Raw genomic sequence first — 72,089 nt, 5'->3', positions numbered from 1 at the left:
GTTAGTAAGAGGGGACTTGAATTTTTGTTTCAAGCAAGCATTTAGTTTCTAACAGCAGGAATATATATGAACAAAGAAAAAACAGGACAGTACAAGTTTAGACAAGAGAGATGGCTCTTTTACCTGAATTTAATCCTTCCCCTGCAAAGACAGCAAAAAAAACCCCAATTTCTTTTGTTTAATCCTGTCCAAAAATTCCATAGAAGTCCTGGCATCAGTGGACTTTGGATTAGGTTGGCTAGGAATGTGTTCATGCTCATGTGAACAAATAGAAATAATTTTAATTTTAAAAGGTTCAGAGAATAGTACAAGGAAGAAAAAAAAATCTATCATATTGAAAAACCTGGCCCCATCAAAATAACAAGGACATTTGGAGCATATTCCACCCTAAATTCTTACAATGCTAAAAAGCTTCACAGGAATCAAAGCATTTGAAAATTGTTATAACAAGAGTTAACCCAGTAAAAAGCATTGGTCAAATATTTGCAATCACCTATTTGACCAGAACACTGTTCAAAATACTGTTTATTTTACAGAATTTATTAGGAATAAATGAATGATAGACATACCTTTTGTCACCAAAACCAAGCCCTCTTAGGCTAAGCAACTCACTCCTGTATTTATGCTTGTGTATTTTACAGTGAAATAAGTAAGCTTCTTGTCCTTACCACTCAAAACCTAAATTGCCCTAATGGCTAAAAAAATCTTTAAAAATCCATCATAATGCAATTATACATATATCTTCTGCTAACATGCCTATTGAACTTTTTAAATCTCTTCTCCCTACTTAATATCTTTACATTTTCATATATTCATGCAGAAATAGCTAATTTTTCCATTTTTCCAAAATTTTGAAATAATCATATTGTTTCTCCGCAAAAAAAAAGTCAATTTATCCTCAAAATATTCTTTACTTTTTATCTTGATGTATTCTCAAATAAAATGTAAGCTTGAATCTTGATTAGACACAGAGTTCAGATACTCAAATTTCCACATATAAGAAATTTAAATTAACATAGGAGAAAATTACTAATTAGCAAAGTTAAAAATTCATTCATTTTGCACAGTATTTTTAAGTATATTTCATAGCAGGAATACCAAATGGATCTTGTAGTTCTAGTAGTAAAAATTCTCAAGAAATATACACTATAAAGTCTCAGTATTGACAATGAGCAAGGTATCAGCAGATCATTATTTTAGCACTAATATTTCATTATTATTTAATTAATATTTCAAAAATTCCAGATGCTCATCTCCTTTGAGCTGGCATTGAAAACTATTTCCTCTTTGCTGTTACATATGCAGGATGCTTCTCTTGCACTAAACAAAATACAAAGTGAACTCAATTTACACAAACTAGACAGCTAAGAAGGCAGCACAAAGCTACATAAAAGTTTCCAAAAATGCAATCACTACTGAAGAGAAAAGCAAATAATCAAAAACAGTTTTGGAAATTGGCTCTTCTTTTTAAACTAATAGTTTTTGACAGTTCTCTCTTACAAATCCAAAATCTTGCCAACAGTCTTCTCTTCTTGTTTCTGTAGGACTAAAATTTTTTCAGATTCTTAACTTGATAGCTAAAGAGCTATGACAAGTACAAAGCTTTGTCCAAATGCCAACCTTAGTAATACTAATGCTAAAAGAGACTGTTGGATATTTGTGAGTAAATTATAGCACTGAAGTTAACAAAAAATAAGTCTGTGAGACCATTTGCAGGCCTAAAGACAGAACATCTGATACTCCTATGTTGTGTTTTCACAGGATCTAGCCTAGTGGGATTTAAATTATCTCTATTAGCAGCTATTACACTATGAGAATTAAATAACAATGTCCATTATAACAAATGGAAAACACTGCAAATTTTAGGGGGACACTATCACTGCTAACGTATGAAATTGTATCAGTGGTCTGACACCCTGAGAACTCTAACACTAGATAAAACAACTTTCTAGAAAAAGTCCTAAGGAGATACTGATGAATATCCTTTACTTTAACAGATGCAAGGAGGCCTAAAAGTAAGGCTCCAATACATGGAAATGAGAAAAACATATATATATAAAAGATTTAAGTTCTGTGATCAACAGAATCAAGAATGCCTGGTCTCACAGGAGTCTGTGTTTTATGACTGGGATTTTCTACTTTCAACTACAGTTCTTCTAACAGTTAGGGCATTTATAATTTCTCCCTCCTGCACAGATTCACTTTTGGTAATAAACATGCTTCCAACATCAATTCTTTTCTGCAGAGCCATTAATAAATGTTTTTTCCTCTACTCAGATGCTTTGCAAGAAATATCCACAAAATTATCATCTTTGCTGCCTGTAGGTTTTTTGTCAAATTGCATGGTTGAAATCAGGCAAATAGTTAAAAATTTAACCCTGGAGAACAAATGTTTGCAGGGATAAGTCTTATTTCCTTCTAAAGCCATGCTAAGCTATAGTAGGCAAAGGTTTTTCAGTTTTCTTTCATTAATAAATATCAGATCATTTACAAAGACTTATTTATACTGGTATTTAGGGAGATCAGCTGAAAACAATGGAACACAATCAAACTCCAGATCTAATAATGTGGCTAAGGATTGTCTCCTTCAGTGCAGATGTCTCACAAACTTATTTTTGAAGCTGTCTTCTGCAGATCACAGTGCAAGCCCAAGCTGACTGAACACAGATTAAAAAAGAAGAGCAGGTCAGCTGGCAGGTCAGCCAAAGGGATGGAGTTACTTAGACAGGCCTTCAGGCTGCCTCCACTTAGTAGTGTCTTGATGACCTCTGGAATAAGCCATGCTGGAAAGGTGCAAAGGTGCTCTAAAATTCCCGTAGCCATTCCCCTCGTGGGCCAGATTTGCTGTTCAGCCCTACAAAGGTGCTCTCCCAGTGTAACACTTGCTCGTATTGAGTAGTCTGAAATAATGCTTGGTTTATTTATCTGCTTTGGATGAGAACCAATCCCAAGGCCCTCAGCACATTGCTAATTAATTCCTTTCCCATGAGAAGAAAATTATTTCTTTCCTTATTTTTAACAGCCTTCGAACAACGTGAGGGTCTTTCTGGCTGCAAGGTAATTACAGAGCTGCTGCTTCTCACCTAAATCCTCTCACTATTTGCACAGAACATTTTTAGTATGCACTACATCCTTGTCATCCTTTAAATGTTTCTGTAATTAAAGCCAATGCTGCCAAAAAGATGTTCCAAGTTGAATAAAATAATATTTATTTGCATGAGTAAACTGGCTAATTACTTGGGCGATCTCACACAAATATTTTTCCTGTAAGTTGTGTTTAGGAGTAGAAAAAGTAACCATCAACTCAAGCATGCAGTGAGGAAAAAAAAAACCAGTGTTAAACCAGAGCCATTAATTTAAACTTGGTATACACCTCTATACTTGATTTTCCAGGGAAAAAACATATATATATATTTGTTGCAAACACCCAGCCCTGCACATGCATTGGCTGTTATTGCAAGATTACAACTCTGCTGCTCAGTAGAACTGAAAACACACTGATGTGCAGATGCCCTCCTTGAAACAAAAGAAAAATCATATAAACAGATTCAGACTGTGCCATCAAGCCACTCACCATCCCCAACAAGAACTCCTGGTGCTATTGTGCTCTGTAGCTTCCACTGTATGACTCCATCAGAGATTTGGGAAACTCTCATTTCTACAAGCAAACAACTCTGCAGACTGGCGTTATCAGGACAGTCACACAGCTTCTTCCCCCTCTATCACATTTACTTGTCATAAATTATTTGGCTAGATTTTGATTTAGAGTAATTCAACCAGGATGGTGAGCAAAGAGAAAAGTCAGAGACTTCCATTAAAGAAGACTGTTAAGGTATTATCTGTTACAGTAATATTGCCCTTCCCCTTCCATGGAAAGATACCTGCTTCTTTTACATGCCCTAGGTCAAGACCAAAACATGAAAGATATGTGAAAATATTAGCCCTGCTTATGCAAGCCAGAAGTTTTACCAACTCCTTTATATTTGATTATGTTTTCATGCATAACTTCAAATGAGTCATTTCATCCTACCACCTGGCTTCCAGACACTTCATCCCCCAACTTGGTTTGCTTAAGGAGTTCTTCTTGTCCATCTGAATGTTCTGGGTACTAATTGGCAGAGGATTTCCCTTCCACTGTTTTTCATTCTGTGTTTTCCAGGTGGTCCTTTATCTAAGTCCATTCAAAGACAGTTCTGCTTGCCACATACTGAATGCCCTTGAGCTGTGTTACATCACTCACAACTGCAAATAGTTTGCAGTGATCTCTCTTGGCCCAGCTTTAATAAGAATGTTGTAGAAAGGGCTGGTGATTCTGTTTTGGATTTTAGTGTTTGGGTTACTCATGTTTCCATAAAACTGCGTACGGGTCACAAAGCAACCACTGAGTTGCATTTACAACCTTTATATGGGAAGTTCATCTTCCCTGAGACAGGATTCCTGCTATGCCTGAACTCAGTTGCAAAGCACTGTGTCAAGGCCTCGAGCCCTTCAGTGGTAAATATTTATTTTGAAAATGGTTTTCTTCTTTAGTAAATAGCAATTATGGATTAGGGTGTGCAGTAACATTCACCTTTACAAAATTGTCCTCCAAAAATACAGCAAAGTTCTTTTTTTTCCCAAGGGTCTAGACCTAACTGCTGCTGGGAGTAGTATGTAACATCTGGGAGCAACCCATAAAAAAGAGATGTCACAATAGTAAAGAAGGCAAAAAGTTTTGTTTGGGGTAAAAGAAAAAGGGAAAAAACCAAAACAAACTATGTTTGAATGTTCATGACTGATTCTCAGACACATTTTATGTCCAGCATTAAAAAGCTCAGGTCATCCACACACTGATCCAAAAGAATAAGGGTTAACCATATCTAGGCTGCAGAAAAGACACGAAAGTAAAACTTAGAAAAATACCTCATGCTTTTAAAAAATGAAATTGTCTCTAGGAAACAATTTCTGGTAACAGCAATGTTATGCTTAACCCCTTTGAGCCTTTTAGCTGCTAGATGGTGCAGCAAAAATCTTACACAGAATGTGCCACTGTGCTTTTCAAATGAAGAAAACTGTGCTAGTAATGACTGGAAAATGTACTTCAGTTATTTGGTCCTGGAATTAAAAGAGCATAATTTTTCAGATAGTCTAAACTTCCACAATAAGCTTAACCCAGCTTAAATTTCTGAAATGACTGTACAGTGAAATGATGAGAAAAGAAGAAATAGCGACAAGAGATTACAGTCTGGACAGTACCTTTCCAGAAGAGAGTAAAAGGTTTAAACCTGTGATCAAGTCAATATTATTTGTTCCAAAGAAGGTAGCACATCAAGAAGATCTGAAGGTGTAACTGTGAGATCTCTGTGCAGACTCTTTCAGGCAGTATTTCATATATTATGTCTTATAAAAATCACATACAGTTTGCTAATGCTACATATCAAAAGAAAAACAAGGACAGAAACCTGGTTCCCCTTAGATTATTATCTGTATTAAATAATGGCCAAATGCTCTCCTGGCTTAATTCCATTAAGTGCAATGGAGTCATGCCAGGAAGGTATTTGGCCCTAAGCATATAATGAGCATTTTACTTGAAAGATTAGGGGCCAGTTCATCCTCTGGTATAAGCTGGTATAATTTCATTGCCTTACATGGAACTATGCCAGCTCACAATAGCTGAGGATCTAGACTAACAAGTAAGTGGAGTTACTTTTGCCCTAACAAGTATGTCTGGCTCATATTGTCATGTATGCTCAACTTGTCAAATACCCTTGCAAAGATCAAGCCTGACTTGCAAAACTTGCCCACCCTAGAAAATGCCTAAATGGGAATTTCTTCAATTTTTATATATCAGTTTAACAACATGGGATATTCTCTTTCTCCCCTCCTAAGCCTTCAAGTAAGGATTCTGATAAATGCATACCTCTTCAGTCATATCTAATTTGGCTCTGACTATTATGAAGTTACATTAAGGCAAAAATTATTTCATGTTAGATTGTCAATTATGTAAAAGTCATAAGCCATTTTTATGAATTACATCTATAAATTTCAGTCTTCTTTCTTTAAGATAATATCATCCTGCCTCAAAACAGTGCTGGAAAGCAAAACTAATAATGCACAAAACTCCCATTCTCTGATGAAGGGTTATTATTCTTCATGCAATGACATTCAAAACCAATCTCCTCCTCCTTTTTCCTATTACTAAGTACAGATACACTTAGGTATGTTTATGAATTTTTGCTCATGGTTATGAATTCTAAATCATTAGGGCAAAAGCTAACTTCAGTGAAAGACTTTAAATTAACAATTGCAAAATACAATAAGCATCTTGTACTTTCTTCCATCTCAGCTGTGGGATTTAATACGAGTACAACATTTCTAATCCTACTGAACGTGCTGGAAAGCAAAGAGCTGGACTATCAGCTGATGCAAATCAGCTTAACTCCATTCAAGTTGTTTTACAACACCAAAAATTTCCCTCCTTAAGAAGGACTAAAATGACTATGATCAAACAGTGTCAGAGGTTTTGGACAAGATCATTTTAGTAAAATCCTTGAGGATTTTAATGGGAGTGAAGATATGACCAGTTTCTATGCAAGATTTCTGCTTTAGGGTGGGTTCTAGACAAACAAGTGGGGTAGTTTCAAGATAAAAACAGAAATAGAACAGCTTTCCTTTCAAATTCTTTAGGAAGACTTTAGAAAATTCTCTAATAACTGAAAGGAAACACACTGACTTAACACACAACCATACTTAAAGGATTTGGCATCTGGATAATCTGTAAAGTTCTAGGCACAATATATTGCATTGGTTGATTGAGAATATCTCAAATAATCATTTTAATCACTTCAAAATATGCCGAAGAAAACTCTGGATAAGAATTGTCATATAGTCTTCACTTAATTGAAGATTTTTCTGAAATATATGAAAGAAGTATGCAAACAGTGCATTTATGTAATAAGAATGGTTAGCAATATAGCATTAGGGCACTCTAGGGCATGTTTTATTGGTTCATTAAATCTTGCCTCAGGTGTGTTCTACCACTCGAGGCAAGTATTAATGGACCAATAAAAAAGACCCTGGGGTCTTTTAATGCCATAATACTATATCTGTCTACATTTAAATTAATTTTTTAAATAGCTTTTTAAAATAATTTTCCTTGGTATTTAATATATCCTTCCACTATTTAAAATTTTGTAGTAGAAATATGAAATGGCTAGAAAACCAAGACAGAAAAGTCTACTCCCTAATAAAAATGCAAGTACTTTCTGAACAGTAAAAATCTTAACCTCTTTTACTTCAAATGCCTCCCTCATTTCATCCACTCACCTTTTCTGATTCATTCTCATATCATAAAACCAATATGAAAGATGGCTATGTAGACCTGTTTTTTACTTTATTAGAATCCATCAGAATCAAGCTGTTCTTCAAAGCAGCTTGATTTCAGCAACCTTGAAACTAAGGCTGAATTCCCTAGACAGCTGCTAAGTGATACAAGAATCCTGTCTGTTTTTCTAGAGATGGACAAGCTGATAGTCTGTAATAAAAACTGCAAGACCATTTTCTGCCAGTAGCAGACACAGAACAGCAAAGCACACAGCTTGGAGATAGATTGTTTTGGGGAGGAAGAAGAAGAGGAGTTATAGCCAGCTCAATTTATTAAATATCCTGTTTCACAACTTCTGCAACAAAGATCATTTTCCCTCACCTTTCAGAACAGCAAAACTACTGAAATCTCAATAAACTTCCTGAACTGGGGCTTTTGTCAACAGCCTGAAATCAGACACAGCAATGTTGCAGAAAACAACCTGAGCAAAAATGGTTGACCTAAGGATAATAAACTAAAAAGATAAGGCATGAAGATTCCCATAATTTTGAAATATACATGCCTGTCTGATTGGAGCAAAATGACATGATATACAAGTGTCTTGTAACACTTTCCAGGCCTTCCCCTGGAAAGTGTTTTGTATAAAGCAGCGATACTTCAACCTCTTTTGGGTTTTGTTTAATTCTTCCCAAAGTAATCATTATAATTTCCAGTGCTCCAACTGAAGTTGCAGAGTTGACAGTATAGACTGGTTACACAAGACTAACCATGAAGGCCTCGTTGAGAATAAGAAACACCTGAATAGATTCAGCTGCTGCTGGTGTAAAATTTCCTGGGAAGCCAGTCACCTACTGTCTGACAAATTCTGCTCACACTGCAAGCTTGTACTTCTTTCATTAGAGAGATGACCAAGGACTGGAAGCTGTTGAAGGGATGTGTATATTCCCCACTCAGGCATTGCCTTGTATCCTGAGACACCCTTAGATCCACAATGATTGCTCATAGGGCAAACTGTGCCCCAAATCAGCTTAATAGCATTTAAGAAACATCTGATGTAAGTCCAACTATAAAATTGCTATTAACTAGTTCAATTATCTCCTTTGAGTTATGCAACATCACCTGCATATTCATTGTTCTACTAGACAAGAATTTCACCATCATTTTGGGACCAGAACATGACATTGTCTCAGACATTGTATGCCACCTTCATAGAAGTAGTTCAGTATGGGAAGGCATACAAGGCATGGGAAGACATTCTCTTTAAGTGCAAAGTCATTGTGTCCTCCAGGAAGTCCTTATTTATCCCCCCAAATTAGGCACCAATGCTGCCATGTAGGTTATTTAAATGGATTAGCAGAGAGAAGAGCTGATGATGTACTAAAGGACTTATTACATATTTTTAATGATTATTTCTCTTCTTGTGAGCAAGATGTGTTCTCACAATGTACAGAAGCATAAACAACAGAATCCAAACTATAGCAGGATTTCCCTGTGCCAGCCAGTGACAGTTATCTTCAGCCTGCTTCCAAAGCAGATATTATGGTTTTCATGCAAGAAATGTCAGTCTAAACTATCAGTAATAGCAAGATCTGCCTGCCCAATCCCCTCAGTCTACAAAGAAATTGATTGTGTAACTATTCCACTGTGTGAAAATTCTAGGATTGGATGAAACTCTAAGTTTATTTCTACATCAAGAGGTATAAATATTTTCCAAGTAATGACCAAGACACTTTGTCACCAATACACAATCCATATGTAAATACCTAGACATTACAGGTACGTAGCTATTAGAAAGGTCTGTAAGATATCAGCATTGCTTATTGCACCTTAAGTAAATTTGAAAGGAAATTCAGGAGTAGAGCTGCCATTTTTTTCCTCTAATTCTGCTAGCTAAACCCACCAGAGATCACACCTAGAGCTGTATTTCTAGTGCAACCACTTGAATTCACATTAGATTTATCTCACCCTATAAAAGCACAATTCATTAAACAGACTGATAAAACTGGTCTGTTTAAACTAAGGCAATTTTATCACAGTCATTTCAATTATTTAACACTGCTTTCTTAAATCAGTACTTAAAGCTTTCCTTTGACAAGTATTCTTTAAATAAATGAGCTGCAATTTAAGCAATGAGAAAATAATGACCCAGAACAATATATACAATTAGGGAGATATTTTCCAAATATAAATGCTCAGTACATTTTAAAAGTGATGCACAACGTCTCAGGCAACACACACTTCACACTCTGAAGTGACTTTCACAGTTGATGATGGGATTATCCAAAGAACTTCTAGCCCAAAGACTCGCTCCTAATCCCAAATTCTGACAAAGTTTTACCACAACAATATTTTTGATATTTAAGATTGTCCAGCTCAATCTGTCCAGTTCTCATCAAAGAACAAAAATTTTGGAAATATTACAGTGTTGCCATGAAGCCAATGATGTATTTAACAGAGCTCTTCATTGAGCTATAGTGGCATACAGGAATTTGAACTAGGGTGACCAAGTCAGAGGTTATAAACCAAGTGTGACAGACAGTAAGCAAAACTCGTATGAGCTCTACAAGCACCTTTATATACTTCTGGTAAACCTATTTTGCTTTTTCTTCTACACATAAAATATTTATTAAGCAAAAGACCTGTCCAAGCATATACTGCATCATTCCATTTTCTATATCATGCAACTACTGAAATCACTGAAAGACCATAAGTTTGAATTTTTAACGACCTACTAATCAAGGGAACCACTACACTACCTTTGGAACAATCTGGATATACCTTCCCAATATTACTTTTATTCCAGCTGGCAACTCCACCATGATGACTTTTAAAACAAATCTAGATCTCAGAACATAAGCTGCATACCTAATTTGCCTAACTTTGCATCAATGACAACAAAATGCATAATGGATTTTGGTTTTAAGACTATCTGCAATAAAGCTAGATAAGACCCTGAAGTAAAATTCATTCGCTCCTTATTGAAGCAATTTCCTATACTGAATTCACAGTCACACAAACCAACAACGAAATGCTGAATCAAATTTTAGCTACAAGAGGAATGTATTGCATAAAGTCCATCATAAATAAGTTTACAGACTTTTAAAATGAAATAGACTTTCATATAGGTGCTCCTTTGACTTAGTCATGGATTGCTAAGCATTCACCATGCTGTAAAAATTCAAATTTAAGCTTTCCTTGTTCAAATATAGACCAATTAGCCTTCAGGTTATTTCAAAGGAAGCAACAACCCTCATCCAGCCCTGAAGAAAGGAAGTGGTTCAGAGGGAAAGAGTTGTAAAACCAAATATTTAAATTTTCCTACTTTGTCATGCTTATCATCAGTACTCCCATGTCTGGGAAACACTGCTAGCTCTGACAAATGACAGTGATACAGGGGCCCCTCACTACAAGAAAGATATTGAGGAGTGTGTCCAAAAAAAAGGCAGTGGAGCTGGTGAAAGGATGAGAACAGAAGTGTGATGAGGAGCAGCTGAGGGAGCTGGGGTTGTTTAGCCTGGAAAAAGGGTCCTGAGGACACCCTACAGCTACCTGAAAAGAGGTTGTAATGACATGGAGGTCAGGCCCCCAGGTAACAAGTTGTTACAATAGCCTCAAGTTGTGCCGGGAATACTAAGAATTTTTTTTCACTGAAAGCGTTGTCAGGCATTGCAACACCTGCTAAATGAAGTGGTGGATTCACCATCCCTAGAAGCATTCAAAACATGTTTGAATGTGGCCCTTGAGAACATGGTTTGGCAGTGCTCAAGGGGTAGTGGGTGGGCTCCATGATCTTAGAGGTCTTTTCAAAGATGACTCTATGATTATACACTCACAGGTACCACACTAATTACTTCCTCCTGACCACGCCCATTCACTTACTACCATACTTGGCTTGAAGTGGATCGTCATGATAAAACTTCATGTAGTCTTACATTATAACTAAATCTGGAGGGTAGTGAGCACTATTCAGCCCTCAGGACATAATGCAGGTAAAACTCAAACTTCATAACAAACATCTCATTTTAAACCTGAATCAAAATTGTGTCTCAATGCAAGAACAAAAGCCTTCTTTCGTGGAAGTAAATTATCAAAACAACCTCTATGGTCATGTAAAGATTATAAGAACAACCATCATCAAGTCACACTAACATTTTACTCCCCTTAGAACTTGGTTGAAGTCAGTGGAGCTGCTCCTGCTTTTAAATCCTTCTCTATCTGATGGTGAGACTGACAGAAGCTGATTCTCACGGATGCTTAGATCATCACTGCTATTGCCATTGTCAGATATGAAACAGGCTGCTTCCATCACTGCTTGTCTTTTTAAACTTATGAGAAAAAAGAACTGCTTGGTATAAAAGAACTTCAAAATTTGTAGACTTCTCAGCTCAGACCATACTGAGCACAAGTCTGCAACTCCTTTACAAAATAAAAAATTTGTAATATTGGCAAGAGATGCATAAATAATGATGAGATTAAAAAGAAAGGATATTAGTATATTTTAGTTTGCACAGATCATTCCTATACCATCAGTTGCTGACATGCAGCCTTTGAAAAATAAACATATTTATGCAATTGCTGCATAGACCTCCTGTGTAGTATAAATAGATACTCTGCTAAATATAAAAACAGCAGGCATGCACAAAAGTATACGTGCACTAAGGATTAGTTATAAGGGAGCTAACAGAAAGACAATGCCTCCTGGGTTTACAGGGCAAATGTAATTTCTATAATGAACCTTTTTTTTTTAAGTTTCTGATAGTTTTAGACCCAGGCAATAAGGTAGAAGTTTTTGTAAGGGAAAGTAGTACACTGACAATATCATGAAAGAGAGAATTGATTCCAAACAAATGAATATTAAATAGCTAGACATCAAAGGAAAGTACACAATTGTTTCTTTAGGAAGGAGAGGGGGAAAGCCACACCATTTTCAATAGTCATCAGTAGCCAAAAAACAACACAAACCTATCATTAGTGTTTACTGATGATAACTAGATATGCTTCTGTTAGTATTCCAGAGCCAGCCCTGCCATAGTAATGTTTATTATTACTCTTTGTAGCTGTAGGCAGCCAGAGGCTCACTGTGTCTATCCCTTTCTCATCATTTTAAAAAGATTAATCTTTAGACAATGATCTGCTGATATCATTAATCTTAGTCTTGAACTTCTTTGTTGTTCTTGCCCAGTAATGAACAGTAACACAAAAAATGCATTTCTTTCAAAAACAACAGAGACTGATTTGTTAGGACTCTGCACTTGGAGTGATTTTTCACTGCAGCACAGTATCAATGTAAGATGGCAACCTAGGTGAGACATCCTTATTCTCTGCATCACTGTCCCATTTTTGTACCAAGCCAAATCTGTTTATGATTATATAATTATAGCTGTTGCCATAGTAGAAAATAATGCCAGGTTTTCATGTGCACTCCCATGACACAGATGGCTCTTCAGTCCAGCACTGTGCCACAGATGTATTCCTCCTGGTATTACAGAAAGACAGTCTTTCTGTGGCAAGGTGTAATAAGTTTTTTCTAGAATCACTACTCAAATGTTTAGCTGCTCCATATTTCCCCCTCAGTAAAAATTCCAGAACTCACCTCTCCATGAAACTTGTCACTTATACACTTTCATTTTCCCAGCTTTCAAATAATGCTTGTTAGAAATAAGGATAAAAATAATCCTTGCTCCAGAAACACAGACAAGTAATTTTCATCTGCATCTTCCAGGAAAAAAAAATAAAAATCTTATTCTTATCAGAAATTTAAACACATTAAAAATTGAAAAGTTTAATTTTCAATTTTTTTTCCTTTTTCTTTCATATAGAATATTTTTCATTAACACTAAATTCACTGGAAAATCCAGTTCTCCAGACAGCAATAATGTTTCATGCCAGTTAACCCATGTCTAGCACGGGACTATTCACTCAGATAAAAGCCAGCTATATGGCTTCCAAATCCAAGCCTTTTCTATGAGCTAGTGCAGTGTTCTCTTCCTCAGAACTGCTGGTTAAACAGTGTTAATATATTTAAGCTTGTGCATGACAAAGCTATTAACTGTGCTCTTCTTCAATTCAGTATATCTGGGTTCCTTAGAGTTCCAAGCATTGGAGAAATGAATTTAATAATATGTATGTCAGATAGGCACAGATCCTCTTAAGTACATTCAATAAAACAAAATTCAAAAAATAAAAATAAAAATTTATAAAAATAACAAAACTTTGATGCAGAAAAAAAAGCTTTAAAAACTTATGCTTGTGGGAAGCGCTACCATTTTCACTCATCAATTTCAGTACACCTTTCACAGTCCCTCTTCCCAACCAATGTAAATTTCCCTACATAACTTCCTAGTTAGATCCACTCATTCACATTCAGGTAAATTCTCATAGTGTACCACCCACACAGGTATTACACTCTTTTTCTTATGATTAAAGTCAATGCTATTCAAATACATGTATGCAGATTATTTTTTCCTTCTCTCCTCACCAGCAACCCCACACATCCTGGGAAAAAGTGAAAGGAGCAACGTGCTCAAGAGAAAGTATTTATAGGAGTCATACCTGACATTTTCTGTCAGTATCAGAAATAAAAACTACTACTTCCCAAATTATGCAGGCCAGGTAAAGTCTTGGAACAAGGTCTTCTCTTTGTCACTCTTTTTGCCCATTTAATCAGTAAAACATAGAAGAGTTGCCCAGAGTTATGCAAGAGCAGAATCTGTACTAAATTAGCCCCATGATCTCCATCCTGTAAAAAGCTAATTCTGTACTGTATGTGTAGCTCCAAGACAAGCCAATATTCTACCAGCTAGTCTGTTATGGCTGCCCTAATCCAAAAAACATGCTCTCTAATCATCTATTTTTTGGGGTAAAATCTTCCATCCTAAGTCTTCACCCCATGTTAAAATATTTTAACATTTGATTAAATTCCCTTCAGACACTTATTTGTGGGAAGGTAAAATAAAAAGCATTCCAAATTGGTAAGAGAAAATCTACCCAGATCTTTCACCACAGCTAAAATGATTGAAGCTGAAGATATTTAAATTAAGTACATGAGAGTATGATTTATATATGCATAGGCATTTCTACCTCAATTACAATTTACAAAGAACACAAAGAATTCTAAGCCATAAGGAAGAATAAAGTTCAAAAGAAAAACAAACAAAACAACACAACAAAAAGTCAAGGCTGTTCTAGGTTTTTAGTTAAATAATTAAAGATCATTTCTGCATAGACACAAAAGATTATAATGGGATTTTATTCTATCACTGTTAAATTTTATGGCAAAATTCCTATTCACTTGATATGGGATAATGCTAAGGAAGAAAAAACAGAAATCAGTTCTTCTAATTGCAGATTCCATTGCTGTCCCTGCAACAACTTACCTGTGCAACCTGCAAGTAAAATACTCAGAGCCTGATTCATCTCAATGGTGTGCCATCTGGAACTGAGGTCTCTTCATGCACATACAAGGGTGAGAAGAAAGAGGCTGAATGGCAGAAGAAACAGAGATCCATATTTCTCCACAAAGTGCAAAAGAACTGTGAGTAATTTCCCAAGTTCCTCCCATCTCCATTCATTTGGAGATCCAACACAACTGGATTTCATTCCCTTCAAAGTAGTCGCTGGTGCTCTTTGAGGTGTCCAAAAGAAGTAAAGGTAATTCCTGTGCCAGAAAGGAAAGGGATATGGAATTACCTTGCAATTGTATAGCACTAGTGAATTCACAAAATTTAACTATGGATAAATAAAACAATTTTCAAATTTTGAAAATTTGACATGGGAAACATAATAGACTCTAGAAGCAACAATTCAGCTTTTTTTATGGACATCTTGACCCAATGTTCTGTTTATTCTCTGTAAAACATAAAGCTACCTTATCATGTGATCCAATGGTCCAATACCTGATACGCAGTTTCTCCTGGTTTTTCCTTTCTTGACATTATTCTTTTTAGCAGCAGAGTATTTGCATATTCTCTGAAAATAAAATCTCTTCAGAAGGAATTTTCAAGGTTATATTCAAAATTACCTGAACCTGAAAAACCTCACATATATATTTAGTTTCCATCAGTGAAGTTTCTTTAAAACATCAGGCTTGTGCATGATTCTTTACAGTTTAGGGGCCTAGAAGAATTGGAATGAAAGACAAGAAGCAGCAAAAAGTTAGAGCACTAAACAAAGTACAAATAAAGGAGAAAAAACAACACAAATGATACCAGAGCAAACATCAGAAAAAACAATCATCCACTCTACTGCAGCAAAGGAGTTATCCAGCAAAATCTGACTAAACACCTTGTTTCCAGGGTTTGTTTTTTTTTTTTTTTTTTTTTTATTTTTAGACCCTATTAAAACATTTCTAAAATATGCAAGAAATTACTTTAAAAATCATTAATTGCAATATTAAATTTTGCTTAAATTTCTTGGGCACTGATTTGTGTACAGGCTTTTATACCAAGTTCCCACGAAGCCATAAAACGTTTAAAATACTGTCTGTGCAAATGCAAAATTTATGAATTCACACATCTCTGGTTGATTTATGTGAAATAATAATGCACTATTTAATGCTTAAACATGGCTAGAAGCAATGCTAGGCTATCAAGATGTACAATGAAATAATAGATTTATAAGACGGATAACCTTCCTGCCTAGAGAAGCTTGTTTAAAGGTGTTGTACAGATATATTAAACTATATGTAATTTTATACTAACTTAATGCTGTAGGCCTATACTGCAAGCAATAAAAGATTACTGCCACAGTATTTTCAATAATAAAATGATCTGGCTATACAACATAAGGTATCAGAGGAGCAAAAAAAATTCTTTATGAATTCAAACTTTTTGCTCCTCTCTTTCGATTTAATTTAAATATTTAACTGTTATCTTCACCTTTCACATCTCGTTGTCATCAACTCTTATCTGATTTATCAATATTACTTTTATTTCACTCTTCAAGGGTGCCAGTTTCTCTTTTTCTCTGTGACACTAAATAACAACATTTTCAAAGATGTTTGCATTAAAATAAAAGGGACTTTATGTGGGACGTGGTGCCTCTTATAGGAACAGATTTCTGCTGAGGTAGAAAACACCACTGCCACCTTGTCAGGAGCAGCAGCTTCCATCAGCTGCACGTTCCTGGTGGGGCATACAAAGATAGCAGGATTAACCCTTAAGTAGACCTGCAGGATACAATATTGCATAGCAACTCACAACATTGACTGACATTAGCTGGGCTACTTCTAAAAAACAGTGTGAAGAACAAAACCTTAGCATATTTAGGAACTTTTACCATTAGTTCAATGACAGTCATCCTCTCAAATTCATGCTGGAGCAGCACCCATAGAGCCTATATGTTCACTTTTTTTTTTTTTTTCAGAAGAGCTCACAGTTTGTTTGACTGTTTTTTAAGTCAGTACTAAACAAAAGGCTTTTAAATATAAGGCCCTTTCAGGCAACTTTCCCACTATAAGGATATTTTCGCAGAAATTCTGATTAGGAGCCTAACCTTGGAAAAAAATTCACATAAGAATCTGAAAGTGAACAATTCTTCCTATGGTTTTCTCTTTTACATTTTTACTTTATTCTGCTGTTTTTTTAGTTGTTCAAGTGAGTGGGTTTTCTTAGGTCAACAAATGAAAAAGAAAGATTAAATGGAGTTCAAATATACTTAGTAGCAATTTTATTTAGTAGACAAAAAAATAATGCATTTTTCTTAGTGTATCTCTTACCAATATTGCCATAGACTGAATCCTGCTCTTCTTTGGTAGTCTCAAGCCGTGAGAGAGATCAGAGCCCACACTGAAAGTTGCTGAAAATTTTCAAGTGACTCTAGATTTGATATGCAGTTCATAAATATGAAGGAAAAGCAAAGTGGTCTAAAGCCAGTGCAAGTTGTAGGCAGCTAGCACAAAAACCAGACAGAACAATGGCACTCCGGTATAAAAACTTAAGTTCCCAGTCAACCAGTTAACTAATCAAACCCTGTAAACCATCCTGGGTTTGGCTTTTAAGCTCCCTGGACAAGTGTAGTTCTCCTCCTGCAGATGGATGGGTCAGTCAGAGCAAGGCAACATGTGTGATGTACCTGAGCCCAGCCAAGGTGTGTGAATCTGGCAGCTCTCCAGTGGTCAGCCTCAGGGAATTCCCAGAAAGCAATGACTGGATGCATCTTTACAGACATTCAGAAGGTAGATGCCTGCTCATGACCCCAGCAGTGGTAGTTCTATTTTTAATCAATCACTTACCTAAGATGGTCAAAATGAATCATATCCCAGATACCAATTTCTTCATCTTGACTAGGAGCAGACACCACAGGATCAGGTTCAGCATTCTACTCTGCATCCTAAAGACGAGATGAATTCCCCACAAAGGTCTTAAGGAAGTTTAGACTGTGGTCAATATTTTCTTTCTCTCAATCTTAATGCAAATTAATAAAGAATTTTATAATAAAGAAGCTTAATAAAGAAGTTACACGATGAGTTTGTTACACAGTATAATTGGAGGCAATGGTGTCTCCAAGGAAGAGGGGAAGCAATCCAAAACTCATTGCAGAGATTTTCCCTCATTCAGTGGCTATCCTGGGCATCCAGACTGAGGCACATTATTACACATTCCCATTCTCCTCAGAGCTTGCAAAACTGAACACAGAAGAGGAAGAAGACCCTCATTCCTCTGTCTCCAGCAAGCAGGTTACAATTGATTCTGGCTTATATTAAATTGGTCTTTGATGATGTTCTACATTTTCAAAGTATCCTAGAGACTTTCAACTAAACCTTTTAACACCCTAATGAGACAGGGGAATTGCTGTTCTGCCTCCTTGTAAATGAAGGAACTGAAAGACAGATATCACAGGCTATGCATTTAAAACCATTTGCTAAATTTGAGTAATTCAGTATCTGGATTCTCATTTTGGGACTCCCAAAGCATAACTTTTAAAGGTAATCAGTACCCACTGCTCAGAGCTCAACAGCAGCTGAGATCATTCAATTCCTGCAAAAAATCACACTGAAGACCTTTCAAAGCAAGCACACAAGAAGCCGAGCACACAAAATAGTGGGCCTTTCTCAATATGCTTTGCTGAATTACTCTATTGAAATAATTAAAAAAATAAAATTAGCCACTCTAACATTAAACACCACAGAAAGGAAGCAAATACTATGCTTGAGCACGTAAATCATATGTGCATATTGCAAAACTGCTTATACATGTTAATTTCCAATTCCATTATTAGTCACTGTTTCTTATTTTAAACAGAAAAGCAAAACTCACACAACCATAAATACTCTGGTTTACTAGCTCTTTTTTTCTTCTGTATTTATTCCATTCTCAGCAGTGGTTAGCATATAACAAGCAGTCTATGAGGGAAGAAGTTTGTTTTGTGCTAATGACACTTTTAAGAGCCATTTAAAACCAGATGAAGTAGAGTGTAGACAGCTTTATATACATCTAGGTGTTGAGCCTTCTTTTTAACCAGCAAAACCACTTTTGCAAAGTTTAGAAAAAAATAATCTGAACTATATAATATTTTACTTCCACAACTGCTAGCCACAGGTGAAGAATATTTCCTGCATTTTCAGAACCTAAGCAAATATTATTTCAAGCCAGTGTGGTACTGAGTATTTATGGCTAAATGTGCTGCAGAGGCACAAACAAGATGGTGAAGGGAGGTGATGGTTACAGAGGCTTCATGAATCATGACATCTCATCGGCTCAAAATTTATTCTACAGCTCCCCACTTAGGAAAAAAACAACTTGAAAAGAGAGGTAAAATAACCCCCACTGGGAGCACAGTCACTCTCTCACCCCTAAACTCTGTGCAAATCCAGCCACTTTTAACTCTGCCAGTAAATACTGACAACCCTGACTCTAAATCCTCCATTACCTAAACCTGCAAAAATGCCCAATAAAAGAATTGCAACTAGAGTTCTACAACCATGAAAGAGAAATACAAAGCTAACTATATATTATCGTACGTGTATTTAACAACTACAATTACAAGCATTTAGAGCAAAATTCTCTCTTCCATTAACTAGAGATTTGACACCAAGATTTGATGCAGGATACACGATGAAACTTGCCTTAGGTAACCACAGGAGGACCAAAAAAACTAGCTTCATCCAAGGTCATTTTTAACTAAGATGTAGCAAAATTACTGTGAAAACTTCCAAAGGAGATATTAAAAATTATTCCATACGGGCATACTCTCTGAGGAAGAAATATTTAATACCAAAAAATAAACTCTGATATAATATACCACAAACAGTGGATTTTTTACATATTATCATACTCTCTAGTTTCATAATATCCTGCTTAGAAAAGATTAGTTCACCATTAAAAGTACTCAAGTTAAAACTCTACTTCAAATCACAACACAAAACACTGCAAAGTGCTATAAAAGTAATAGAAGAGTGAAAAAATTAATTAAACACAGCATTAAAAGATGAGAAACATTTCAATTTAGATGCTGAAAATATCTGACAAAATCCAAATATAACATGCTAAGTACATCTCAGCTTGATCAGTTTTCGTAAAATCACTCACATAATCCTAGTACTGTTTAGAAGATTGAGTAGTTCTGTGACAAAGAAATTCTAAAAGGGAATGTTTGTTAAATATGCAGATTTCCACCTAAAGAAAATAATGACAAAATAAGATTGATCATGAAATAACCACAACTTTAATTCCAGTGGGGTATAAACTGAAAATGGAGCATAGGTCAGTGAAGTTACAGGCAGAGACCATACTTCAATGCAAGGTCACTATCAGGGTATTCTCATAAACAAATACCATTTGAACCTTCCAACAAACTACCTATTGCACATAAGGTGTGTTGGTCCACACAGTAACTTTTTTCAAGAAAAACTTCCCAAGATTTTCTTATAATAAAGAACATCTTATGAATGCTACATGCTTATACTGCTTAAGTAAGAATATTCTAAATATTTTAAGTTGTTCTATGCAGCTTAAGGGAGTGCAAAGTCCAGTGCACAGTTGAACATATGCCATATTAACGCTGTGAGAAGTCACTAGAACTACAAATGGTTACAGCACAGATTATGTGTTTATTTATACAAATGTATTTATTATGCTTCTTTCTCCCCAAAATTACACCAAAAGACATCAATTTATTTCAACCAAAATCAATAAAAACCAAAAAAATCATTCAAAGTAAACTTAATTTTGATCTCTACTTGTCTCATGTAAATCTTAAGTTTTTATTGTCAGCTTGAACCAGTTTTTGCTAAGTCCCCCAAAATTGTTTTTATTCCCACACGTATAGCTAAAAACAATTAGCTGAACTTTCTAAGAAAATGCTCTGTTAGGCTATGACTAAGCAAGTGAAGTTTCAGAGCCCAGGAGGGAATTTTCTGCAAAATTACAAGCAATTGAACGTTTCCACTACAATTAATCGTGTGCCCTAGGAAATGTACATCTTGGACAATTAAATTTTCTCCCGCTTATGCTCAGCACAGCATTTTCAATTGATCGTAATCTTTTCTTGACTCCATTTTCTTAAAGTGGATGGCCCTCCTAAGAATGTTTCTATGTCAGGTTTTACTGTTATGTCTATCAGTATATTTTACAGTTTTACTACTAGGTACTTAAAGCAATACTTCTACACTCATGTTCAAGAACCTCAGAGTCATTTTATTTCCCTGAATGCGAGGTATTATAGCTCCAGCCAATTTCAGTAAATATGCATGGGAGATCTAGTCACTACAAACAGAAAATTAAATTTCTCTAAAAATAAGTTTGATAATTTTGACATACTATGAACAATATCTGAAGTTGAATGACAAAACATCAGTCCAAAGACTATTCACAGAATTTGAGATCTTTTGATGCAATGAATATAATGATAAAATTTCATCAGCCAACAATCCACTCCATTTGCTTTCAGTTCAGAGTCATTGACCCTAATAAACAGATCAGTCAAATTATGTATTTGAGTGTTGGTCACCTCTTATCATTACCAGCAATTTTAAATTAGTTGATCCAAACTAGTAAACAGAAGCCCAAAAACAAAACTAAAAGCAAAAGGTACCTTGACATAACACACTAATGCATTCCAGTGTCATCCAATACACAAAGCCTTGCTGTCCTGAGGGCACAATGCACGAGGGCTTCTGCAACTCATCTCAGACCAAAGTGGCATCCTGACAAGTGAATAATCTCAGCAACACAATAAGACTCAACAAGTAAAGACCAGTTCAAAGCTGGCTGATTTTTTTCTAACAGAATTGCCTTGTTTTTAGGCACTAGCATTACTTATATTGCAGATTAAAGCTAGAAAGTTTGCAAAATACTCTACCATGGCAAAATTTTGCTTCTCAGGTGCCAAAACCACTTTGCACAGAGTCTTGGGCTATTGGGAAAAAGAATAAAGAAACAAAGTTTTATCCCTCTGCCTACCTGCAAGTTACATCTTTCCCCAGCTGAGGAAAAACTGACCTGGGCATTCATTTTCCCTCCACTCATCTACTTGCAGAAAAGGAGATGTAAGAGTGTCAGGCAGCTAAAGGATGCCTGAGAATTATACCTGGTGTTGTTCTGCCTGCCAATCTCATAATAATTGAGGGAAGTGGACAGGGGTACCCAGTGACAAAACCCAAGCAAAGTAAATGAAACTCCAATATATTTTTAAAATAATGTTTGTATGCTGAGGGAAAACTCAATTCTTGCCCCTTTCCAATCAATGAAACCCAGTGTCTGCAATTATCTACAGGGAGGTTTCTATGCAGTGAGGAGGAATTACTTGTTTCTGGCAGCAACATTCCCAGGCTTAAAGCCCCTAACTCTATCATTCCTAAGTACTTAACATTCTCTGCAATCTAGAAATCCTCTGGATGTGTGGACTAGCTGTGTAACAAAAGCTGCTCTAATACACACCCCGGATTACTCAAATTCTCATATTCACCTTTTTTTTTTCTTTTCAATTCGCTGTACTTCTCAAAGACACCACTATTGAAAATTATATTTTTTTTCAATGGTGCATAAACAATGTAGATGAAAGCTCTTCACATGCAAAGCAATCAAGATAAGTCTGCATTAAGTAATTTTTTTTCCTCTTTTTTCCCCCCCGGTTGTAAATGCAGTACACAATATGCACACTGTGATTCTAAAGTGTTAATAAATCCTAAGGTAAAGAAATATCTTTATAATTCTGAAGAAGTCCTGAGATGGTTTGGCAGTCTTCAATTTGCATTTAGTTGTAATGCAGGAATAAAAACAAATGCAAAAAAAGTTTTTAGTGTTGTCACAGAAGTGGCTGATACAGTGAGATGGTTCCCTCTTCTGGCCAAAGCTGGAGGAAAATAAACTCTGATTTTAGTTTTTTTTTTAATTGAAATCACATAAATTGTAGAATTTAAAATTTAAAAATCAGTCTAATTTTAGTTTACAACAAATTCATCTAAATATTTTTATAATATACTTTTAGAAATTAGTCCTGAGTTAAGATAAATTTTCAGAAAATGCTTTTAGGAAAGGTTATATTGTACCTGCTGTCTGGAGCTTCGTGTATGGGTTACCTTACTGATAACCCAATACTAGCACAGATCTCAGAATCATGCTTCCAACTCATTAATCACATAACAAATATGCATTCTTGAAAAGGAAGAAACTGTAAAAAAAACCAAAAAACCACACACCAAAGCAGTTAGAGCTAAAATGAAAGCTAATTTAATAGTCTATTAAAAATACATAAATAAAAAATGATTCCTCATTTGGCCCTGGCTAACCTTTTAATTACCAACAATGTTGCAATCCAAGTACCTGCTGGTATTTATGGCAATGCAAGCTTAAAACTGATAATTTTTTTTAAAGAAAGGCCCCAAACCAGAATATCTCCTTTCTATATATTGCATCCAAAATCCAAAGTACAACAGTGCCAGTGCCAATTCAAGAGCATATATTATGGTTTTTTTCACAAGGTAAATAAAAAATAAAAAACTGACACCGAGAAGTCAGGCAATACCCCACTGAATGAAAGAGCAACTCCTTGGGCAATCAGTAAAAATCATTGTCATTGATATCATAATTTCAGACTTGAATGCATAATTGTCCAGTCTCATATGTTCAGAAGCTATTTTTTACCTCATCCATGAGACAAAAATACATTTACAAAAGTCCAGAGTAGACAAAGAAACAAGAAAGAAATGGCTGAAAAGCAGCAACAGAATCTTCCTTGTTAGGTCCTGTGAAAAGAAGGGAAAGTGGAAAGCACAGGAGTTCCATAGGGCCCAGTTTTATTTGGATTACAAAGCTCTAACAAATAATGTAGAACTTGGGGATGATGCAGAGATTCTTCTACTGAAATGGCTGTTGCATGTTAGTTTGTTAAAAACAGACTAAGTTCAGCCCTTTGTCTACTTTGATCACCATCCATTTTCTGGGTATCCATTTCTCCCATGTTCATCACTCTTTTTGAATTGCACCCTGGAGAAATTCCATGAAATCCAATTTTTTTTTCACAGTCCCAATTACTGTAATACATTCCTGACAAAAACCTACACTAAGTTTTGGAGCTGAAACAATGTGCATTCCAAACTGATGCTTTTCTGGGACATTATATTGCCTCTCCTAGGAGACTTTCAGCTTCTCATTCACTGTAAATCCCATCAGCCCTATCTGCTAAAAAATAAACATCAGAGAAGTTTCACTGTGCAGCACATCACCCAAGCCAGAGGAGTTTCCTGGCTAATGATGACAAATAGAGGAGGACATGAAAAAAATATTTATTCTCTTCTCCTGTAGTGTAAAAGTTATGCTCTGTTAGATTCTGGTAGGAACTCACAGCACTAAATTTCTTCATAAAAAGATCCTTTCTTCCTCCACCAAGTTAATGTGGCCACATAACTCTGAATCCTTTTAATAACTCTCATTTTTCCTTAACTTGCCTTGCTTCTTTTATTATGCAGACACTGACACTATTACCTCTGGTTTGTATCCTACCTTCTTTTTGTTCAGGGAAAATCATGGCAAGTTAATCAAAGTTTAGTGTTAAAACAGAAACAAAACACAGGTAAAAGCAAACAAAACACACCATTTTGGCTCTGCAGCATTGCACAGAGAACCAGGAAGAAAGGACATGGACAGAGAAAAGGAAGATTTTGAACAAGGTGCAATCTTGTGTGCACATAACATGAAAAATTAAGTTGCCACTGAAAGAGTTCCATCAAGACCTGTGATTAAAAAACCCAACCCAAGCCTCATTTAGAATGAAGAGCTGCATCTACAGCAGCTCACAGAGCACAGCCAAGGCACAGGATTGGATACTAACCTATAACCTCCTATTAATACATAGTTATAGCTGTGTATTGTCCACTATGGCTTCATGCCATACCAAGAATCAGTCTCCAAGACCATTCCCAGACTTCATCTGTGGTGCAACACAGCACAGGGTTTGCTCTCAGTGCACAGCATGGATTCTGGGAGAAGGCAGGCAAAGATGGGGTAAATGAGTTTAGCTTTAAGGACAGAAACTACTCATTTGCCTTTGTATTTTTCCTTCTCTGCATCACTTTACTTGGGCATATTTTACATGCAACTCAGAAGTGCAAAATATATTTATTGGCTAACATTCACAAAAAGACAGCAGGGATAAATGAGTTACTAAACTAAGCATTAATATTGTATTATTCCTAATAACACACCTCAGTAATAATGAGAATTTTCCAGCTAGGCAGGCATCAGCCTGGTGGGGAATGGTTGGTGTCTGTTACTCTTCAATGTTGTTGGTCTCCCATCTGCCAAGTATATTTTTTTTCTATTTTTCCATGTTACCAGTTTTTCTCTTGAATTCCTGACTACTTTTATCTAAACCCAGGTAATCTATTTACCTCCATCTGCCATTTTACCTTCCCTTTCTGGTGCAGTAGGTACTTTCTTACAACTCAGATTTTGTCTGGAGTCTAAGTTGTTGCACTGCCTTGTCAATGTTGAACCTTGGAGGAAGTTGGTCATACATTGGAGGGTGGTCTTACATTCAAGGTCAAGAGAAAGGGATTTCTTCCAATTTATTGGCAAATAAAAACAGTTTTATATCAACAAATTATATAAAAGTTAGTTTAGTTAGAACTGGCTCTGGAATATTAAAGTACTACATATGTGTCCCTCCATATGAACAATAACTTATGCATCACTATTTTTTTCCCTTAGAGGAAAATAAATTCAGGAGGAAAAAATAAAACCACCTGACTTCCTCTAAAAAAATTATCCTGGAAGTTCAAGTCAATCACTAATTTTATAAAAATAAAATTAATTTTCATTGAAAAAGTTTTGAAATATTCAGAAACATTAGAAAGAAAAAATACTTAGCTGGTGAAATTTATGTTATGGGCCAAAATGCGACTTAAATGATCCTTACTTTTATGTTTCTTTTGCATTGAATTACAATGAATATTAATGGTACAGTGACCTGATATTAAAAGGTTTTCCTTCAACATATGCTTTCATACAGAAACAAAATTTTCTTATAATGGTGAGTTCTTCAAAATACAACTTTTTAGAAAAGCCTCATAAATAAAATGTTGTTTTACTTTTTCTGCAAGCTTGACTTCCTGGCTTGTTATTGCTGTGTGAGAGAATGACAGGGAAAGTTTTTACAAAGCACAGAGAAACAGAATGTTTTGAATATCAAAACAAGCTTTTGTAAATTTCTTTTGTCTCAGATGATTTGCTTACTGAATCTTAAATTCCCCAACAACACTCACATTAGCATTGCTAACACTGGTAGATGACATCCAATCTTTCCCCACACACGAAGCCCAGCTGAACAAAGAGAATTAAAGAAACTTTTGCCAGCTTCAGTGACGACAAGCATTAAATAAAGCATTTATTTGACAAAAAAAAAATAAAGTCAAGAAAATGACAAATAGCAAGATTACGTATGGGCCAACTAAATTCCAAATTTCTAAATTTCTAAATCTATAAGGAACATTATATAAAGCATCAGGTGCTTTTTACCCTTCTGTACCTTGTTTCTAGGACTTTCTCAGTGGAGAAAAAACAGTCAACAAGAATGTATTAAATTTGATACTGTTGGTTGCCCAAATAAACATGGACTTTTATGAATATAACTGAAATAAGAACAAGTCCAAAAAATAAAGGTTCATATGTGTGCAATCTGAATTTTTCACATGCCACCCTCAAGATGTATTTCTAATTTTTTATTTGTTTTTCAACAAAGAAACTGCCAATTTTCAGTATGTGACAATTTTAGTATTGTTTGAAGCTGATCTCAACAGTAGAAGGCTCAAAATGCATGATACATATGTCAGTTTCTCATCATTTTCTAGAAAAAGAAAATAGATATTAAAAAAGAAAAGCAATCAAACAAACAAAAAAAAACCAAAAAACTAAAGTCCTAAAAATCAGACCTCCAGATAATATTATTAGTTTTTGCTCTGGTTTTTAAATGACAGTTCCTCTTTCTGACAAATTTATGGAAATTGGATTTTGGTACAATTTAATTTTTAATTCTTGATGGTATGAACATTGATTGTACCTTGATTCCATTATTTTAGTTCTTTCAAATCATATTTAAATTAAATATTACATGCATTAGCTTATAGCCTTTCAGTTTGGCTTTATAAACTTAATGCTATATAAAGTATTCTTAATTAGTAGCAACCATGGAGAAACAACAAAAAAAAAGCAGCTCAGAGTTGGGTGAGATAAAGAGATCAACTCCACACAGCTTAGGGTTTTTTTCAAAAGAGATCTAATATAATACTACTTAACACAAACTTACATGGTTTTTGTCTCAAATAAAACCCAGAAAAAATAGCCCAGAGTTATACATCAAAGCTTTAAAAAATTTTAAAATGGTAAACCTAAAGAAGGTGAAGATCTGTGGAGAAATTTAAGAGTTAGACTCAACGATCCTTGTGGGCCCCTTCCAAATCAGAATTTTCAGTAGTTCTGGGATTCATTACAACTTGCCCAGCTTTAATTTTACTCCTTTAGAAGGTGGCTTAATAAAAGCCAGCAGCCGATGACAGAGTCACCTTGAGTGTCACTCAGTGCTGTGGTCAGCTGGCCTTGATGCATCGCTCCACGGGAGGAAAGTGCAGCGCTCGAGCTGCGGCAGCATTGTGTCGTGTTCCCGCACACACACGACTCCACAGTGAGTGACAGGGCTGTCTCTACAGACAGCTGCTCAGACAGGCCTGCATTTACAAGGGATGATGCCAAGCACTTCTATTTTGTATTTCTGAGGGTCTTTATGCTGAGAGGTGACTGCTGACATTTTGGCAGTTTGATGTGAAGAACATGGATATATTTTTCTGCAGTCTTGAACACGACATATGGGAGCCAGAACTCACCTGTCACAAGTTGCCAACCATAATACATAGTTTGTAAGAAAAAATAACCTCTGGGAATATCCAAATGATATTAATACAGTATGGCTAAGGAGACAGAGGCCATAGGAAGGCCTGGCATATAAGGACACTACTGCCATTGACTTTGGATGGTGTAACACTTCCTGTCACCACAGCTGTACATGGTCCCAAGTGACTTTCAATTTAAAGAAATATCATTCTCAGTTAAAGAAATATCACAATCTGTGTTAATCACAGGCATAACAGTAAAGACAGACATATATATAAACTTCATTTCTTTCAGGTTTATTATGAAATCATTAGAAGCAGAGTGAAGCAGAAATCACCTTTAAGCCATTGAATGGCTTTTTCCTGAGTATTCTCGCTTTAAAACATATATGCTGTTTCACTGCCCAAATGATGGGTTCACTCATTCACAACAATTCTTACTATGCTGTAATTTCTCTAAAAGTAAATAAAAATAAAAATGTCCCATAGAGACACAAATCTGGAAATAGAAAAAATAAATTTTCTGCAAAAATAGTTGGTTGGAAAATGGTTCTTCACACCCAAGGGACAGCTGAAAATAGTAGATGTATAAACTTCTGAACTTACAAAGGATAACATTTTTGATCTGAGTGTAAACAATGACGAAAAATTTCTGCATAAAACTAGAGAAGTATTTCCAGAAATACAAGCAGCCGTGAAATTGAAATTATGGGTCTCCTCCTACAAACCATCATGAAACAGTAGTGTATCAATCAATACCTCCAATGGAAGACAATAAATGGCTGCATGATTTTCACATCTACCCATACAGCAGTCCTCTTTCCAATGCCCCTCTTCCAGTCAAATCCTAGCACATTCCTAACAACCAACTCACTTAACTCCCACAAGCAATACTTCGCTATAGTTTGTTTTCATTCATTTTGTTCATCATTTGCACTGAAACCGCAGTCACTGCGTTATAATTCACAAACAAACTCACCACAAAAACCAAATTTCTGTGCCCCTGAAAAGCTTGCAAAGCCCAGTCCTACAATATTCAACATAATTCTGTGATACCAGACCTGGTCTTGCATTCCAAAAAGGGTTTCAGTGAACCAAAATTCCCACTACGCTGAGCAGAAGCAGCAACATATCTCATGACACCTGAAGTCTTTCATATCCAATCAGTACAGTCAATCTCAATACAACTTAATTTGTGGCAGAAGAAGCACAGTTACTGAGTGATGCACATCTTGCAATGCTGTGTGCTGCAATCATTTTTATATCAAGCCTGTGTAATCACCAGACCACCCTGGGGAATGTTACTGACTAAAGAAACAACTGATAACTTAATATTCAAAATGCACAATCCCACCAGATACCCTAAGACCATTGCTGGAATTTTTGCTACCACTACAAGTTGCTGTTCCTGAGAATGGGGATCAAATAGGGGGGAAAAAAAGCCTGAAAAACTAAACCAAATTTGTATATTTATAACATCATTATTATTATTATTATTGTTAACCCACTTTTGGGTTAACAGCCAAATCGTGGTGCAAAGCAGCTTACTCCTATGACCTTCCTACATACCTGACTTCAGATGACTTAAACCAATATGGCATTAAAAAATCCCATACTAAGTAGTTTAATTTTAACCCCTTGTTTTTGCTATTAAGACACTTTATGTAATGAATTATGAAAGAGAATACACATTCCTTAAAATTGATCTAAAATTCAAAACAGGTGAAATTTCATTAAAGAAAAAAAGGTCAACCTGCAGGTTTAGATTCCTTAGAATGTTGTACTATAGACAGAAATATATAAACTAATTGGTTTTTTTTTTAATTTCAAAAGGTTGGCTTTCTATAGGTTTTGAGTCTGTTTTGATTCATGCACAAATAAAACTAACAGAAAATTTGTCATCCTCTGTTTTTTTCTGTTTGTGTGTGTGTGTGATGATCTATGGTACTGCCTAGATGATTATACTTCACCATCTGGTTAACCTTATCAGCAAGACACTAGAAAACAAATCCTGTGCAGTACAATTTTATCTATACTTCTGTTATTCTGATCAGAAGCAGTTATCCAAAACTATGAAAAATTGTTATGGAGACTTGAAATGTGCTGCATAAACCACTTGTGATTGGATTGAACTGAGGGCTCCTGAACCATTCAAGGAAAAGTATTACCCCTCAAAACTCCACTCATGATCATGGTTTTCATGAGTGAGAATATGCCATGTTTGATACTAGACAAATAGATAAATACTGGTTGGTACCAAAGTACTGAGAAAGCAAAGCACCCAGAAGCAGGTTAAAGTTCGTCATATGTAAAAAATCTACAAACATTCCTGTCTAGGTAACTTATTTGGAATTTAGAAAAGATAAACAGCAATTAAATTTTGCATTTGATTTTTCAGGGCAAAATGAACATGTTTATGCTACAGATCAACAGTCTCATACAGTGGTTATCCATATATACACGAGTGAGAAAACTTAAATTTATAGCATAACAGCTAAGCAAAACTAAATATCTCATATACCACTCAACAGTTATGCTGATGCTCACAAGTACTCTCTTTACAAGAAGGCTACTTTATAGAGGGATGTATTTCTGTGTTAATTTTTGAAGATTTATGTTTCTCAGTGTTTGAGACAGTAAAGTCTCCTAAACAGGCCACTGAAACTTTAGAACAAATTTAGTCTGTTCTAGAAAGTGAAGTGCAAGTCATCAGGCATATTGACTGGTTCTCCTAATTCCTTAGAGAAAAAGATTTGCCTGAGCAGACTTTTTTACTAGGCATTCTCAAAGAAAGCACAATGATCTGTTTTTTCTAAATGGCAGCAAGGGAAATGTTACCTAATCATTTCTCCTTGTTGGCAAAGGGAGAAGCCTTTATGAAGTAGAGGCAAACATTCTAATTGAAGTTGAGAAAAGAATACATTTCCAAGAGATCCAAAAACTTTGCTCAGCTTTTCTCTTGCAGTTTTCTCTGGCAAAAATACAAGAGTCTCACTGTCTACTGTAAGGCGGCTTCCAGCTGTCAGTCATAAAGAAATGAGGAAGAGAAGATAAAGCATAAAGAGGTACATTGCTACTACCTCATAATTGTCATTCAGTATTCCTCAGGTGATTTTCCAAGTAGATTGTCCAGCCTTAACTTTTTGATGCAGTAGGGGTCTTTCTGAAAACAGAACTAAAATTTATCATAGTTTGAATCCTATTTAGTGCTATGTACCATATAAGGTTGTAAACAAAGAGATTTGCTCTGCAAATGAATGCAAACTGTTCTACTACTGACACAAAAATTCAGTAGTTAAGCTGAGCTGCTTGGATTAGCCACTACTAGTGTGATAAACAAGAAAAATGGGTAAATCAGAAGGAGGTAGGGAGAAATTACCACAGAAAGGCAGCACAGAGTAAACAAAACTACCTTATAGTCCATGCCAGGCCCTAGTACAGAGCAGGATTAGGTGTGTGAAAACCTTGGATCTCAATGCTACAGCAGGTACATAGTATATTGCATCCCACTGCTAAAGAAAGGCTGCAATGAATTACAGCTCTCCACATAAATTCTCTAATTTATGCCAGAAGCTGTTATAATCCCTCCCTTGACAGAATCTTTTTTATTTCAGCTCTCAGGAGAGCTGCATCAAATAATCTACCTCACTGAGTCATGCATATTACAGGCACACACATCCTTTACAGCAGGACTTCAATATAGTGGGCAGCCCAGACTGTAATTTTTAGAAAGAACAAAGCCAGAATCTTCTGATAACCACCTCACTTGAAAGGAATTGAAAAATTTTTGTTTGCAAAACAGAGCAAGCACACTTGTGTTTATTGTCACCCAAATGAAAGGCTAGTAATACAAGTTAGGTTTTCCCTCAACATAAAATCTCAAAAATAACCTTAGAGGACCACCATATCCTGCTAACACAGAATTCAGTGTTCTACATTCCAGAGGAATTCCATCCTAACCCCTGTTACAATCTCTTTCTTCCTCATATCTACAGAATGCCGAGAGCTTTGAAATGCATTAGTATGCAAATATCTTGGGTGGCTTTACTACACATTTATATTGCAGAGTAATCAATAAATTATTATTTCAATATTTATTGGAATCTCAGAATAAGAAAGAAGACAGATTACACAAATCCATCTTAGTTGATTAATGGCTACTCCAGCAAAAGGCATACACTGATGGAGTGGGTCAGTATGCAGACTATATTACTGAATATTTCAGCTCGGTTGTAAATATAGTATCTGTTTCTCTTAGGGACTGTCACACTGAGTGCAGTATAAAAGGCAATAAATTTCAACAGATTAATTAACTCTTTGGTTACTGGGGCTGTGTGTCACCTATCCTGGCACCTAATAAAAAATCCTTTAATGCCAAGACATAAAGGAAGGCCTCTTTGAAAATGAGTTATTAACAGCATTTCGTGAATAGATGGAGAAATTGTAGCCCAGCCATTTAAGTGTCATAAAGTGCAGCAAAGGCTGCTGGAGGCCTCTGAGGGACGCCAGGCAATACCATAACAATCAAATCTGAGATGGAAGAGGGATTGAGCTGTCCACTCAGAATTTTTATATTGTCAAAGAGCAGCGAGGAAATAATGTGATCAAGAAGTGAATTAACCTTGTGTGTGAAAGAAAGGGGATGATCTGATGGAAAAGGCAGTAAAGTAAAAATCACTCCATAATGCCTACATTGCAGGCTGGTCATGAGGGGCCCCTAATGTCTGCAGGCTGTCAGGGAACAGATCCAGCTCTCTAAGTACCATAAACCCATTACCTGCATTAGTCAGTAATTGGAATACATTTATTCATACTTTCAAAGTTCTTAGGGTCCTGGTGCTGGCTAACCACACTGCATTAATTTCTGAAATGTTTTCTGCTTCTACCCTTGTGATAGAACAGAGTAGAACAGTCTTCTGGGGCAATTAATACTCAAAAAGGCATGAAAGACTTATATACCATATTATATGTATACATATGTCTATATCACGCCACACAGTTTAATCGGGTTTCCTTGGTGTCAATGCCCTATGAAGCTATGCTGGCCTTTCCAGTAAATAACAAGCTATAGAAATTTGCACTGTTGGAATTGAGAGGATATGAGAGGACTCCACCAAGAAGGAAATAATCCATACCAAGTTTAACAAGGTTGCTTTGACCTACATGTCTTTAGTAACATCCTAGTCAAGCAAGAGGCTGTGAAAGTCATACAGTACACTTCTGCTCTGTAGGAGCATGGAAAGTTTTTTCTTCTTACACAAGACAAAAATTTGCCTTGAACCATTCATTATGGAAATGATGGACAGAGTCTGGAAGTAGATGATGTCTACTTAGCCTAAATCTCTTTCATATACAAAACCCACAATAACATGTGACATCGATGAAGTCTAGTATAAGAAAAATCTTGGATGGACACATATATTTATATTGATCCACAACTGTAGATAGAGGACATGAAGAGTGGGCTCACACCTGATGTTTTGCATGTTTAAAAGTATCCTTCTATTCTTAAGGTTGCCTTCCTCATAAAAGAATTTTTCACCATTACCTCTGCAGTGAGACCTCAGACCATCTAGTTGCAGGATCACTATATAATGTGAGCACTAGAAGAGCATCCTCTGTGGAAGATCTCCCAAATTTTTATTCTGACTATTAGAAGTAGGCAAAATTACAAAACCAATATGCAAGTTTAACAAGGATTTTAAAATGTACTATGGTTTTCCAAGAATTCTTACTTCGTGAGGAAATTTTAGTTATCATCCATTCCTGCATACTGTAGTTCATCTAGCAATCAAAATTAGGTTGAGAATTGCAAGAATGCAAGGTTTCCTTTTTCTGCCAACAGAATTTGCCAAAAAGAGTATGTTTCCTAATCAGCCATTGCCATGAGAGGAAAAGCACAGGACTTGTGTTGTAAGCCATCTCCCTTAATAGCACGTGTTCAGTCACCATCCTGAGGTGGTACTGGTGGTGCTGGTGGTTGTTCTCCACTGGCAAATCTCTCTAGTCCAGCCTCTAGCACTGCTGACCTTCAGCATCTGAACACAGTATTAGCTTAACTAAGATAGTTTATTAAGAACTACTGTTGTATTTAAATTTCAGAGGGCCTAGAGTAAATACAAGTGCAGGCTATCCTTTCCTTTACCAAACTGACATGAAGAAAACAAAGATGGCAACTGACATTTCTGCAAATATCACTTCTTAGGCAGCTTTTGTGAAACAGTGTCTTTGTATTTATGCAGAGGATTTATTAACATTAGAAAGGGATATAAAATAAAAGTAATAATAATAAACAAAGTATTTTCCTCTCATTATGAATGCATTCTCTTCCTTAAATTCTATTCAGCAGGTCAACAATAACAGAACTTGAATGAGTTTGGAAAGCTTTGGACATGCTTATACAACAGATTACATTATGAAAATAACCATTGAGTTATTCTTCTCTGCCCATCATTCTTATATGTTCATGACAAACATAGAGTAAAATACCTTGTTGTCTGTCAGCATCCAGAAACTATACAAAAGCTGCCTCTAGGCACATCTCTCCAGGGCATGGAAAAGTACATCCCTAATCTCCATTTCCCTTCTGTTCAAGCAGCTGAATATCCAAAGCAACTAAGTGAGCAAAAAATACTGCAGAATACATTCATAGCTGAAATTAGGTTAGTCACTTCCAACTCTGAATTGCAACAAATAATGCACCCAAATCCATCACCCAAGAAAATATGGAATCAAGCTGTGCCTCGCTGAGCAGATTAAAAAGCACTTTCACTTTATATATATTAAAAAAAACCAAAAAAACAAAAAAACAAACAAAACAAAAAAAACCCTACCATTTTTGCAACAAAGCAGATGAATGAAAAAGTCTTTCTCCAACTCTTCAGAGCAGCAGTAAGCATCAAACAAGGTTCAAGCAGAGCAAAGTTAAATCAAGCAGAAGTCCAGGCACAGACTGCAAAGTATTGTGTGCAGCAGGGAAAACTATGCGTCCTTCTACCAGACTTTCAGTTCAGTAATAGGTGAAAATAACCTCATCATTTTTAGTAACCTCAGAATGATAATCCAATTGCTTGAAATGAAATATAATTTTGTCAAATAATATTAAATTCAGGCAACATTTGCTGAGCTTAATAACGTTGGAGCACATGGCCACAAAAGTAACAAGACCTAACATCAATGTTTCAGACTCTTCCAGATTGGTGGGAAACAGACACTAACTCCTCCACAAACATTATAGAAATTGAAATCTCCATGAAAAGCTTGTTTACTAGTTCAGTTGCATTTTAATACCTTAAAATCCATTACTTAACCCACAGGCTTCATTTTCTGGTAATGAAATGGACACAAACTATTAGGAGGAAAATTTACTTATACAATAGTACTATTTTCATTCACAATCAGAGAAGCTTTACTGATCCTGACTAACTTTTGAATGTCATCCAACTAAAATCAGGTTGAATTAAACTTTTGCCATGACTGTGCTGCATGCACAAATATTTCTAAAATAAATAAATAAATAAATAAATAAATAAATCACAGAACAGAAACATAATGAAAAAAAAAGTGGCAAATACACCGAGCCAGCAACATTTTGAGAACAAGGAAAAAAAGACAAATATGCCTGCCTTCAAATACAAATTAAAAAATGATATTATAAGAATTAGCCTACATTTTAAATGGCAAGGTAAAGTTAAACTGTCTTTAAAGCTGAAGCATTCTGGGACAATGATCACTGGGCTGTGAAAGGAATTAATGAGCTCTAACAGTACAAGTACTACTGCCCACTGTGTTATAAATGCTTCTTCAGTTTTCTCACCTATAAACAGGAGCTGGAATAAAAACAGCATGGTGTTGAAAGACTAATTGTGAGAGCTTACAGCAGCTTCAGAAATTATCAAACATGGTACTGCATTAAAGTATTACAGATAAATGGTTAGACTTAAAGACCACTTTTCTATGCAGATGACTTTTCACTTTAATAAATGAGCAAACAAAATGTTTTTCATTCTTTCACATTAGAAAATGTTAAAAATATGAATGTGTGAGTCATGAAACATCAGTGTTCACCACTTAAGACCCTCCAGCATGTAAAACGCTGAACATAAAGAGACTAAAGAATCCCATGGAAAATTAAACAAAGGAACTTTACTTCAACCTAAAAAAATATAAATATTTTTGTTTTGGAAGAGCCACTGAAAGATGTCCAGACAGCTCAGCCAAAAACAATGATCCTGGTTAGGGTGTCCTGGAAAATTGTTCTGGTGAGTCAACTATCGAAGAGTTCCTAATACAGAGGTTTCAAACTATCAGGTTGCAAACTAGTACAGTTCTAGATACTTCTCCACAAGAAATGGCCTCTAAGATAGCTGAAGTGTAGCATCTTACAAGAAAAGGACCATGAAATGAATTTTTCTATACAACTAGGTGCTCTTCTAATACAACTGTAATACTACATGTCTTCAGAATGGTTGATTGAGATTACTGCTCACACAAATAGAATATTTCTAACCAATTTTACCAGTCAAGCTATTTTCCACAGCCATTACTATTAAAATAACACTGCTTTATGTTAATGAACCTAGAAAATTTATTATTGTCTCTTTCTTTAAAAGACTTGATTAATCTTCAAAATTAAATGCAGTGGGTACACAGGAACTAAAGGCCAAAAGTTTCTACCTAAACAAAAATCATTTAACACTACTTTTACTCCTTTACAGTGAAACCAGCTGATTCTTGCTTGTAGAAGGATTTTCTGCCACCAGCTTTTGTGCCCCAAGTAATTTTCATCTTTCTCACACACCATTAATAATGCTACTGCTCCAGGTATCACTAAACAATATAATTAATGGAGCCCAAGAACACTGAAACCTAGCCATGCTGCAATGTGATTTGGGTCTATAAAGAACATGCTGAAGGCTTAGGCTGAATTGGCCAGATAACCCCAAATAATAATGCTGTGTAGGTTCAAGGAAAGGGGAAAAAAAAGCAGAAATACACTACCTTCAACATATCCAAGCAATCAGAATATAACTGCATTAAACTGAGAATAATATGCATGTTATAATGCTGCTTCACTTATTTGTAAATATCAGTTTAAACTGCTTAGCAAAGGAAAAAAGCTTGCAAGATGGACCATAGGGAAAAAAAGACTTTAGATTATTGGCCTAAGTTCAGCCGCAGAGTTAGCAATTTATGGACTTGATTATACCTTCAAAATGAACAATAACCCAGTAACTACTGCAGTAGAAAGGTACTAAATTTTTATGATATGGGGTAATCAGGTTGGCTACCAAAGACATAGTAGACATGCTGCAAAGAAGAAACAATTCACATTAAAATAGTCAAGTAACAAATTCCCTTCTTGAAAAGGATATTTTTCTTTTATGATGTCTTTAGCAGACTGTGGGCTGTTTCTTTAAATGAATGCTTATGACACACTTAATTTTCAGGCACACTTGGTTACAGAAACAGGCATCACAGTGCACATTGTGTTTAGAAATAAATAGAGCTGTCATACTTGGATTCATATTGACATTTACATCAGACTCCTAATCTGTGTAGATTTGACAGATGGGAAAAAGTCAGCCACCCCACATATAAATGACACTTACATATTCATAATCAACATATTTTTGCTTGTTTACTCAGTAAAGCAAAACTAGTTTATTTTTACATCTCCACTATGGCAGTAAATAGTCTGACATTTCAGCATATTTGGAGATGGTATGCCATTTTATTGCAATTACTATTTCCAGGGAAAAAAGTGGCGAAAAAATAGTGGTGCTTTAAAAAAAAAAATAATAATAATGTATTCTTTTTTGTAGAAGATTAAAAAAATCATATTCTTTGCTTCATGGTGTAATGGCTACTCACAGACTGTGGAATTAGCAATTTCATGCAAAATCAGTAAACTTTTCCCTTCTATTTAGTGCATGAATTGTTAATAAAAATGAAATAAAAATTAAGTACCTATGATAACTCAATAAATACTCAAAGAAATGTAGTTCTTTATAATAACAATGTCTACAGAAGTAACTCACTTGCTGTTAAAATCATGCAAAAAAAAATTATAAAATTGAACTCAAATAAAATTCAGTAAAATTCAAAACTTAATAAAAAATGATACCCAAAATATTTTGCACTCTACTATGGTTTTTTCCAACTTGATATTATCTAGAACCTAAACACTTTTTACACTGTCCTCTCCTGAATGCTTGTGTAATGAGTTGAACACAGATTTGGGCACAATGCCTGTGCAGTTAGATGCTGGATACATCCATGAGGATTTTTTATGAAGGCCATGAAGTCATATAAGACACACAATTCTAGACACCAATTTATCTTTTTCAGCTGCATTTATTATGCCACCGAATATTATTCTCTTTGAACATTTTAGAAAAACTTTGGATATATCATATCTCACACTGTTTTGAAAAGCCAATGCTTTAAAAAGCAAAACAAAAAACTTACCAGTATACTTAATCCTAATAAAAATAAAACAATATAATATCAATATTGCAGATAAACCTCAAGGTTCAAAAAGACAATGGAATTCCAGTTATCGTTTCATTCTCTCCATGCACAGAAGGAGTTGCCCAAAGAAAATTGACCATGAGAGGGTGCACTACATCAAATAGAATGTGCATTATATGAATTAATGCATATTTCCATCTTTTTCCAAAGTTATTCCATATTATAATCTCCTCTAGTTAGAGAGGTTTATTTGCCATAAGTTTATGAAAATTTGACCACAACTCAAACTCTATCTTGCTGAAAGAATCTAGATGTTATCATAGTGATAAAAAAGATTCAAGTATAATTAGGAGACCTTACTACTAATGGACAAACAACATACTTATTATGTAACAATTCTTTTAATTGGTCTAAAAGTAAAATATTATGCAAATAAAATATTTAGAGTTCTTTTAGGACATCTGTAACAGAAAACATTCCCTATGACACTAAATGAAACAAACCAACCCAAAATGGAACTTTTTAGCAAAGAATATGCCAAAGGGTGAAGCTGGCACTTAAATAAGTGTCTGGTTTTGACATCTTTGATCAGTTGAGTTTTGCAGAAATCGAATGACATTTCCCACCAAAAGATCAGAGGAAACTACCTGGCACATATCAGTTCAAAAGAGAATATATCTAATGACAAGAAGACATCTTTGTATCAGCCCTGTGACTCCTCTGGTAATTTCTCTGTATCTTTTCACACATGGAAGATATAATTTTATGTTGATTTGGGGCAGGGAGAAATAGGCTTAATTGAAAACAGTTTCACTGATCATTCTTTGCTGTAATGTATCATGTGGATCCATTCTCAGATAACGGCAGGGTAGAGACACTTTAACAGAATTTACCATTAAAATGACTCAGCAAGGACAAGCTGTAAATACCAGGGAGAGTTAACACAAGAGGGAGATCTGCATTCCCTTCTTACCTTAGACTCTGGAGTCCATTGAAATCTGAGCATATCATTGTATCTTGTAGCATACTGGTTTTGATGCCAATAAAGCAGTAACAAAACTACTTCAGAGGAATGCTGCTTTAGCTTTGAAAGATACTACTAAGGCACTATAAAATATCATTAAAACACCCATGAGTACAAAACAAGTGATGTGAAAATTCATTTCAATACCTTCCCATGCATAACATGTTAGTTACTTCAGATTACATTATGCTACAGAGGCTTTTCACAATCTTGCCTTCAGAAAATTTGAGAATATGTATAAAATCCATTATTTATTACACCACATCTTTAGTAATAAATACAGTATGTTGCTTTTAACTTCAATTGTGACTAATTCCCAGCTGATTTTACTTTCTAGTGCATCAGCAAAGTACACAGAATTCTTTGGCACCAATTATTAACTTAAAAACTAATTCAGAAGAAACCAATGTCGTATAAAAATTACTTCAGTCCTCTTTTAAGAGAAATTAAGATGCAATGAAGGAACTTCAGAAACTCATGAGTTTTGTTTCAAATTAATTTCAATTCAATATTAATTTTTTTTTGCTTATCTAAAAGTGTCATTCTCTAGCCAAGCCTATCCAAACTTACTCTCTCCCTAGTTACCATTATAAAATAGAATTATAAAATAGACCCCATCTTCTTTTCTTCTTCTGAGAAATATCAATCTTTCCTACTAAGTATTCACTTGAAACCAAAAAACCTGTTTGCTTTGTTTTTCAGGAACATACCCTGTCCAACTTCCCAGTTTATGCACCTGGAAATACTGTATAATGCATATGTATAATGATTGAAGAAGTGACTAAGCCCCTGTGGACCATATTTAAGGAGATATGGCAGTATGATGACGTTGCCACTTACTGGAAAAGGGGGAATATAACCTCCTTTTTCAGAAAGGGGGGGCTGGAAATGGAAGGCCAGGGGATGTACAGGCCAGTCAGTCTCACCTCTGTGGCCAAGATCATGGAGCAGATCCTCTTGGAAACCATGAGAAGCCACATGGAAAATAAGGAGGGGATTCGTGACAGCCAACATGGATTCAATACAGGCAAACCATGCCTGGCAAATCTGGTGGCCTTCTGTAATGGGCTTATAGTGGTGGTGAATGAGGGCAAAGACACCTGCCTGGGTCTGTGCAAAGCATTTCATGTTGTGCCACACTAGGCCATTGTCTCTAAAATGGAGAGAGATTGATTTGATGGGTGGGCTGCTTAATGAATAAGGAACTAGAGGTATGGTTGCACTCAAACAGTTGCAATCAATGGATCAGCATCCAAGTGGAGACCAGTGATGAGGGGTGTTCCTCAAGGGTCACTGTTGAGACTGCCACTGTTTACCATTTTCATCCGTGACATGGACAGAGGGATTGACCACACCCTCATCAAGTTGCCAGAGAGCAAATCATAACCTGGGCTACAGGTTCTAGACACGGCTTTAAACTGAACAAGGATAGGTTTACATCAGATATTAGGAAGAAATTCTTTAGTGTGATTATGATGAGGCACTGGAATGCATTGCCCAGAGATGTTGTGATGCCCTGTCCCTGGAAGAATTCAAGGCCAAGCTGGAGGGGTTTTCAGCAACCTGGTCAAGTGGAAGAGTGTCCCTGATATGGCAGGGTGATTGGAACCAGATGATCTTTAAGGTCTCCTCCAACCCAAGCCATTCTGTGGCAACTTCACTTATGAGTTCCATGACCTTTAGAGTACCACTCAGTGCTAGATTCATCCAGACTGAAAATCCATTAAAGCTCCCTAACTGAACATTACAGTGGCCAAAAGCTTAAATGAATTTAAAGCAATAGACCAAGTGTAGGAGGAAATGCCTACTAGAGGCCATTAAACAATCTACACACAACCTCCACAAAAGTTACTAGCATAAGCCAGGGGCCTCTGCTAAGAGAGAGACTATCCTCAGCTCCCTAGACTCCACCACAGAGAACGACTAAACAGACCTTTGATCTGACCTAATATTTTTTCTTAGGTTACTTCTCACTCTTAGATATCCCTCTATACTTATCAAAACACACATCTCATATCTCCAGGACATATAAACAACTTCATCCTTACTCAGCAAACCTTCCTAATCCTACACTTCAAGAAAAAACATCCATCACACTTTCACTTCTCAGAAGCAGGTCCTGAACTCAGGCTTTGCAGAGCCACAACATATTCTATTATTTACAGTCTAGAAGGCCCTAAATTATTTCAAAAATAATGCAATAAGACAGTGAGAAATTTTTTTATAGAAAACATTCTATCAATCAACCTGCCTCACTAGTACTTGTTCTGCCACTGTCCCCAGTGTAACACAAGACCTGCAGGCACAAGACCACTTTTACTCCCATGCTCTGGAGTGTCATCAGTGTAATGCTGTCAATACCAAGTCATAAGCCCGTTCACAACTGTGTATGAGTAAAAAGAAGTTATTCCAAAGAAGGCTGCCTGTGACTTAAACTGACCAGTTAAAGTTACTTTAACCACCTCCAATCACAAAATACAAAACTATTTGAATGCCTCCTGGCTTAAGCACAATTTTTCTGGTATCAACCAGTTATGACTGCAAAATTCCCTACATTGTTATTACAAATAAGTTGTAGAATATACATCTGGACATTCACTTTCTCTGAGCAAATTACTTACTGTTTGCATTTCTAAGTACTAGCATTTATATGCACCAGTGACGAGACAGAAATAATAAAGTTGTATCTAGACTGTTATCAACACTTGATAGATTATATGTCTGGCCCTACGTTCCATGTTTTAAGTGCAATTTAAAAATTTAAAAATCAGTATTACAGTACTTTGTAATGTCAGAATGCAGAACCTTAATTTAACTTTATAATTCTAGACACAATAGCTTTCCCTTGAATATGAAGTGATGTATCACACATTTCAAGCTCTGGATTCTATAATCATAGAGCTTTTTGTTACTGTTAAAGCTGCAATTTAGGTTCCAAGGCAGTAAAATGCAGTAGTACAAGGAATACATTAGAAATCGTTTTTAAAATTAGGCTAAGAAAAATCATTGCAGCTGGAATTTAAGTAGAGAAAATTATAGGAAAGTATTCAGAAAACATTTATTACAGAAGCCTAAACAACATACGTATTTTAATAACATATATATTAACACATATGGATTTTTAATTCATTGATATTGTGATACTTAACTAGCCATCATCAGTTGGACGGGTACTTATTTCTAATTTTAAAAATATTCCTAGCAAAAAGCCCATAGTGTCTTTTGTTTGCATTCTGTTGCATCTCAGATTAACAGCAATCAAAACCCTGTGCAAAGCTGGCAGAAAAATTTTACTGTATTAAACTATCAGAAAGATCATTATCTCTGCCAGCAGGAGATGCCACAGAGGCAAACAGCTGCTCTTTTTTCTGTCAGTCAAGCTTCTAGGTTTACCTATCTCCCACTAACTCAGCAAATGACCAGTTACAACGGTAAAAATACATTTTCATCTAAGCAAAATACTTACTTTTGCATAATACTTAATTGTCTCAAATGTAAATCCTAAAACAAAATTTACTGAAAAAATTATCACTTTGCATGTAATTCCCCACCAGATTTTTATAAAAATGATAAACCAGCAAAGGACATTAGCTTTAGCTGTATCAAGACTCACAAAATGCATCCTCATTGGCCCTGATTTAGTCAACACAGAAGATTCTAAAACTATTTATCCAAATAACACACATCTCTGAGAGGTGGATTCAAGCATTTGAAAGTGGTATTAATTTGCCTTTCATGCTGAAATATAGCAAACCACTCTCATTGTTCTGCTTCATTAGCTTCATTTTATTTATAACCCTGGTGAAAATGTTCGTGGATACTTGTGTCACTCATGGGGATGTTTCGTGGGGAAACACACCCATATTGGGTAATTTTGCTACACAGAGGAAACATTTTTTACTCCTTTAAATTCTTAATAGTAACACACATTATGCCATGAAGGTATTACTCTCCAAAGCCCATTGACAAAATGCAAGATGTGTATCTATTATAAACATCCCATATTTGTGTTCCCTTCACAAATAAGAAGTGCCTAACACCTTTGTTCTGATTAATTCCCAACCTGGTGTATGGGAAGTGGGTACAGGGATACCATTCCACTGCAGAAAAAATTAGAACTGCTGGTATTGAGCAGGCGTGAAAACAATCTAGGCTAGACAACAAAGGCAACAAAGTCTATTATAGAACTGGCATTTCTAAATTAGACAGCAGTGAACAAAAGCTCTTGTTAATAAAACTACAGCCAACAGCATTACTGTGTACCTTCCAGAAGAAAAAGAATTGGGATCACGTTTATGCACAGACTAAGCTTTCCTATTGGTACCTTGAGTAGGTCAAGAAGAAGAACAGACAGGGAGTGTGAGGACTTTGAGATCTTTAATACTTCCACTGCCTCTGCTTGTGATGTACAACATCTATTTCCTGGATAAACAGAGAAGTTAGGTCCCCAGAGCCTGAATCCAGTACCTTTCATAAGCCCTAACTTCATTTTTACAAACTATAAAAGAAAATGTAATTTGCTTTCCAGCTTTACCAGTAATCCATACGTGTTCATATTGCAGACTGCAAAAGCATCTGTGAGATCAATAATAAACATTCTACTCGTCGTTTACTCTTCTGCTTTATTTAAAGAGAACATTCTCCAGCATACATGCCACTTTCCAGTTGGAATGATGGAATATGGATATTAGAAATAGGAAAACACATTGCAAACAGCAAAATATATGCTCTTTAACAACAGGCAAGAGACCTCCCAAAATCAAACAGCCTAATTTCTGCATTTCTGAATAATAAAAAAAAAAAGAATACAATAGGATATCAACATGCCTCAGATATTAGGGAATATCAGGTCACCTCTGCCAGTGTGTTTCTCATCAACACTCTTCCTAATCAAGAGCCTCATGTACTCAGGTTCCTTCCACCCAGTTATAGGTTAATTATACATTCTAATTTAGTGGAGCAGTTGGATTTTTCCTGCTATCTGCCTGCTTCCACTGAGTCAGTAAGGCACACTCAGAGAAGCACAGAACAGGTAAGGATAGAAGAGACCACTGGAGGTCATCTAGTCCAATCACTCTATTCAAGCAGGGTCCACTCGAGCACAGTACTCAGGATTGTGTCCAGATGGCTTTTGAATATCTCCAGTGAAGGAGAATCCTTCATATCTCCCGTCAGGGAGAATCCACAGCCTCTTTGGGCAATCTGTTCCAGTGCTCAGCCATGCACACAGGAAAGAACTTCTTCCTCATATTCAGGTGGAACTTCCTGTGTAATCACTCCACTTACATCTGCAACAGTAAAGTTTATTATAGCTGACTGATCTAAATAATTTATTTGCAGGAAACTTGAAAACGCCATCTGATCACGTGCAAGCTTGAATATATTTACTTGAGTTACTGCGGTAGTTACTTCTGTCATTGAGATAGTGAAAAGCACCATTCATATTGTTGCAAAAAAAAGCACAATTGTTTGCTAAATGTGAAATCCCTCAATCAGGTAAAGGAAACTCGAACCAAGAAGCACTGAAACCTCCCAGGGTGCCTGCAAGGATTTTTCTTAATAATCATTAATCCCATATTTCAAAAATATCTAGTTGCCGAAAGGTTTCAGAGGGTTCAAATTTTTATTTATTTGTTTTTGTGTAACCATGTAGTGTACATTTTCTCTTTGTTGTTTGTCACTTAACAGATACCATTAAAAATATGATGTTAAATGTTGGAGCACTTGTTGCTACTATCTTTCATACACACTGATTTACTACACTAACATTGGATAAGGTAAAAACTTTAAAACACTGTAAACATAAAAGCTTGAATTTCCTAAATATATATCTATTGTCTTGTAGTGATTATGTATGTTAAATACCTCTGCACATAATTTCAGAAAACACAGCACTGCCATTTTACAGACTGATATGAATAATAACTGGATTTTATGTATTTTCAAGCTACATCTAATTTGCACATTTTGCCCAAAATGCCTTTAGCTACCTTTCTTCTAAATTCTTTACCTGATTCCTTTGGCCATTATGCTCTATGCATTCTGCTGTTATTGCTCTCATTTACCTTTTTGCTTGTCATTATTAAATACTTTTATTATTTCCTTCCTGCAGCCTCACGTGGAATGATCAGAATACCTCTCTCCAAAAGGATTTTTGTCTTTTTTTTTTTTTTTTTTTTTTTTTTTAATGAAAGCAGCAGCTTTGGGTGGGTGATTCATCGTTCACATCAGAACAGCAGAACACCAACCTCGGAAAAAAACTTCTTCAGGACTCCAAAGGATCTTAATGTCACCGTGGTGTGAATACGATCGCCTGCTCCGGGAGGCTTTTCCGGAGTATTAAGGCAGCCCCAGTCGCTGCGGACCTGCAGCAGCGCCTGAGCGAAGCACACCTGGGAGGCGAGGTGACACCCCCACGCGTGTCCCTGTCCTGGCAGGCGCAGGGAGCCCAAGCTGCTCCTCAGCCTTCCCGGCGCTCCAGCCACCCTGGGCTCCTTCCCCCGGCCCGGCCGCTCTCTGGATGACAGGACACAGCGACCGTGGCGCTGCCAGCAGGAGCGGCCGCAGCCCGGGGCGCTGCGGGAAGAGCCGGTGACAGCGGGCGGATGGGGGTGACTGATCCTCCCGCCCTGCTTGGGCCGGGAAGCCACATCTGGAGTGTGTGTCCAGTTCTGGGCTACTCGGGACGGGAGAGACACGGAGCTCCTGGAATCAGTGGAGGGACGCAAAGATGATTTGGGAGGAGAGACTGAGGGAGCAGGGGTGTTTAGCCTGGAGGAGACTAAGGGGCGATCTCATCAGTAAGTGTAATTATCTCAAAGGCAGGTGCCAAGAGGATGGTGCCAGACTCTTCTCAGTGGTGCACGGAAAGGAGCAATGGCCATAAACTAAAACACAAGAAGTTCCACCTCAACATGAGGAAGAAATTCTTTACACTGAGGGTGGCAGAGCACTGTAACACGCTGCCCAGGGAGGGTGTGGAGTCTCCCTCTCTGGAGAGCAGAAGCCCACCTGGACTTGTTCCTGTGTCACCTGCTCTAGGTCACCCTGCCTTGTCAAGACTGGATCTCCACAGGTCCCTCCCAACCCTAACGATTCTGTGAACTCCCCGGTCTCCCCCAGAGAACGTGGGGAAGCCCCTCAGCAGCCGACTCCGGCATCCAGGAACCCGGAGCGATGAGCGATCCCCCGGCCCCGCCGCGCCCCTCAGGCGCTCGCTGGCACCGCGGCCCCGCCCCCAAGGCGCGGGCCCAGGCCGGGCAGCGGAACGCCGAGCGAGCGAGCGGCGCTGTGCCGGTGCCGATGCGCTCGCCGCTCGCGCCGACCCCTGGCCGCCACTTCCGCCGGCGCGGGCCCGCGGCAGGCAGCGATCCCGGCGGGCGGGCGGGACGCGCTGGCGGGGGGCGGCCGGCCGGAGCCGCCGTGCCTCTCCTCGCCCGCCGGACAGGTACGGGGCGGGGCCTCTCCGCGCTGCTTTCCTCCCTCAGGGACGGGGGGGGTCGAGCGGAAGCGTCGCCCGGCATCGGGGGGCCATGGGCGCCACGGTGAGGGGCGGCGGGGGCGGGATGTGGAGCGGGAGGAGGCTGACACTGAGCGCCGGGACGGTTTCGTCCCGCGGGGCCCGTGGGCAGCGAGGCATTCCCTATCCCGGGGGAAGGGCGGGGAATGGCGGCCTGTGGCGGCTGGAGAGCTTGTGCCAGCCCTGCCCAGGACAGCTGCCAGGCACTCGGAAGGCGCACACCTGGCAGGAAGGAAGGCTCAGGGATCTTGCTGGACCTTATCCCCTTCCCTCCTTTGCCGCCGGAGCCGGACACAGGCAGTGTCAAGCAGAGGATCTGCTCAGGTTTCCCACAGATGGACTTTGGCGTCCCGGTCACCTGGCGCATCCCTGTTGTGGTGCCAGCTCTGTCCTGCCGCCAGGCGCTTCTGGCATAGTCTCCGGGGATCATGGCCAAGGCCAACGTGGAGCTTGCCTTGTGTGTCTCAGGCGGACAGTTCTTCTGAGGCGCTGGTTTCTGCCAAAATTACGGGTTTAACAAATGTTCTTCAGTGTTAAAACACCTTGGCCAACCAAGGCTCGAGCTTCTTACTGATGTTCTTTCCATGCTTAGTACAAATCGTTAACTTTTTGGAGGCCACAGAAATGTCGCTTTTCTACTCACTTGTTCATTTGTTTCTCCTTTATGTAATAATGACTATTTTGTGTGCTAGGTTAAAGTACTGATCTGCAAGGGACTTTATTTTAAAAGGGGAAGAAACAGGAAATCTTTGATCTAAAGAATGTGTTGTTTAAACTTTTACACACAGGAGAAAGAAAAGAGGGAAATTGGTATTTTACACAAATCAGGACAGCTCTTAACTCTTAATAAAACAGATTTTTTTTGTCTGTTTGTTCAAGACATGAATTAGGGATTTTGATGGGAGGAGTAGGAATAACAGTTTTCATACTTAGAAAAATAGCAGTTGGAGAAGTCACAGTGAATTTCAGAAGAGTTCTGTCACTGTTCCCAATGAAATTACTTGTGGAGACTGTTTCAAATGCATGAATACATTTACAGTTTCTTCAGCTGTTACATAATTTTCCTTGCAGGATGTAGAGTAAAGCAATTACCATGTATCTTAGGTTTATGGATGGTCGTGGTGTTTCTGGAGCAGTGAGTGTTTCTTGCCACTTTGCTGACAGACTCAGTGATTTGCAAAAAATTAAGTGGAAAGACTGTAAAATCTGATGGCGTTTCTGAGGAAATATTTTTAATAGGAATAGTTGGAAATCGAAGATTATGTTGATTGTGTGGTTTAATGCTGATAGTCAGCTCAGCACCACACAGTCGCTTGCTCACTTTCCTCACTACACCCAGAGGGATGGGGTGAGAGGAAAGGAAGAGTATAAAAAAGAAAAAAAAAAGTATGGATTGAGATGAATATGTTTTAAGAAGTGGAGAAAAATATGGAAAAAGAGAAGCAAACCAAAAGAGGTGATGTAAAGATGATCACTCCTCCCACAGGTAGATCAATGTCCAGCCAGTTCCTGAGCAAAAGCTATCTGACCTCCCTGAACGCCCTCCTCTCACTTTTTGTTGCTGTCCATGGCACTTTATGGAATATCTCTGCTTAGTTCAGGTCATCTGCCTGGTTGTGCCCCCTCCCAGGCTGCTGCTCATACCCCAGGCTGTTCACTGCAGGGGCGGCAGAGAGAGAAAGAGAAAAGTCCTTGAAGCTGTGCACGCTCTCTCAACAGTCACTAAAACTCTTAAGTTTTTGGACTCTTGAGGAACCAATGACAGTACATGTCTGTGTCTTCTTCTGAGCATACATCATACTCTGTTTCCACTTAGCTGAAAAGTGAGACTCAGGTTGCATCTGCAGCACTGAGAAGCTGTGGCACTAACAAACACTGGGTTCCTATCAAGAGGAAGTGTTCACTGGACAGGAAAGGTCTGAGCAGGCATCAACAAAAATCTGAGTTCAGCTGAGACGCCAGCAATGGATACTTTCTGAACTGCACTGATTTTACTTCATGGAGATTTGATCTTTGGGCTTGAACTTGGGAGTCCTGACTTTGCATGCAATTCTTTCTGGGAGAGTAGTAATTTGTATCCTGAATCAGGTAGGATTACCAAGCATCTTCTGCATTTTCTGCAGGCAGCTCCGGGATGGGATGCTATAAACACGGGATTAAAAAGGACTGCTCTTTATCACACCCAATCTCAACAGCTGTACATAATAGATTTTAGAAGCTTCATTTTAAAAAAAACCCCGAAACAGTTCAGTTGTTCCCTCTTTCATTTTTAGGCTGTTTTGGAATATAGATAGTCTAGAGATGGAAAAGGTAAATATGTTCATGATCATTTCACACCCACTTGCTCTCATTCTTCTGTCCTTAAAACTATTTTTTTTCTTTAGTGGTACTCCATACTTGTATTGAAACCAGGTCTGTTTTCTTTTCATTGGGGTTTTGTTAGGCTAGACAAGTTATGCCTTCATCTTATTTCAGTTCCTAAGATGGGCAACCTGTTCCTCCATCCCAATAAACCTTGTTTGCCACTGTTCTTTCAATCTTTCTCTGAGGGTGGTCAGAACTGTATTATACTGTATGGAAAGGCTCACTCATGCCTCATTGTCTGACATTAGTGCATTTCTAGTTTTACTAAAAATAGTCTACAACTTTTTTTTTCTTTTGTGTTTTGGTCACTTCATGTTGGGATTAGCTAAAAATCCACAGGGGTAAACTTTCTACCTCTCACTTTTGATCTTCAGCTGAAGAGCTATGAATTTAAGCACAAATAATTATTGTGGTCCCTAAATTTCTGTTATACTCCTCAAGATGTTCTTTCAGAACTCTAGTGGCAGTATTGTTCCAACCTGATAGTAGATTGTATGAAAAAAGGAAACATAAGTACAAAGCAAGCTTTGTACTAATACTTCATTTTTCAGCTAACCTTAAAATTTCTAGTATTTTATAATATATTTATTTACCAGTGTTCTTGCAGATTGCATTTATTGCATGATCTTGTGTTAATGTACTAGGACATTTTCAATTTTAAAACAATGGGGAAAGCATTTTTTTATAAATGTGTGATGAGGAGAATTACTCTTCAGCTGGGAAAAACAAATCACTAAACAGTTTGGGACAAACACAGTTTAATTACTGACTGCTCACTGAAATTGGTGTTGACCTATGCTTAAATATCTTGGGACAATTGGCTGACCAGTATGTTTCATCTTTAAAAAAACCCATCAAATATCATACTTACTGTCTGCTGAGCTGGAGAACAGAATTACTTGCATCACAGTCTACTAAGCTGATGCATTTCTTCTCTGGGCTTCAGTCATCTGTTTAGTTTTCTGTTACATGTGGAAATAGCTGCATGCAATAAATATTAAAAGGATTACCATATCATAGACCTCATCAGATAAACAATCTGGTTTTTGAGACTGGCATCTCAATCTGCTTGTTTCAATCTCCATGTTCTTTTCTGAAAAACTGTGCAAGAAATAGCGAATAAAAGTGAGGATGAGGGCATAACTTCTTCCACTTCCATGCTTGTAACTGGTCATAGGCTCTAATCTGTGGTTTTTAGTAAGCTTCCCATGTTGTAAACTAGTCTGGTGTGTTTTGCTCAGAAGATGAAGGAAAGCAGGCAGAACCACAGTGCTTCAATACCAGTTCTTTCTCTGTGAGTTGGTCACGGAAATCACTTCTGTCCCAAGCAGTCATTCCTGTGAGCACATGATAGGAACAGTTAGAGCTGGAGAAACTCAAGCTGGTTTTCTGTTGCTGATGTTTTGGGGTTGATTGGTTAGTTTGTTTGCTATGTCAAGTGTAGGAATGAAGCAAAACTGCTTTCATAAAGTGTTAATGGCCTCTGTTTTTAACTTTTGTTTTAACAAAGTTAACTGATGTTAACTTTGGACATCAGAAAAGATAAGTAAAATTTGTGAAAAAAAAAAAAAAAAATTCAACATAACTTCAAAACTTTTATATTTTCCCTATAAATGTCACATCCATTTACTGTTGTTATTGGAAGGCTGTGTGTTATGTCCCATCTGACTTCAGCATTTCTTTCAGCTTTCAGACAGAAAACACACAGGACAAAAGCAAGCAGAAGACAACAATAGCCCTGAATGCAGCGAAGCAGGAACCATGGATCTGAAATTCACTTCATCAAGAAAATACATTTCCATCAGTGTACCTTCCAAATCTCAAGCTATGTCTCCCCATATCAAATCAGTAGATGATGTTGTAGTTCTTGGCATGAATCTCAGCAAATTTAGCAAACCTACTCAATTTTTCATCTGTGTTTCTGGAGTTTTTATGTTTTATCTAATCTATGGATATTTACAGGTAAACATTATGAACTTGTGTTTTAGGCCAATTCCTTCTACCCCTTTTCTTTTACAATAGCATAATACTATAGTATGTATTTTAATATGTATAGATTTTAAACTAGGTATTTGTTGCAAAGTCAGCCTTTCAGTATTCAAGACCAGCACGTAATATATAATCTAAGTTTCCAGTATGGCTCATGTGCCTGTAAAGTGTCAGTCACTTGGACTTTCATACCTTGATCTTTTACTTCTGTGTGCAAGATACACCAAAGTCTTCATTGGTGCTGAAACCTTTAGATCTCCCTAAGTTCCATGAGTATTGTACAGTTACTGTCTTCTTTTTCTCTCTGCTCTCAGGACAGAGCTGAAACATGTATTGTGGTAGTTTGTTAAACAGAAGCATAATGTTTATGCCATTTTAGTTAAACATTTGCCATTCTGCTAATCTTTTCTCTCTTATCTTGGGCATCTATGTTTCTGTTCCCTATTTTAAATTATTTTGAAATTCACTGAGTATTCTCAATAAAGCAGTGATTAAAACACATGATAATTAAAAATCATTTTTCTAATGCAGTTTTCCAAAGCAGCTGAGAAGTTTGTTAACATAAAGTTACTTCAAAAGACTTAAGAGAACATGATCAGTAATTAAAAGCAGAATCTCAGAAAGGCAAATATTAGGTAGCCTTTTGTTTCTATGACTTATACACCTACATAAATCATTATGCAGTGTATGTATTTTTCCATTAAAAATTGCTCTGGTTTAAAATACTCCTACAGCATGCAAATTTATGAACTCACAAGTGCTATTCATTGTAGCCACTCAGAATATTAGGTGTGCCTTCCTAAGTGCTGAAAATTGTCAGTAAGGATACTTGTTGGAGAAAATTTGTATTAAATTTATCCTGAGATATTTATAAAATCTAAATACAAACGGTCTGCTGAAGTAAATGAACTGAAAAGCAGCAAAAAAGCAGGCAGGAAGCCATCTATAATATAAGATAATTACTAATAGATCAAATGTATCCCCCTAATGAATTGATCCATTAATTTAGTGTATTTACAACGACAGTAAAATTTCTTCTTTCATTTTGGAGAACCTAAATTGTCTTTTCTTTTTCAATACTTTGCAAGTTAAATAAGGCAGATAAATGTAGTTGATAACCATTATCTTCAAAGCTTAGATTTGCATGTACATGAAGGAAAAAGGTCTGTTGAATTTTTTTGTCCATTTAATATTTTGGTGTATGTACGTGACTTTGGTGGGTTTTTGTTTTTATAGGAATTGATATTTTCAGTGGAAGGTTTTAAACCTTTTGGTTGGTACCTCACTTTAGTGCAATTTGGATTTTATTCCATTTTTGGACTAATAGAATTGCAGTTGATTCAGGACAAAAGAAGAAGGTATGTGTTTTTCCAAGCATTTTACCCACTGTCCATGAAATTAGAAGCATTTGATACTTATGGTAAATTTAACTTCTGTTTTTTGAATGTGAGGCATTGCTAGCAGTTCTGTAGATAAAAGAAAGTAAATTTGCTGGATGGTATTAGAGAATATTTTAGAAGCACCCACTTTGATTTCAGACCTTTAAGTAGTTTTGTTGACTGCTGTCACTGTCCCACTTACAGAACATATTGTATCCTTAAGGTGGCTGACTCATGTATGTGTTGCCTGGGATTATCACATCTAGAACAGAGCCAATGTACTTCCCAGCACTTGAAGCCATCTGTCAGTGAATATGTTTTCCTCAAATATTGGCACCTCCTCACCAAGAGGTTCCTCTAACATGCTGTGCATCTTGGAGAGTGTCAGAGGTCTGCTCTCTGCTTGCCCTGTGCCTGAGTTGGTTTGCTTCAAAGGATGTGCTGAAGTGTTGTGGTATTCATTTAACAGCACGCATAACACTCTGCCACAGAACTTGCAATTGACCAAGGAGATTTTTGATGTCTTGAATCCCTTGGAAATGGGATATTTTTTGACACTGTGTAGCCATTCTGCAGCCTTCTACCCATCTATAGCCACTGCAGAGTATTTACTGAGGCACTCTGGAAACTTGAATATAGGCTCTCATGGTGTACATGGATTTTAAAGTTGCCTTCTATTCTAGTTCAACACAACTAGTTTTTCTTACCTGCATTTAGCCTTGGATGATTTTTGCATATACTGGTTTTTGATTATAAAATTATTTTTTTGCCAAACAACATAACTTTGTTGTTGATAAATTATTCCTTTTACTTTAAACACTGCCAGCTTTTATTTGAAGTTATCAGACTTTTCAAGATGCATCAGATAATATTGCACAGTTACCTTTTGGGTTACTACTATTTATGGGGTATTATTACCAGTTGGTAATGCTTACAGAGCAAGACCCTTCAAGGAAGTTGCTTTGGAAATGTAGATCTGAAATACATTTTGAATTTTATTTTATATAACCTAGACGTCTTCTTGTAGACATGCAGAAATCTGTATTTCTTGTATTTTAAATTTTTCTTGCATGCCTCACAGTATGTGCACAACTCATAATGAGTTACAGATAAGACAGGATTGCAGCAAGACATCTCCTTATGTTCTTAGCGTGGTTCTGAGTATGCATGAAAAATAGCTGAACATATGCACAGCAATAACTGTAAAAAAATCACAAAGTGAGCACAAAAGTAACTGTTGGATCATCTGTTGTCAGGTGATAAGTTTATCAAATTGTGAATAAAACATTGAAAATGTTCAACGAGACCCTCTGTTCATGGTATCTGAATCACTTCTCTCTTAGTTTCTTTGAGTTTTATAAAACAGTGGTACCTTTTTCAACTTCCTTCCTTTTACAAATGTCAAGGTTCACGGGAAAACTTCACCAAAGAGCTTGTCACAGTGACCTGTGAAAGAACTGAGATCTAGGTTATCTTGGTATACCAATCTTCCACGTTTCCTTTGGCAAATAACCTGAAACCTTTGTCTTGATTCTTGTGTAAATAACATACCTGTCCAGAAGGAGATTAAAAAATTACTGCTTGAATACTTCATGAGCCATAAAGTTTTTATTGTCTTTTTGCTTTTTATTCATAGTGAGAGAAATTAAATATGAAATCACACATTTATGTGCATTTTTTTAATTTATATGAAGTGAAATTCGAGAGAAATATGCTGAGGTTGTATTACAAAAGTATTTCTTTACCTGAATTTTCCAAGCTAAATCTCTAGATGAGTCTGTAACACCAAGATTTGTATGTTTATGTTTTGTAGAATTCCTGGCAAAACCTACATGATAATAGCATTTTTGACAGTGGCAACTATGGGTTTGTCAAATACCTCTTTAGGATATCTGAATTACCCTACTCAAGTCATCTTCAAGTGCTGTAAGCTGATTCCAGTTATGATAGGTGGGGTTTTTATACAAGGTAAGTGTTAGTCTTGATATGATATGTCTGTTTTTAGTTGCTTCTTTGGGAGGCAGTCATAGATAAAATCCTGTACTTTTTTTTGATTCCACTGGTAGAATTTTTCCTGTAGGAGGAAAAAATGAGACTTTCTGGGGCATCTTCTGAAAAAATGTACAAATATAATTAGATCAACAGAAAATACAGGGAAAAACATTCTACAGGTCACTTGCAAAACTTCATTTTTACACAAGCTTTTTTAATTTTTAAGAAGTATAAGTTTGTTTTCTAAACTAAATTCATAAATGAAAAAATTTCAATATTGAAATGGAAAACTTGGAAAAAATCCAACCATGAGTTGTGGAGAAAATCCCTACCCTTGTTTGAAAATATTAATTCCTAAATTTTGATTGACTGTTTAATCGGAAATACACCTGATTTTGCATGTCTGTGGCTAGTCCTAAAGTCATAGTGCATATTCCAAGAGAAAATGGAATATGGAGAAAACCAGATAAAGGTTTTAGTTATGTGAATGAATATACTTGAGTATTTCTGGATTTGGAAGACTTAAGTATATTATAAAAATTTGTGTTAAATACACAAATATTTAGTCAGTAAAGCTCCACATGGACAAGTATTATGTAACAAAATCTAGAATGCTGTATTTCTGTTTCTGTAGGTAATTCTGGCCTTCTGGTTGAAAAACAGCTCTGAATTTTCAGAGATTTCAAATTTACATATGTACATGCCCACACAGTATTTACCTTTTATTAGGAGTAATTTTTTATCATTTTAATGCAAAGTGACTGGTATTTCCCTAAAGCTTTGTGAAACTTTTTATTGTGTTGTAGTAGTGTAGTCTCAGAAGCTATTTTTTTTATTACTGTTAAAAAAATTCAGTTCAGCAAAGTTCCCTCAGAAGCTTATGTTCAAAGTTCAGCTTCTGAGCAAACAATATGCTATTTCATGTTGCCTGTGTCAATTTCAAACAAGATATACTAACTCCTGCTTTTTCATGTCCTTACTTTCTTTTTCTATTCCCTTCCATTACCTGTCTCCCCAAAACTATAAGAGAGTATCAGGTTCTCAGAGTACCAAAGTTGTCTGTTAGTGTTTGGAATTGACTTCTTTCACTTCAGTAAAGGCAGCCGAAATGTTTTGTATGAGGGAGAAATATTAAGAAACATCTAAGCTGTCCTGAAGTTGCTAAGAGAATGCTTAGCAGGAAGGATGTGCTTTGTGCCAGTGCTGTAACTGTGGACTCAAACCAAAGCTGATCACAAGAATCAGATATTTTCCATTAGGGTCCTCCCCTGTGGAAGGAATTTCTGTTGTAGAAGAAACTATGTCCAGTTGTGAAAGATCAGAGCATTGAGTCTTCTGTTTAAATAGAATAATGACTTAACGATGTTTCCTTTGTCTTCTGGTCTGTTAAACCGGATAAATATGAAATTGTGAGAGTGCTAACAGTCCATTCTTGCTGTTTGCATTTTGTAGGAAAGCGTTACAATATTGTAGACGTGTCTGCTGCCCTTTGTATGAGCCTTGGATTAATATGGTTTACTTTAGCTGACAGCACAGTTGCACCAAACTTCAACTTGACAGGTAAAGACATATTATACTTTAGAGTTTAAGGAAATGCTTGGGTTTTCCTACAATAAGCATTCCATAGAAGTTCTGAGCTCTTGTTGGAGTGGCTTTGGATATCCTACTGAAAATGCAAGTTTCATTGTAGCTTAGCACTAGCAGAACTCTCTCTGTGGCAGAAGAGACCTCTGTTCAAAGCATAAGTTCTTAGGTTCCTAAAATTTCTGGAAACTGCGCCCTTTTGGTTGAAATGTCTCATGTATTCTCAAGAAAGACTTGCCCCAGTCTAGATATATATATTTAAATACAATAAAATTCAGTTGGAACATTTTAAAACTTAAATATTTTTAAATTTTTAAAACTTTAAAAGATGTCTTTTCTAGTTAAATTTTTAAGTGTTTTTCCATTTCAGAATTATACACTTTATATTAACTGATGATCTCAGGCAGATTTGCTGTAGTTTTTAGGTGGAGTTCTCACATTTTAAGCTTTTAGTACTATCTAAAATCAGAAGCAAAACAAGGATTTTAACTGCTTGGATTTAAAATCTTAGTTGAATTTCTTTCTCAAATGACAAAGGGTAATTGAATTCCTGAGTTCATTCCAATGATTTGTGTAGAACTGCTTCCATGCAGATTTCTTTGAGAAGTAATTTGAGAGCATCTCCTAATTGTTTTTCTAATTGTTCTTACTTATGCTTTACATACAATGCAACATTGCTGGTCTCATCCATGGCTTTGCTGCTGCTACTTCTGCTCAGCACTCTCACGATGAGTGGAACAATTTTCCTCACACTCCAAACTGTGTAATGGGTGTAAATTTTTCTTGTCTCCACATTTCTCCTCTCCATATGCACTGGTGCTTCAGTTTCCAGGTAACCTTTTCGTCTCAGTCCAGTGCTGAACCCATGTATTTGTCCAGTGGTGTGCCTGGGCCATTAAGCATAGCTGGAACATGAATTATGATGGAGAATGCCCATAGAGACATTCATCCATCACTTTACAGAGTGAAATTGCTGAGCTGGAGCTGCTGTTATATCTTTGGACCAGAGCTGAATCCATGCCAATGAGATATCTGTATTTTTGCATTACCAGTATTTTTCATGTTATCACATTTTTTCCATTGAGTTATACCTTTTCCAGTGCCTGATAATTTTGAATGATGAAGGGACCTGGAAGTTCCAGCCATGGAAAGGAAATGGTTCCCAAACTAAAAACACTGTTTTAGAAGTTTTTGCCTAGAAAATACCACCTTAAACTTCATGGACCTTGAAAATGTTAAATCTTCCTCCAACTGAAAGAACGTAGGATTAAGAAAATAATACACTTGATTGTTTCAAGTCTTCTAATTTCTTCCATCACACAATCTTTTAAGGAGCCAAGGCTAGAGCAGGTTTTGATTTGCATTTTGATGATTAGTATCTTCTGTATTGTTGTATACTTAGGAAAAGTATTTCAGCGTGTGATCATCATTAAATACAACAGTCATGAAAGTTTGTAGGTTGGGAAATGAAGGATGATTGACATGACTAGAGTCATCAGTGTTTTGTTATTGGAAAGGTGATTACAGTAGTGACTGTATAGTGACTTCATTGTGAGCATAAGTGGTAACCTAAAACCATGGGGTTTGTATCTGAGCAGTAGGGTTTTTTTAAATTAATGTTACAGTAATGAGAGATTTCTACTGGCAATCCTCTTGCATTTGTTTTACCGTTACAACTAACATTTCTAATAGCCTTTGTCAGGAAAAGAAATAATGTGGGATTAACTACTCAAAAAGAGTATTTTTCTGGTTATTTAACTTCATTAACTAGCTACTACTGATACTCTGTCACTCTTGTTACTACAAAAACTACAGCTGACTTCTTCATAGCAATGTTCAGATGTTCCCAACAAGCTTAGAGACACACAGTGCTCAGGGGTTAATTGGTGGAGGGAGAGTGGAGGTAGGCACTGCTTAGTACTGGTGTCATGAAATATTTTTGGCATTTTGATGTTGAGAATATGTTATATAGAGGAGGGATGGTTATTATTTTTCTATTTCTTGGACTTTTTGCCACCATTTTGCTGGTGAATATTCTGAAGAGGTTTTTGTTTGTTTGTTTTAATAGGTGTGATCTTAATATCCCTTGCCCTCTGCGCAGATGCAGTTATAGGAAATGTACAGGAAAAAGCTATGAAGTTGCACAATGGCTCTAATTCAGAAATGGTAAATACCACATTTGCAATTCTAAAAGGACATGTTTTATCATAGGCAAGGCATACATTGAGAAAGCATGGGACTTAATGTACTTTTCTCTTGCTTATGGTAGGAAAAGCTCTTGGTGTACTGTTCTTACGGTTTTCTGTTTGTCTGAGAACTTCCGATTTTTCTGTTGCATTTTTTAACCTTTCAAGGGTGCTGCTTTCTGTGTGCAACTTCAAATGTATGTTGCAGCTACAGAAACACTCATTTCTACCAACAATTCCTTTGTCTACCCTGCAGGCCTGAGATCAATGTAGTGTTTTTTGTAGGATCATGCACTTAATCTCTGAAAAATACACACCGTTCTTCTGGTATAGTTGAGCATGTGTTACATGGAACATGTTGCTTTTCTTACTTGCTATACTTCATATTCTAGGGTGTGCTAGCACTTGCAAGGCAGGTTTTTTTAAGTCTTTTTAAATCTGTAAAACTCTGGGTGAACTCTTTATTCCTGATTCAGTCAAATACAACTTTAAAAATGTTTTGCTCAGTATTTTTTATATACTTACTTGGAATTCATATTATCTGGTCATATTATATGGTCTGAGGTTATTTTTCTTTTTAGACAAAACTTTTTTGAATTTGGTGTATTTTTCTCTGAAGTTGAGTAAATATAAGTAAATCTTTTACTATAAAGACACGATATGAACATGCCACAGGTAAAAAGATACTGAAATTTATTTTCTGTATTTGGCATGTATTTGATATTTAAGTAGAAAAATCTAATTTCTCATGAGAATAGCATCATAAATGGAGAAAAATTAGAAGGAATCTTCATTTAAGGCTGGAAGTGATTTAGGATGGCTTGCAAAGTTTAAGCTACAAGTTTCTGGAAAGCAGAACATATAACAAAAAGTGTCACTGTATTCTTGTTTTTATTCTTGTACTTTTTCTTAGTGTTCACTGTTGACTGCTGCTGGGGGCAGAGATTTAGCCACATGACCTGGTGCAGCCTTCTTTAGCTGTCATTTCCAAAATCAAACCAAAGTGCAATCTGTTGCTGTTTTCTTGTCCACTTTACATTTGACTGTCATTGCTACCTTACCTACAAAACTCCTGCTGTCTCCAGGACTTTGCTTTTTATTCTGCATTAGTCTGACAAATGTTGGTCCTCATGCTGTATACTCATACTACTTGTAGAGGATGAGTGTAATGGTTTAGGATATAAAGGTTTTGTCTGTGGTTTAGACATTCCACTTCAGGATTTTGTTCAATTTGGTGCAGAAGTACAAGCAGAACTTTGGAAATAATTTTCTATACTTGAGACTGTGGGTAAAAATTTAATCTGAATTGGAGATCAGGTTTAATGGACAGTGATGTGGAAATAAAATGGAACAATAAAGGAACCTGTCATCCACAGGGTCTCTTACTCTGTCAAATTTGGAAAGTGCCCTGGATTTAAGCAATTGCGAAAAGAGAAAAGGAAATACTAACCACTGTTCTGGAAGGTTATACCTGATTTTTGCCTTATGTATCATTCTATGGAAGTGATGTATGTTAGACTGCCTAACAAGGAAATAGGAATGTGGTGCTTCCTGGCTGTGACAACTGAAGTGTGTGGGTACTTAGGGAGATGAGTTGGATGCAGAGGCAAGTGAAGAGCTAGGGACTGACTTCTGTGTGTATAAACAGAGTCCAGTGAAAGCTCTGAAGGTCTGGTCCTTGACTTTTAAGTGTTTGAAAGCAGGTCTGCTCTTTAAACATAAATGCATCCTTTATTATGGAGCAGTGATAAGTGGTATGTTGTGTCGTGGAATTACTAATATTTTTTTCTCAGTAACTGAGATACAACAAGACACTAAGTTTTGAAATCATAGATCAGTATGTTCTAGTCAGTATTGTGTAGAATAGTTCTGTTGACAAGAAAAGGCTACTAAGTGTTGCCCAAACAGCTAAATGCCTCCTGCAGCATGGATGGATGGATGGATGGATGGATGGATGGATGGATGGATGGACGGATGGACAGCTCCAGCTTCTACTTCTGTTGGCTCTGTGTGGGAAAGGATGGATGAAAATTGTTTTGTTGCTCAGTGCAGCTATGAATTGAGTGAGGCTGCAGACAAAATAAAGAGCTTACCTGTTTCTTGAGTGTTCTGAGCACTGAGCTGGTCATATTTGAAAATCCTGAAAACCATTGTCCATGTGTACCATGCATGTGAACTGATGAAACGTACGTGATGCTTCTGGTGATTCTGTGCTACCCTTTGCACATTTAATGTAAAGCAGATCTTAACTGTGCTGGATAAGTAGCAGAAAATGAAATATGTGTAATGTGTTCTTCAGACTATTAAATTGCATAGTTGTAGGAAGTTTTATTTAGGCTGTGAAATCCTGAACTTGAAGGATTTGCCGCAGTTGACACTGACCTCAGGATATTATTAACTGACTAGCTTTCCAAACTTCTTTTATGTTGTTGTGAGTAGGAAGAATGTGTCTAACACTTAATGTTGACTTTTCACTGTATATCAACTATTATATAAATTCTAGTAAAAATATCATCAAACCCTGCAAATTCAGCTCTGAGAAACTGAGCATATTAATAGGGCCAAGCATCTGAAAGCATTTAATTTTGTCTTTTTGTATAGTATCACCTAGTAATTATTTTCTCTTACACTATTCTAGGTTTTGTATTCCTATTCAATAGGTTTTGTATATATTTTATTTGGATTAACGTGCACTAGTGGATTAAGCCCTGCAGTAACATTTTGCTCAAAGGTAGGTGTAAAGATTTCCCTTTTTCTATAAAGAACCTCATTGGAAAACCTTGCTCTGTATGATTTAGAAAATCTCATCAATTCTCTCTCTAAAGTTCTATTTTCATCATGTAAACAGGTTAACTTGTATAATTCGTACAGTAAGCAAGTTTTTCCAGTCTTTGATGTATAAGACAGGGTAATGTTTTAAAAAGCAACAAAATCACAGGACCAGACTTATGAGCTTATAATTTCATTATTATTTTTCCATTATTTAACTAAAATTAAATAAGGATTTTTGCATGAATGCATTGTTGAACAGCTTATTATTGCTCAAGCAGTTGATTAAAGTCTGTAGTTTTATGTCATTTTGCAATACCTCAGGGTTTGTTTTACATTTTCCTAACCGGCTTTTTTATTGTTGCAGCATCCAGTTCAGACTTATGGTTATGCATTCCTTTTCTCCCTGACTGGGTATTTTGGCATATCCTTTGTTCTAGCTTTGATTAAAATCTTTGGTGCCCTTCTTGCTGTAACAGGTATGAACAAATGATATTTTTACTGCCTTTGTATAAAAAACAAAGTAATCCTATTCTATTGTTTAGGACAGAGCTTTTGACAATTGTTCTTATTCTGGCTTTTTTTTTTTTCTGTTCTTTGTGCTGACTGATTTGTGTAGCATACATCTTCACATGATAGAATGTGTTTGAGAGCTTCCTGATTTGTTTTGTTCCACAGTTTCAACCATGAAGAGCCTGTTAAGTAAACTTGTGCATGTAGTCCTTGCTGTTTTAGTGCAGTAACAAACGCTGTTCTAAATGGAGGAGTTGAAATTGAATCACAGAATAATTTGTGTTGAAGGAACTTAAAAGACCATCTAGTTCCAACTCCCCTGCTATGGACAGGGACACTTTCCATTAGACCAGTTTGCTCAAAGCCCCATCCAACTTGGCCTTGAACACTTCCAGGGATAGGGCAGACACAGCTTCTCTGGACAATCTGTGTCTCACCACTCGGATAATAAAGAGTTTCTTCCTAATATCTAATCTAAAGCAACCCTCTTTCAGTTTAAAGCCATTCCCTCTTGTCCTTGTCTATGTCCTACATGCCCTTGTAAATAGTCCTCCAGCTCTCATGTAGGCCCACTTTAGGTACTGTGAGGTGCTATAGGGTCTCATCAGAGCCTTCTCTTCTCCAGGTTGAACAATCCCAAGTCTCTCAGCCTGTCTTCATAGGAAAATACAGAAAGGAAAAGATGTATCATTTAAAACTTAAAAGGAAAAGTAAGGATGTCCTAGAAAGGCATGGTAGCCAGTGACATTGTTTCTAAGCACATGAAACTACGAGCATTAGTCACAAGGGCCTGGTGGGAGGGAAGATATAGCAAGATGTCATGTAGCTACTTTCCTTTCTTCTTCCCCTAAAACACACCCTGGTTTCTGTCAGGTGATGCTCTAGTTCACTCACAGTAGTGGAGGGGAAAATACATAATTGTTCTCTGACCTGAGGGTTGCATGCTCTGATTTCCTATCAGTTATTTCCTCTGCAACGTATCTGTTTCATATTTGCTTTTAACCAAGTTCAGTAGCTCTCCTGACTGGAAACTGACCCAGAGGAGAGGGTTGCTTCATGTATTAAAATACCTCTTTATAAAAAATGTCTCACTGTACTAAATAAAGTTTTAAAATGCTGTAGAACAGTAAACTTTTCCCAGGTTTTCTTATGTCTGACCTTGACAATTCTAATACTTGAGCCTTTCTGTCTTGCCTGTAGCAATATGAAAATGTTTATTGTGCCTTGGAAGAACACCACATTCATTACTGTCCCTCCCAGCTCCCCCATCCACCCTCCCCCTTCTTGAGGGGAGTGGGGTGAAAGAGTTTAATGAAAATTGTATTTCTATTAGCAGAATGAGAAATTATCAGACTTAATTGGGAAAAAGAAGAAAAGGCACTTAATTTAGAAGGAAATGGTTACATAAATATTTTAATTAATAACTGATTTGAAAGAACAGAAATAATTGTAATTAGAAAAACTGAAGTAATTTAACCATTTTTTAAATTATTCATTTGTAAACTGTTTTCTAATTAAAACTCAATTTTCTTTTTCATTCTCCTTTAATTTTTCATGTAATAGAAAATCATTTTATTTGATGTGCATACATTTCTTAAAATGTAAAAAGAAAATTAGTACTAAAAAGTTGAAGTGGGGCAGATAAAGCAGTAGTGAAGGCTTTTTTTCTACTATAAAACACTCTTAAGTGAATATTTGTTTGTGGGATAGAGTTGGGAAGAACAAAACTTGCTTTTCTAGCCAAAGCACTGTGAAAGTATATCAGTAGTCATTGATTCCTTTTGCCAATGTGTTGCAGTAAGACTAATTTGGATGTAGTTACACAAATATGACTTTCCAGTATAGTATAGTAAAAGGAACTTCATGGTAAGCAAATATTTTCTGATAATTAAAAAATACATTTTTTAGATACAGACCTACTGCAGCCTGTACTAGGTGTTTCTCAAGTGAGGACCCTGTGCCATCATGTAGAATAACCCCTTCTCAGGCCCTTAGCCTCCGTAGCTAAACCTGTGTGCCTAGCTGCATTCTTACTTTGTTTTTAAACGTTTTCCACAACTTTCACTCATTTTTCAATTTTGTTTCAATGATAAGCTACTTAGGTTTCCTGGTACACAATTTGCTAGTAATGTTTTATCCTTGTTCATTGCAGATGGCATTGAAATTGTTCAAATAATTGTTGGAACTATAGTTAATTTCAGTTCAACCAACGAGTTTTTATCTCTATTTTGGATAAAAGATTGTGTTCTTCATTCACTCTTCTTACTACCTTGATTTTTTTTAGTGAACAGATCACATGCAGAAGAATGTCTCTCAGTGGTTTTGCTGAAAACCTCCTAATGCAATCATTGAAATCTGACATCCTTGGTCGCTTAGGCTTCTAAGCAGAATTGTAGTTCTCTGCACTGTTTGGGAAATTTTTTGTAACTTCAAAAGAATGATGACAGGATAATCCCATATCACTCAAAAACAGAGTCCAAAGCACCACAGAGTTATAATAACATGAGGTGGGAATGGCAAGATATTTGACCTTTGATCTTTGGTGTACATCCAAGCTTTAACAGATGAGTTTATATCATCAGTTTACTCGCATGTTGCTCTCAGAGGCTGTGGATTGATTAGAATGAAGTTGTTAAACAGCAAGTTTTGTTCTGGAAATTTCCTTGCTGCAGATAGTGTGACTGCAGATGGTATTACTGACACAGTGTACTTTTTTTCAAAAATCACATGGTTCCAGTGCTGCACTGGTACATCTGCAGTCTGTGTTTGCACTAAGGGTGTGATCATCATTTTAATGAGAGAGTTATTTTATGAGGTTACCTGCTAAGCCTTTGTTATGCTGTTTTGTTGTAACTGAATTCTTAAAGAGGTTATTACTTGTTTTTCCTCTGCAGTAACAACAGGAAGAAAAGCAATGACCATTGTGCTCTCTTTTTTGTTCTTTGCAAAGCCGTTCACGTTACAGTAAGTAACCGTTTTATAGTTTTTAGTGGTTTACAAAGTAGTTTATAAAAATTATGTTCTTCATCATGGAAACATAACTACACTAATTAATCATATTCAGAGTTTAATGTTTATCTGTTCATATCTTCTACAAGTATTGGCAATCTACTGTAAATAATGACTGGCTTGTTGATGCTAATCATCCTAGAGAAAAGAGTTTACATTTTTCTAAAGGTCTGGAAAATAACAGAGAAAATTAAAGAAAAACCTTACATAAGATCTAGTGCTTATGATACATAATTAATTGTTTGAGTACTTTCTCTGTGGTGGAAAATTTGGCTAAAGGAGGGGATCTTCTCCGCTATGTTATTGTTCCTGGTTTTATAAGCTCAGATTTGAATTCTTAGCTAGCACTTTTAAATAATTGTATTTAAATTGCCAAATGTTTGAGCCTCAATTTATTCCCTTTTTTAAAATTTTAAGGAAGAGCTTACATTGAGAAATGCAGTTAAGTTGCTGCTTTGATTTTAATTGCTTCAGGTTTGAAACAACATAAAATTCTATTTTATTTTTATATACAAATTGATTTAAGAGAAAAGCTTGCACACAAATCCCAGATGGAATTTACACCAGTTAAAAATATTGAGGCTTAAAAGAATGGAGAGGTGAAATAAGAATGTGCCTACATTGGATATGGATATAGGGCACAAGTGAGGAAACATTTTAGACCAGTAACAAACAGTGCTGCTCCCAGAGCCATATGAAGGAAAAACGTACTAAAACCCCCTGAGGATTATTTTATTCATGTGAGAAAGAACAGCTACTTTTTTAGTTATTATTTAACTTATAAATGCACTTTAATAAGCTCTCCAGCCAGGACAGGAAAAAAGAAGGGTGGAAGAATAGTGATAATAAAGATTCAGAGAAATTCTGTCTCAGGGCCCACTGATTTTTGGGGGATGTTTCTTCAACTCTTTTCTTCTTAATGTAAGGATCGTTTAATCCACAAATACTGGTATGTAATTGCTACAGATAAAGTGCTAATGGTAACTTATTTCCCCTCTTCTGCCTCCTTCTAGGTACGTGTGGTCAGGCTTACTGGTTGTCCTTGGTATATTTCTTAATGTTTACAGTAAGAATATGGACAAAATCAAACTGCCTTCACTGCTTGGTGTTTGGAAAAAAAGTGTGGAAGAAAGAAAATCAAGGACGTTGTCACAAACTGTATAGACAGTGGTTCATGCCTTGTCTAGACTTTTACTTACTATTTTATTGGAACAGTCTTCAACTGATTCACTTTCCAAAGGGAATGTTATTAAAACCAAAGGAGCTGAAGGCATATTGTCTGCTTGCAGATTGCTATAAATGCACACTTTTGTGAGCCCTTTCTTCAGAGCACTTGAATTCATCACAAACAGTTGTTGTAGGCCATTGTCAGACGGTTTTATCAGCAATGAAGGACAGCAGCTCCTGGCAAACTGCTGAGAAGCTGCACTCAAGTGGGACAGTAGAAGACTAATTTGGGCATTTTAATAATATTGGCCATGTGGCTGATCTGAGATTAGTGGTTCTTTGTTAATTGTCTAGGTGGGGTAATTTAAATGTAATGCTGTATTACTCACCAACTGGTTGACCAAATTGTGAATTTAAAGGTGAAAGGTTTAGAATACAGTATGTTGTCACTCTTTTACATTTTAAATAAAAATGTTGGGTTTTTTTTAAATTATTGTTCAGATCATCACAGAACTTGATATTTATTGTAATAATTGAAGTTTTTATGGAAATTCTAGTGTTACTCTGAGTATTGCTTGCAAGTACACAAAACTGAGATTGAGTTTGTGCAGTCAACACTCATGCTTCTGCTAAGGGGAAATGGTCTTTTAGGCCTGAATGGGGTGAGACTGAAGCAGTGGTGTAAGAAACTGTAATTTGCTTAATCTGTGGTGAAATACGGAATTTTTAGTGGCCTGTGGCCCTCTATCATAGTGGTATAAAGAGACATGGAATTTCTCCTTAAATTCATATCATCAAATCAAAATTCTTCAATTTCAATATTATAGTAAATAATAACAGCGTCAGCTAATGTGATTGAAATATGTACTGTGTCAGTCTGTGTGGTCTTCTGATGAAGTTAAGAGGATTAGGATACAGATTACAATTTTCTGTCTTCAGTTGCAGGAGGAGACAATGTGCTACCAATCTGTCTTTTTCATCATGAATTTAGGAAGACTAAGTCCATTTATCTCTCTTTCATAGTCAACTTGGCTTTTGAATCACTTTTCATCTCTTTCATTTTATATGTTTAACAACAGCACTTTAAAAATACTAATCACCTTACAAATCATTGTTCTTATGTGGTCATGGTTTTTTTGTTGTTGTGTCCCTTAGATGCATCTTGGTGTGTGTTCTTTCAACTTAGACAAAAATTAATTGAATAATAGAAATATATTGTCAGAAAGAGCATACAAAGAATTTAAATATCTCACAGGATGCCCTTCTGTCAGAAATACTAGTTAATGAAAATATTCAAGATGTACAAAATGTTTTTCAGACACTTAGGAAGAATTGCTGTTTAAAGGATCTTGTAATCAAAGCACAGACACAAAATGTGCCTTAAATTTTTCTTGTTAATTTGGTAGCTCTGTCTGTCTGTCACATTAGGTACATTAGGGTATAGAGCATGGGATAGCAGCCATCTGAGCACAATGGGATGAGCAAGAGAAGAGCTGTGCTGACATAACTGTACTGTTCCCAGTGCTGACACTTCTCTGGGGTGTCAGCAAAGCCTCTCAACACATACAAACCCACTGTTGCCAAGTCGGGAGAATTTATTGCATGGGACAGGTTTAGCTTTTAAATTCCCAGCTGCTGCATGATTGACTGTTTCCTGGATAGGGTAGAGAGGTGAGAATTGGATGTACAGATACACCTTGAAAGAGACAGGTGGCCTGCCATGCCTGTCTGTTTTCATGTTGCAGCCAAAGTTTTATGGCAAAGTATGATAAAGCATTCCAATTTCAAATTTGGTGTAAGAGTGCATTTGACCAAGTCAAGGGGATTGATACACTTCTTTTTCTGTAATATTTATCAACTCCTACATTCCCTTGCACTCTTTGCACTGAATGAAGTTCGTCTTTCCAGCGAGGTTAAGATAATTTTACAGTCCTAGTTCTGCCATCTGTAAACTCTGCCTATTGCTATACTTTATTAGCTTTCAGGAAAACAAATTATGTGAAAGCTACAATATATGCAGAAAGTCATAGTAAATATAATTCATTTGGCATCTATTTTATTTAAATAAATGAGAAGTCATTCACCAAGTTTCTGACTAGAATTCAAATGTAATATGTATGTTTCTGAACTGTTTATATAATCCAGTTTAGTCTCTGTTGTCTGTCTTTGGAAAGTATAGTAATCATAATAATTCACCTTTTAATTTATTGTCTATTTTATACAGGACTGAGTTAATGAGCTATTGTTAGGGGAAGTTTTGATTTATTTTTTTAATAATTTTCTTAACTGTAGAAGTGTAGGTTTTGTTTTACTGGTGTACTTTAAAATTATTTTTTTATACAAATGGATATTGTAGGTTTACTCTTAATAGCATAGTTTTAAGAGTCAGCTCTTTATTTTCATAGGTGTGAGTCTAGTACTTGCCAATCAACAATATGTAAGTGTGTTAAAAAAATGCACACACAAGTGAGAGTAGTTCATCATTTGCCACACAGTTTCACACCTTCACTAATAAAACCTTTATTTCAGTGGGTTGCTGTTTATGGGGTTGTGGGGTTTTTTAATAAGCTTCATAGTGCATGCAAGTTAGAAAACCTTACAAACCTGCAAGTGTTCTTACTTACAAAATTTTGGGGTTGAGTCTTCTGTAATGAATATGTATGTTGGTTTTGTGTTGTCTATGAAATACGAATAAGGGCTTGTCCACAAAGTAACTGTAAGTTATTTATTTTTTGTGTAAGAACACTTATATTGGGGTGTTGGTTAACCCTTCCCTGCATTGAAGGCTGGTTTTAGTAACTATTGCATTTTATACCTATTGTCTCCTGGGCTCTACAGTAGGCATGGTGAAACTATAGGAAAAAAAAGCATTCAGTTCTCTCACCAGAAAATTTGTTATCTAAACATAATGTGAATTAGTTGCTTCTTATTCTTGTGCTACACAACTTTTTCCTCACTATAAAAAAATCTTAAATCTGGTGATTTAGAGATTGAGAATTTCAATGCTGTAATAACCAGTAAAATTTAAGTCTGACCAATATCTCCATTGATGTCAGCAACCCACCTCTGTGACACCTGCTTTTGCCTCCTTTGGAAATAGGAGGGAGCTCTGTTTTCCTAAATCAGCATGCATTTGCAGTTGCTTCCATATTACATTTTTGCATTTGTCTGGCACACTTCAGTAATGAGGAAATTGACTGTGCAGTGGATTTCTTCAGTATTTCAGTATGTCAATATCATCAGAACTGCTGATTACACAGGTACCTGTGTGTGAGTACAAGTGTGGAGGACTAATGCCCTGCCCTCCAAACCTACTGTGCTTCCTGATCCTGCATTAAACTGTTTTTCTTCATCTTGTTTTACCACTCCTGTGCTTTGAACTTAACAAACATTTTAAGTTAAGTTTGGACTTTGTCACTCCTACTTGTCTTCCTTACTTCCTTACTTGTCTTTCTTGCTTTTAGATGTGAAATCCTTTTTCAACATGCTCTGTCTATGTATAGTTTATTTCAGGTTTGTATTCCTGCATTTAAGGGCTTACATCACACTCTTACAGGTTGGTCACATTCCAGATTTTCTGTTTCATATAATTTATAACCATCTGGATGATTATTTTAAATCCTTTTTTCTCCATGAAAAAATCTTTCATATTTCTCATTATTTTTGGAAAGATCTTGCTGAGTGCACATATGAGTTAACTCTTTGACCTCATTCCATCTTCCAAGAAAGATCTTATCTCTTGCCTGCCTGTGAGAACTAGAGGAAGAGGAAATAAATTATTTCAAGTGCTCTTTTTTTTCTTTAATAAGTGCCTTCCTCACTAACCTGGTGTGTCTTAATTGTTTCTTTTCTTTCTGCCTCCCATGCTCCCAGGCACAAACAAGCCCTTCTCTCATGTTTGACTGCTGCTTGTTCAATCATGGAAACTTTTTGAGTTGTTTACTGTTCTGAAAAGAGGTATAAAATTGCATGTATACTCTGGAGGGCAGGAAATAATAAGTAAACTTCACAAGTTAAGGAAGTAATTAAATGGATTAATACTTTTTTCTGGAGGGATTTTATATATGGTTTAGTTAATAGCTCAGAATTTGTTAGTGGAAGGAGTTTTCTTTTACATTTTACCTGTTTAAAAGTCTTTATATTAATTTTAATATTTAATATCAAACTTCTAACTGTTGAGACAGTTTATAGAGATTAATTTCAGTCTTGCCTATAAGGCAGAAAAGCCCTATCTCAATTTCAGAGATGTAGCATAAGTGGTATCTTGCCTAAAGTTGCCTTGGTAAGTCTGTGATGGGGGAGGAATAGATGTTAAGACCTCCAGTTATTCTGTGCCCCAAGTCCAGCAGAGCCCATCTGTACTTTAAATGAAATGGTACCAATGTAAGCCCAGTTTTCTTTTACCCTTAGCATAAGAGATGATAAATTGTTTCTTTTCCTTGTTCTGTACAAGTATGATTTAAAGGGAAAATAAGCCATTAAATAGCTTTTCTGTATTTTATTTGAAGCTTTTTGGCATTGTTATTTTCTTGTTATTTGATCTATTTTCTATGAGCACTGCTGTGGAAGCAAGCCAGACACAGTAGCAGTTTTAGGACAAGTGTTAATATCATTCACTTAAAGGTGACTGGTTCACCTTGCTACTAGTCAAAAGCTGCTGCCATGGGAAAACTGTGAGGAATTGTCATCACATGAGGTATTAAGCATAATGATGCCTTGTTGGGTCTGTATCGCTTTGCCATTCACTTGCAATAAAGAACATTCCTGCCCAGATAGCCAGCTTAGAATACAGTGCTGACTTAACACCTCTCTACACCTGGATTGTGCTGTTGTGCTGGGTTTTTGAGGTGTGTTAGTGATGCATTGCTTTTCTCTACTTTTGGTTATTTCAATGTTTTCTTTGTTAGATTTCTCAGTTTTATGCTTGCTCTTTTTTTCCCTTTTTTTTTTTCTTTTTTTTTAATACTTACATTTTAAGTGTAAAGTTTTACTTTGTAGTTTTCATTGCACCTGTGTAGTTCTGTGTCCAGTTCTGAGCTCTCCAGCACAAGAGGGAAATGGGACTAGAGGAGAGAGTCCAGCAAAGTGATCCGAAGATGATGGACTCAACCAACTTGCCTGTGAGGAAAGGCTGAGAGCTGCCTGTGGGTGGCTTTGCTTTGAGAGGAGGGTTAGACCATATGACCTCCAAAGGCACCTTCCAACCTCGGTAGTTCTGTGATCTTTAATCTTGCTATCTGTCTATCTTCCACTTTTTCTCTCCTGTTTACAAATTGTTAATAAATATGCTTGGAACTAGTATCTCTGAGTTGGTTGCAGTAACTGCTGGAGCTGGCTAAGCCATGCTGGAAAACCTGCTAGTGTGGTTCTGCCTGAACCAGTAGTGCCTTCAGAGCACAGTCCTGTGGGGAGAGAGATACCTTCATTTGGAGAGCAAATGCATGACACTATGGATGAAATTGATACTGTCAATATAGAATGAGTTCAAAGTTGCTTTTTATTTTCTGCATTAAGATCTTGCAGTTTGCTGCTCCAGTGCAGCACCTGATCCGCAGATAGGCTGGAGGTGTTGCTACACCACTTGCTGCCTTCTTGTCAGCATTTGGCATGACCATGAACATGTGGTGGATGCCCTGTCCCTCATTCAGCACCTGAGAACAAACTCCACTTAAATACAGTTCTGTAGTGACAGGCATTAATGCAAGCAGAGCGGTGCAAAAATCCAGTACGTAACAGGGTCTGCAAGAAACACGGACAAACTCTTTATCAGAGGCTGCTGTGATGGGGTAATGGTTTCAAACTAAAAGAGGGTGATTTATGTTGGGTAGAAGGAAGAATCTGTTTACATGAGTGTGGCAAACCAGTGGAACAGTTGCCCAAAGAGGTGGTAGATGCTCCATCCCTGGAAATATTCAGGGTTGGACAGGACTCTGAGCCACCTGATCTAATTGAAGGTACTCCTGCTCATTGCAGAGGGTTAGACCAAGTGACCTTTAAAGGTATCTTCTAAACCAAACTATTCTCTGTTCTCAAAGAGGATTTGAGGTCCCTGGAGGGTTTTAATACATAAAGAAGAGTTCATATAGGCTTCAGGCAGTAACAAGCAGAATTTAAGCTCTTTAAGCTTTAACATGCCCTTAATCTTTTGTTGATGTAGCCTAAAGTTAGGATTATTTATTTTATGTACTATCCAAATTTTGGTACTGGAAAATCATTTTAGTGAGAAATACACTAAAAATTACCCTTAATAAGCAATTCAAGCTAACAGCTGGTAGTGCTGTATACCTAGTTTACCCTATCCTGTGCAGTGCAGCTAACAGACAAAAACTGAGTAAGTGCTTATCCTCTTCAAGTGAAGACTGTATTCTTGCTGTTAGGAAATATGTGAAAGAAAACAAATTCTGCGTAACTTTGTAGATAAGAACTGATTTAAAGGTAGCTAATCCTTACTGTGAGTCACACCTGATTTCCCTGGACTCCTTAATAAATGACTCATGC

At 36.5% G+C, this 72,089-nt stretch overlaps 1 protein-coding gene across 2 annotated transcripts; it reads left to right on the top strand.

Annotated features, from left to right (window-relative positions):
• Nucleotides 1-46,367: 46,367 nt before the first annotated feature.
• On the top strand, nucleotides 46,368-70,890 carry SLC35B3 (solute carrier family 35 member B3). Of its 2 annotated transcripts, none has more exons than XM_056484359.1 (10): nucleotides 46,368-46,567; nucleotides 50,690-50,965; nucleotides 52,229-52,350; nucleotides 54,185-54,339; nucleotides 55,816-55,923; nucleotides 58,016-58,113; nucleotides 60,772-60,864; nucleotides 61,270-61,381; nucleotides 64,310-64,379; nucleotides 65,438-70,890. In XM_056484359.1, the coding sequence occupies exons 2-10, from the start codon at nucleotides 50,765-50,767 to the stop codon at nucleotides 65,586-65,588; spliced, it is 1,110 nt and encodes a 369-aa protein (XP_056340334.1). In that variant the 5' UTR covers nucleotides 46,368-46,567; nucleotides 50,690-50,764; the 3' UTR covers nucleotides 65,589-70,890. The 2 variants fall into 2 exon arrangements, with proteins under 2 accessions (XP_056340334.1, XP_056340333.1); XM_056484358.1 differs by lacking the exon at nucleotides 46,368-46,567 and adding an exon at nucleotides 46,587-46,664.
• The last annotated feature ends 1,199 nt before the right edge of the window (nucleotides 70,891-72,089 follow it).

Source organism: Oenanthe melanoleuca, chromosome 2 (genome assembly GCF_029582105.1).
Source record: "Oenanthe melanoleuca isolate GR-GAL-2019-014 chromosome 2, OMel1.0, whole genome shotgun sequence".
In the NCBI taxonomy this organism is placed as follows: domain Eukaryota; kingdom Metazoa; phylum Chordata; class Aves; order Passeriformes; family Muscicapidae; genus Oenanthe; species Oenanthe melanoleuca.
The sequence above is the reverse complement of the archived record's forward strand: the minus strand, read 5'-3'. Positions and strand labels throughout refer to the sequence as shown.

What these genes read in the sequence shown, in the direction of transcription:
- SLC35B3 (XM_056484358.1), top strand. An exon ending in TAATCTATGGATATTTACAG is followed by an intron (nt 50,966 to 52,228) that starts GTAAACATTATG and finishes TTGTTTTTATAG; the next exon opens with GAATTGATATTTTCAGTGGA. An exon ending in ATTCAGGACAAAAGAAGAAG is followed by an intron (nt 52,351 to 54,184) that starts GTATGTGTTTTT and finishes TATGTTTTGTAG; the next exon opens with AATTCCTGGCAAAACCTACA.